Genomic DNA, 72089 nt, shown 5'->3' with positions numbered 1-72089 from the left:
TAGCTTCGTGTACTTGTAATCGAGACGATATGTGTAGAAAATGTAGAAAGATTTGTTTGGAAATTTTACATTCTGAAAATAATGACTATGAAAAAGTCATTTTTTTTTCAAATATAAACATGTAATTTTGTTTAAAATTTTGTATACATTTTTTATATATGGATGAATAATTATATTTTTATATTGAATTTTTTATATTGAATTTTGTTTATATTGAATTTTTGTTTAAACTTTGTATACATTTTTTTTATTTTTTATATCGAATTTTGTTTAAACTTTGTATACATTTTTTTGTATTTTTTATATTGAATTTTGTTCAAACTTTGTATATATATTTTTTGTATTTTTTTTAGATTACATAATAAAAATGGCAGATTTATATATGGAAACAATCGATCTTGATCTTGATGACGATATTAATTTGGACGAATTAATAGATTATGTTGTAGAATTTGATAAAACTAGAGAAATAAAAAAAATTGTGTTTTCTATGGAATCTTGTAGAAAATGTAGAGGCGAACCCTGTGTTAGTTGTGGAGAAAAATATGAACAACTCAAAAAATTTGTAATTGTCAATGATCTTGTGAAGAAATATCAAATGATAAAAAAATAAACTGTAAGTTTTTGTATTTTTGAAAAATGTATTATATTTTTAGATTTCATAATAAAAAAATGGAAAACAATATAATGTTGCCTTCAAAAATAACGGAATTAACAGAAATAATGAAGAAAAGACTTGATTATTTAGCTTTTTGTCCTTGCAATGAAAACGATATGTGTAAGAAATGTAAAGAAATAAGATTGGAAATTTTGTCTACAGAAAAAATTGTCTATGATAGAATATACAAACATTTTTTATATATAAATGAATAATCTTATTATTTATATTGAATTTTTTTATATTAAATTTTTTTTTTTGTATTTTTTGTATTTTTTTTAAAGCAACAAAAAATTAAATGCATTTTTTTCAAATAAACATGTAAATTTTTTTATAATTTTGTTTAAAATTTTGTATACATTTTTTTTGTATTTTTTTTTAGATTACATAAAAAAAAATGGAAACTAAAATAAAAATAAGTACAACGAGAATGGATACAAAGTCGGTAGCATATAAATTGGGTATACCAGAATATAGGCTAATAGAGGGTTTAGCATGGACTAGAAGTGAAATTTTGGACTCGTCATCGTGTCCATGTACAAGGAACAATATGTGTTTGAATTGTCAAAAGATTAAGGATGATATTGGATTGCATCGCTCTTTTTTTTAAGATAAATGGCCGAAATTTTGAAAAAATGTATTGTAATTTTTTATATTTTTTTAGATTGCATAATAAAAAAAATGGAACGAGAAATGGAACGAGATGACATTATATTGAAAGCTTCAAAAAAAATGGATTTAACTAAAGAACAACGCTTTGAAATTCATGAAAAACAAAAAAAAGGATTAAATTTTTGGCCGAATGTCAATGCGATGAATACGACCCATTATTTCTTTGTTTGTGTTGTAGTTATTGTGTGGATACAGCTTCAAAAAAAAGATTCAACTAAAGAACAACTCTTGGAAATTTATAGAAATCAATAGAAAAGGATTAAATTTTTGGCCGAATGTCAATGTGAGGAATACGACGAATATCATTTTCTTTGTTTGTGTTGTTGTTATTGTGTGGATACAGTGGAAGAATTTTACATTTCAATAGTAAAATCTTCTAACAAACTTGGTTTATCGACAGATTTATTAAACAAAACTTTTTATATTCATAGATACGAAATACGTGATTTAGCTAAATGTAATTGTGATTTTGAACAAATGTGTCATGCTTGTGATTTTAAAAAATTTTTGGTTTATTGATGGATTCGTTAAATTATATTTTTTCTTTATTTTCCTTTATTTTTTTTAAATTACATTATAAAAAATGGACCAAGATGATATTATATTAAAAGCTTCAAAAAAAATGGATTTAACTAAAGAACAACTCTTGGAAATTTATGAAAATCAAAAGAAAAGGATTGATTTTTTGGCCGAATATCAATGTCAAGATTACGATTACGATTAGGATTATAATTTTCTTTGTTCGTGTTGTAATTATTCTGTGGATACAGTGAAAGAATTTTACAATACGATAGTAAAAGCTTCTAACAAGCTTGGTTTATCGACGGATTTATTAAACAAAATTTTTCATATTCATAAATACGTAATACGTGATTTAGCTAGTTGTAATTGTATTTTGGAACAAATGTGTGATGATTGTAAATTTAAAAAATATTTGTTTTATCAATATGAGGATTAAATAAAAATATGATTTTCTTTATTTTTACTTTATTTTTTTTAGATTACATAATAAAAAATGCAACTAACAGAAAATGATTTGGATTTTTTTATGGAAAAATTAAACCAATTCAATCAAGCTCACCCAGCTAATTTGGAAGATATTCGAATGCATGCGATTACTTCAAAACAAATTTTATGTAATCATTGTAAATGGCATGATTTGAATTACAAGTGGGATGAATTTTTCAATGAAGAAATGAAAAGAATACCTCATATATTGATTTTGATGTTCTTTCAATATATTAAAATACATTATCATGTTTATTCGAATTTAAATTTTGAATATTTTTATGATTTTTTTAAATTAAAATGTAAAGAAGATGTTTTAAATCATGTAAAAGAAAAATGTGTAGAAATTGAAAATTGTAAACATTATTTAAACGAATGTGAAGAGTGTGATGAATATAGATATTCTGATGGAGAGAGTTGTTCGTTTATATATTGTGAAAAATGTTATAATTCTGAATATTGATTTTTTTTTTAGATGGATAAATTAAGAGAAAAACATAATAAAAAAATGTTGGAGTTGTAAATTAAACAAAACCTATTGCCTGCAAACAAAATGATACTTGCGAATATTTTGTTAGATAAACCAGATGATTTATTTTTTAAAGTGGAACGACTTGTTAAACAGAACATTATATATATGATGTTTTTTATAAAATACGCTATAATATATTTGTATTCAAAATAAAATTTTAAATTACGATAAAAAATGTTAAATTTATTTTTTTTATATGTACTTTTTTATATGTACTTTTATTCTAAATAAAAAAGGTTTTTTTTTTTCAGTGAATAATAAAAATGTTATCTTTGCAACAACAAAAAGCACTTCAATGGCTTGATGAAGGAAAGAATTTTTTTATTACTGGTGGCGCTGGATGTGGAAAAAGTTATATTGTCAACCAAATTGCTCAAAGTAAACAAATTTATAAAACAATCCATATTACTGCGAGTACAGGAAAAGCAGCTTATTTACTCAATGGTGTCACAATACATGCTTTTGCTGGTATAGAAACTGGTGTTAAAAGTGTCGATTATTATAAACAACATATGCATCCAGACATTAAAAAAACGTGGTTGGAAACTGATGTTTTAATTATTGATGAAATTTCAATAATTAACGCTCAAACATTTGATCTATTACATTCAATAGCTTGTAAAATAAGACAATGTTATGATGAATTATTTGGCGGTGTACAAGTGATTGCTTGTGGTGATTTTTTTCAATTGCCACCTGTTACAGGACAATTTGTTTTTAAATCACAAATATGGCAACACTACATGACGGAAGTGTTGGTTTTAACTCAATGCTTTAGACAAAAAGACGATGAACAATTTTTTGGAGTTTTAAATGAAATACGTTTTGGTCAAGTTTCAGACAAAACTATTGATTATTTTATGACGCGTTGTTTTGAAAAAGATGAAAATTTAAACTCTAAATATACAAGAATATTTTCCAAAGTCAAACCTTTATCTGAGTTGAATTATTATTGTCATTCCATTGTGATTCAATGCATTCATAAAAAATTAGCAAGAGAATGTTTGGTTTGGACGAACAAGGTCAAGTTATTAGTCAATGGATTTTTTATTCTGAAAATACGGTTGAAAGTTTAGAAATAAATCCTTTAATCTGTCTACCAGACTATTTTCAACCAGGAGTTTCTTTACTTCACAAGACACACAAACGTATCTTGTGGGAAAAGCTAAATTGTAAAAATAATGAAAAATTAAAAATGGAATTGAAAGTTTACAATATCATTGCTTTAGCAGATACTTTGGTTCGATTTACTTATGAAATATGTTTACCGCGTTTTGAAAAATTAAATATATCAAGTGAAGAAAGAGATTTGATATGGCAAGAAGAAAATCCTTTATGTTCTATTTGTAGAACTCCCGTAGATAAAATATGTCAATCTGATGTTTATAAAAATAGATTTTCTCACATGACTCCTCAAAAATTGAAAGATTAAATCATAATGAATTTCGCATTTATAACGACAAACGAATTCAAGTTGTGAACATGGTGTTTGAAAGAGTAGGACGTTTGGAATTGTCCATGTTACCTTGTCACGTTCAAAATTATTTAATCGACAACGATGCTGAAAAAATAAAACAAGATTTATTTCGAGTCTCCACTTTGTATTACATTTGTTGTAGATGGTGGGAAAAATTTCAATACCTACCTGCCACTAACGGTTTATTGAGTGATTATGTGAGAATCACCACTGCTGAACTTGTAGATTATATGAAACAACTGTCTTTGCTTATCATGACTGAACACTATTTTGAAAACTATTTTAATCAAGAATTTATAGAGTTGTTAGAAGATCCCTACTTTTTAATCAAAATCTTTCGCAAATGTATTAACGAAAGTGGTGAATATACAGATAACCTTCATTTTTTGTTTCTAATAAGAAAATTGAAGCAACCAGTCTACGAATTATGGTATCACACCATGTTGGTTGCTTTTAATAATCAATTTGAAACAAAATTTAGTTTATCTGATTTTATTCAAGATGAAAAAAATCGAGAAAAAGTTTTAAATAAATGCAATTTTTTTCTTAACGCTTTTGAAGATTATCTTGTTATTGATAACGATCATTTTTCAGGACAAGTGTATGGATTGGCTCACGATTATTGCAACAAAAATTTAGGTATATATAGTCTGCATTTGACTTGTCCTGTTTTTGCTGACAATGCTTCTTTTGATAATCGCAATATGATTGTTAAAGGTTTAAAAAAACTGTTGGATATTCCGTTATACGGTCATTTGGCTGAATCTGAAACTACACCTTTTAATGCTTTTATAAAATATAGCAACATGGAAGATGTTTTTGTTATATTTAAAAATGTGAGCAAAGTCAATATTATCTGCATCGGTAAACATATTAAAATTGTAGATAGTTTTAAAATTTTAAACTGTTCTTTAGAACAAGCCAGTAGTATGTTGTCACGAAAAGCTCAAAATCAAATTGTCAACACCATGTTGCATTATTTACGACCTTTTCATCCCGAATTAAATGATTTAACCGACAATCCAGAGTTTAAAAACTGTTTTATTAAAAAAACATTATTTCCTTACTCGCAAATAACATACGAACTCCTAAACATTGAATATAAAACATTTCCACCTATTGAATTATTTGTTTAAAACGATTTAATGAAGTCTTGAAACCTACAAAAAGAAATTAAAAAAATTAAAGAAGCTTATGAAGGTGTTCAAAAATTGTGGAACTTTTTAAGTTTAAAAACTTTAAAATCTTTATTGCATATCTATACTGTGCTCGACACGGTCGTATTAGGTTCTGTTATGATTGACTTTGACGAAAGAGCATTTGAATTTACAAAATTTCATATTCTAAATCATGTTAGCATTTTTAGTTATACCAGCAAATTAAATTCTACCATCAGTTTAATTCCATTCCAATATCCTGCGACCAACGAACATCAAAAAATGATTGAAAAGAGTATTCGAGGCGGTATGTCCACCAATGGTACGCAAAAATTCGCTATTTATACAGATTACTTTGAACCTAAAATAAAAGAACTTAAATTAAACAGCGAATTGAGAGGGTGTTTAACTTTTATGGACGAAAATGGACAATACGGAGGAGCTCAATTAAAACCTTTACCTTTTCACATGAAATATTCTTTTGATTCGGAATGTATCACTTTAGACGATGTGATTCGAAAATATCATCGCGTTAATTTAAACGGTTTCTCGACTGATGCTTTAGTGCATTGTCAAATTACTATAAAACCAGAGTATCAAGACCAAGTAGGAAGTTTTTCACCCATGGTAGAAAAAGAAATTATATCCTTTCAAGATTATTCTCCCACTGAAATTGTATCCAAACGTTACCTCAAAAACAATGGAACCTACGGTATAGAAAAGACAAAACTTTTAAATTGGTTATGAAATTAAGTTTGCATGAGACTTGTGAATTTTTAGACACTTTAATATGGTTGACTACGTGCTGTGGATGTGTTGTTGAAAAAATTTACAAAAAGCTTCCTCTATGGCGTTATCCTTTAGCTCAAAAAATGGTAAAACGAAATATATAAAAAAGAAAAGAAGCCATTAAAAAGGGTGACAAGGTAGTGGATGCTTCTTGCAAATTGCAAATTAACGGTCATTACGGAACCTTGAGTCAACAAATTGCACAAAAACTAAATACTACTTTTATTAACCACGAAGAAAAAGCATTTCAAAATAGTATTGACAATTTTCAAAACATTCGTTTTGTTTTAATTCAAGAAGGTTAAACAGACGAAAATAATAAAATGTTATTTCCTTTTCATTTTCAAAACTTATTATATAACGGATCCTTATTTATCGGTGTTGAACCTGAAAGATATAAATTGGACGTTTTTGAAAAAAAAGTATGTTTAGATGAATACGAGACGAGTGATTTTAGTTATGATGATTATTTTAAAGAAACTTTGTTTGGTTTGATGATTGATGTTAAAACCAAAAGTAATTTATTTCACGATCAAGACAATCATCATGAAATGAAAGACGCCTTTAAACTTTTAAAATCAAAAGATCATAAAAATGCTCTCATTTTAACAACCAGCGAAAAATGCAAACTCGTTAACACCTCTTTACGTATTGTAGCTTCACAAATTTTATCTTATGCCAAACTCAATGTAGGACGTTTTAGTTGGGAATTGGGACAAGTATTAAGAAATCATGGAGCTGAAAAACATTTGGTAGTAACAGATACTGATTCTGGTTGTTTTTTCATTACGCAAAAGAAACTCAAAATGCTTTTTACAACGTTTCGCGAAAAGGTAGAAGAATGAATTTATTTTTTAAACATTGGCAATCGTTGTATGGATTATTCCAATTATAAAATGAATCATCTTTTTTATTCCACTCTATACGCCAAAGAAACGGATCATTTTCTAAACGAAATACCCACTTCTTATTACATTGCGCAAGCTTTTGCTATGGGACCTAAATGTTATAGTGTTCATAGCGTCAACGGAGACGAAGAAAAAAAACTATTATAAAAATAGAGCTAAAGGAGTGCCCAATTCTAAACTTTTATTTTCAAATTATGTCAACAAATTCAATACCTTTGGTGCCAAAAGATTGTGTAAACAAGTTTCTTTTTCGGTGATAAAAGAAAATCAACCTATCGAACAAAATAGAATGAGTGTCAATTACAAACAAGTGAAAATACAAACACACACTATTGATTTTTAAAAAGATTTACACAAAAAAAATTATGTTTTTGATGACGGAGTCATGACCGAAATTCGAGATCATTATCTTTTGCAACCGATACGAGAAGCCAATTTAAAAGGGTTAGCCGATATAGAAAAATTTTGTAGCGATGAACACATTCAAAATTTACTTGAAATTTAAAAAAATATTATAAAACAATCAGAACGTTATCAAACAATGGCCATGTTTAATCAAAAAGTTTTGATCCCTTTATTATACGATCTTAAAAAGAATATAAATTTGTTAATTTTTTTTTTAAGAATATAAGATAATGGAGTTTTTTTTTTTAAAACGAAAATTAACAGCGCAACAACTTGAAAACAAATTAAAAGAAATTGGTTTTAAAAATTTTTATTTAGTAGAAAATACAGAAAATGAAATTCATTACTTTTAAAATAAAAAAAAAGATTCTTATACTTCGCGTTTGATTCTAATTACTCTAAACGGACGAGATTTAATTCCTGAAGAATTTTTAAGTTGTTGTCTTGATTGTTTGATTGATTATTTATATTTTACGTGTTACGTGGGATGGTTTGAAGAAGATTGTGTTCATTGTGAAGAATACAATAGAATTCATTATAATTGCACTTGTCTTTTAGAAAATAAAAAAGATGGATAATATATTATTAACAGAAGTAGCAAAACGATTAAATCGAGATTGGAAAACGTGTGGAAGATATTTAAAAGTAAACGAATGTGAACTGGATCTTATTGATGTAGATTACAGATATATCGAAGATAAAGCTTTTGAAATGTTAAAAATATGGAATCGTAATGGAAATAAAGTACAATTACTTTTCGCAATGAATATCATACCAAGAATGGACATTAAAAAAATTATTTTGGACCGCTTTTTGTAAAATTTTTTTTGATAAAAAAAACGATATAAATTTAAAAAAAGGTTTTTTTTTTTTTTTTATTCTTAGTTAAAAATTGGAGGAAAAAGAAGAAAAACCTCTTGAACAAAAAATAAAAAGTGTAGAACAACCTATAGAAAAACCTTTTGAAAAAAAAGATGAAAGATCTATCACCAAAATATTAAACGAAAAAGGTTTTCATGATTTCTATTTAAAACGAACATCAAAAGAAACTGAAATCAAAGACAAAGAAACCCATTCGCAAGTGAAATTTAATATTTTTAAACCTACTCAAGATGTCTATCCTGAAAATACAATTATTACAAGTTCTACAAACAGTGGAAAGTCACCTATGGCTAAAGATTTATTACACTGTAGAAAATTTCCTGATGCCCAAATGTTATTTGTAATACAAATGAGAGAACCTAGCGATTGTCAACACAAACATGGAAAAATATTATCGACTCTTCAAAGAATAATTTAGAAGCGTATCAAATTATAACAGTTACCAGTTCAGAAAATTTAGATTCAGTAATACAGAGAGCCATTGGTTTTTCCAAAGATAAATACGGTATTCAAAATAGCAATCACCGTGTATTAAAAACAATACTTTTATTTGATGATATTAGCGCTTTTTGTTTAAAAAGTCAACAATACACGAGCGCGTGTTCTAGCGGTTCTCATCACGGAGAAGGTACCATTACCGTTTTTCATTCCGTACCCTCTAAAGCCAGTCAATGTTGGAACAATTTAGTGTCTCATTACAAATGTATCATTTCTTTTGATAACAACAGCGAAATTGAAAAAATATTTAAAAACGATTTTCCTTCGACCGGCAAAATGCATCATCACGTTATCAGCGATTTGTTAAATAAAGAAACTTCTAATCAACTCGGACATTTGGCTTTGTTTAAAAGAAACTCTTTCGTTGCACGCTTAAGAACTCAGATTACGAGTAAAGAACAAAAAGTATTTAATCCAGTAGACGCTCAAGGTAAATTGGACTTTGATTATAAAGACATGAGCGTGAACAAAAAAATTGTTAGTTTTCAATCTTTTCCCTACGTAAAAGCGCCTAATCTAAAAAATCATAATTATCTCAAATCGCATCACAACAACTATAATCAAGAGAAGAAGAATAAACCCGGCGAAGAAGATAAAACCGATATATTTAAGGAAAAAGAAAATACGATAAAAAAAAGAAAATAGAGTGAAAGCGAGAAATCAACACAGCTAGTCGAAGAAATTAAAAGACAAAAACGATATGGATTGTGCGAATCTTCAGACGAATCTACAGACGAATCTTCAGATTGTTGACCCAGTTCTGATTCTACATGATTGGGAAAGCGAAGAATTTTTACGAATTTTACAAAACGATTACGAATTATGCAATTCTTCTAACAAAGCGAGTAAACATCAAGCCATGAGATAAAAGTTGACTGTTCGAGGACAAATTTTTATTCCCAAAATGAATAGAAGAAAAGACTTTGACGAAAACGAAATTAAAATATAGATGAAAGATATTTTGACGCGTTTTAATGCTGTAAAAATGTTAAAATGCGAACTTTTATCAGATCACGAAAGACAACAAATAAAAAACGCTTTTTAAGAATACGTTTGTATAGAAATTAAAGTTTTTGTCAAAGAGTATTTGTATCCGAATCCAAAATTTAACGAAAACGGAAAAGTCATCATGAAAAAAGAAAAAATGAAAGTTAAAAATCAAGCTATATCAGACTTTGTTTATCAAAATTACAACGTTTTAAAAGAATATTTCAACTTTACTCGTTTTAAACTTTATCACGAAATTATAAATTATTACGCTAATAAATTAATCTTATTCGACATTATACAACCTACAAAAACTGTAATCGATTTATTAAGACAACAGTTTGACGTTGATTATTGTCAAAAACAATTGTATTTTCAAAATAATTTGTATTTTTATGAAACATGAATAGATATAGACCTTATAACGAGTCTCCTTTATTTACTTTACGTAAGGTATTAGCCAAAAATGCCTACAACATGGATGTTTTTAAGAAAAAATTATTACAAATCAATGAACAAGAAAACGAACAAGGTAACCTAGAATCTTGAGAAACAAAGACATCGAATGTCTCTGAGCTTATCCAGAGATAGTGATATAGCTACAAGTTTAATCAGCAATCAAGAAAAATGGAAAACCTATCTCAACGTAGGAGGTGATGCTTTTAAAAGCATTTTAAACTTGAATATACAAAGCAATTTTAATGTTCAAATCCATCAAAGAAATATAAGCGAATCTTTAAATACGATGAGAAATTTAAAAAGATTTCCTATTCATGACAACTCTCTTACTGCTACACCACCCACCTCTATTCAATCTAGATTAAACACTTTACCGCGTTCTACTACTTTAAATACTATTCCATCGGCTCATAAAAAAATTTACACTTTGACGCCTCCAAATAAATTTTAAATTTTTCACGAAACAACCAATGCAAGCGAAATTCTAGAACAACTTTATCGAAACGAATCTGTAAAAAAAATTCCCAACTTGGCTAAACAGCTGGTGGACATGTGTGAAAATCAAGTCAATTATCGATTTGGATCGCATCAAATTTCTTTACGCGTTTACAAACCGAGAAACGAAAAAGCCACTCTAAGCAATTTAAAAATTTATATTTTATACCTAGCCAACGTCGTAGATGTAGAAGAATCTATAGCTAGTATTATTAACAATGTCAGCAGCTTTGCCTTTGAAAAAATAAACGATCCAAAACAATATTCCTTATATGCTAACGAATTTTTAACTTTACTCACTTCTTCTCATTCTGTAACAAACATGAGAATAGTAGCTGATTATTACCAAATAAGACAACTCACTTTTGCCAAATTATGGAGTTTTGTTAGAAAATACAACATACCCTTCCGAAACGAAACTAAATTAACCTCCGAAGGTGTATATGCTAGCGCTTTAGCTCGAGATCTTTACACTGTTATGACTTCTAGTTTTATAGAAAGCGAATCTCTCAGCGATAAAAGTTTTGGTGGAAGTAGAGCTTTTGAAATATTAACACAAACAAAAGACATTATTCAACAAAGATGTATACAATATGGCAAAATGATTCGAGGTGTTAAATTTGAAATATTGAGAGAATACATTTAAGTCAACAGTTATTTATTATCTAATAAAGATATGTTTGTTCGAATGTTAAACAACTATAACGAAAACGCGTTAGCCAGCAGACCCATCGGAGAAACGATGGTCTATTTAGCGTTCAAAACTTTTTTTAACACTGTACCATCTTTACCTTTTAGAGATGTAACAGATGTGGCCCTATTAAAAGAAGAAGTAGAACAAACTTGTGCTAAAGGAGGTATGTTGGGATTATTGCAACATATTAAATCCAATTCAAATCAATTTTACAGTACAGAAAGTACAATCAAAGAAAAAAGTTTACTCGAAATGTTGATGATAAAGGGTGCAATGTATAATTCTCAACTTGGTCGTTTAAATTTGCTTTTAATATCTTATAAAAAATGTTTTGAAATGGATTTTAATAATATTGTAATTTTTGCCAACGCTTTAAAACATGTTAGCCATTTAAAAAAAAGAAATTTATTCACTCATCCTTTAAAAAAGTCTTCCTTATTAGAAATTCCTACCCCAAATCCGATCCTTATTTAGGTCCGATAGAAACTAAAAAAGAAGAAGAACCTGTTGAAACAACTGCATCTACTGAACCTGAAACTGATCCCACATTATTAGGTGCTACTGCTTTACCTGAATCAGTTAGCACTTCTTTACCTGATGAAGCTAGTGCTTCAACTGAAACTAGTGAAACTCCAATATTAACTACAAAAGCTCGTTTAGAATTAAGAAGAAAACCAATAGAAACAAGATCGAGGAAAAAAGCGCTCTAACAAAATATTCCGACTTTTTAAAAAATGGACAATGTTTTGAGAGACGCTATTGACAACCTTGTAGAAGATCAACTAACCAAATTATCGAGTCGTTTGTTTGCTTTGACTGACGTACCCAAAATTAAAAAAGTTTTATTACAATTGGACACTTTAAAAAAAAATCTAACCGATTTGAAATTTTATGATCAACTCAAAGCGCTTTTAGAAAATTCCATCTATACCAAATGGAACGGACTCATCACCGCTTGGTCACACGTTACTTTGCTTTTTAAAAAAACAACAGATGTCAACGTTAAAAAACAAGCCCCTCGTAAACCTTATGTTTACGAAACACATCAATATTCGTACCTCGCCAATATTTTCAAGCTGATTTGGCCGACATGAACAGTTTTAATTTAAATTTTGCTTCTCATCGACCCGAATTTTGTTAGGTTGCGGTAGATGGAGTATCTAAAAAAGTCTATTTGAGAGTCACTAGTAAAAAAACAGCTGACAAAGTGCTGAGCAGTTTTAAACATATTTTTGAAGACATTAAAAGAGACGATAAAACTTTTATCTACTTGCAAACGGATGAAGGTGGTGAATTTTTTAACAACAAAATGGATAAATAGTGTTATGAACAAAACATTGTTCGTTTTAGTTCGAAAAATTATGGAAAAGCTTACTTGGCTGAATCAACTATAGGACGATTAAAACAACTTTATCAAAAATTAAAAAAACAAGGTGAACTTCAAAAAAAGAATTGGAGTTTTTATATCGAGGACATTGAACAAAAACTCAACGAAAAAGAACGAGTCACGAGTGGAATCGCTCCTGATGAATTGGATGCTGACAACGCCAAAGGTAAAGCTCTACGTTTAGTCGATCAATACCGAGACGAAAAAAGACGAGGACATCATTTTTCTTCCAACATGTTACATCGAGTAGAAAAAGAATACAAAAACGAAAAATCAAAAATATACAAACCTCTCTCCGTTGGAACCGAATGTTATTTGAAAAAATATAAAATAGATCCCAAAGACACTTTTAGCAAATCGACTATTCGCGATCAACCGTATTGGGACACTACCAAAAAAGTAATTATTATCAAAGTCTCTCAGCACACTAACCCTTCAGTAGAAGGTTATTTACCCGTTTAAATTTATAAAGTAGGAATAGTAGGCAATTTAAATACGACTTTTAAAGTAAAATGAGAAGATTTGTTACCTGTTAACGAAGAAGACAAAGACATTTATTATAAAAACTTTAACGAATATGTTACCACTTTTTTAAAACCTTTGAACAAAAAACTGCAGGAAAAGAAGAAAAAATGAACAATTTAACGTTTGACGATGTTTTAGATGTAATTAAATATGATTGTAGCACGTATTATTTTAGCGAAATTAAAAATAAAAATGAAGCTAGCGTGCATTATAATGTTTTGAACGATTTTAGTTTACCCTTGACACCTAACGATATCGACAAACCCACATTTAAAAATAACACCATTTTACATTTAGCCAGTATGGACGTACCTACTAATTTAACTCGAGTAGACGAAAGCCTATCTTTTTCTGAAAACGCTTACGGATTAAGAATGGAATCCAAACCAGCTATAAAAAAAATGTTATCCGATATTCAAAGCGACATGATTGCTAATCCTACAAGACCCATAAAATATTTTTATCTTGTTACTAAAAATGTTGTCTTGTACGTCAATCATATTCCTTTACTAGGTGACACGTTTCCTTGCTATGACATATTAGATATGGAAAACATGAGTAGTCATCATTTGAGTTATATGTCGACCTTTTATGCAACAGGTGGAGGTAAACTCTTTGGTGTTATGACACCCCATAGCGGACAAGATGATTTTTTTATTAGAAACTTGGAACTTTATAATTCAAAATTAAATAGAGTGCTCTATTTTTCAGACTTTTTTTCAAGTTATTATTATAAAGATGCTAAAATTTCATCAACGAAATATTTTAATCCAAAATTATTATTTGATCCTTCCACTGTACTTAGATACAAAACAGCTGTAGTCAATATGCCCATGATAAAGTTTAGTTTAGATGCAAACAGCAATGTTCAACAAAATTTATTTAACGTCAATACCACCCCATTTGCTAATAGAACCAACTATAACTTATTGTGGTATTATAATAAAAGAAACGAATATGCAAGCAACCCTTCTTTTTTTTACAACCTATTCGATCTAGTTCAACTTTAACCGTACAAGAAAGAGGATTATCTTATTTTGGTTTTTTTTCAAACAGAACATCTGCAAGTGCCTACGTTGTAGAAGATTTTACCAAATTACTACAATATAATTATATTAATACTAAATCTCTATACGACAACATATACAATTTATCCTTAAACACTCACACTAGTAAAAATTTTGTAATATATGCAAAACATCCGCTTTTAAGCGCAGCAGAAATAGTAGCTGTTTCACCCGAAAGACAGATTATTCTAAACGTTATTGAAGATACTTTTGTTCATCCGTTTATTCATATCATGCTGACACCCAATTATAAAAACCCCTCATTATCTAAGGGCGACATACTTTCGGATACAAGACCGTTAACTGCAGATGATAATATTCTCAGCGTTGATTTAGATATTTATATTCACAACATATTACCTATTGCAGAAAGCACAAAATCAAAAATGAAACACTTTGTACCGTGGCAAATTGCGTTTTTTTTATTAAAAATATTAACCAACACCAACACAATAGCCTATCTAGGCAACGTTTTTAATATAGAAACTGTTCTTAGCCAATACACTCCACGTGTATTCACCGACGCCGTTCGCATTCAATCTTTATGGAAAATATGGAATGAACATGTTGATACTAAAAACCCTGCAAAACCCGGAGTTTATACCAGTGAAAAAATAGTACTACCACAATTTACAGATATTGTTAAAGCTGCTTTTTTAAGTATTCGCGGAGAAACGGCGACCAGATTACTATATGTCTCATCATCTGAGTTGGGAGCTGAACCTGTAGAATTATTAACAAGTTTTTATCAAATTTTTTTTAAATATACAAACCTAAGACATTATTATCGTTATACTTTGAAAAATATACCTTTAGCTACTTTACCTTTACCTTTTTTTGACACATATCAAGTCATATGGCCTGAAAGAGAATTAAAAATGATGGATGTTTTTACTGAAAGTTTAAACGCAACAAACAATTTACTCAATCTCAATTTAAACAACTTGACCTTTGCCGATCATACTTATGTAGGACCCGATTTTAACATGTTTAGTAAATATCTTACCAATATACCCAAAGGTATACCTTCATGTATTCCCGAACCTATTGACGGAGTATCAAATTTTTATACCTTTTTTTCTTTACCCTCCTTCCAAAGAAAATTATTGTCACCCATTATATTGAGCACTTACCTTATGAGAGGCATGTTGGATGTTAAAATGAGTCATAATTCCTATTCAGATTATGATACCAGTTATGTTTCCTCAAACGGAATTATTGGCGAACCCGAAAAAAAAGGTACTCCCTTTCAAGTGTTACCTTCCAACTTACCTGATGACATTTACAAAATGTGGACAGGCGATAACGCTTTAATCGCTAAATATAACGCAGAAACTTTTATTGAAGTTTTAATCTATTGCGAACAAATCAAATCTCTATTTTCAAATTCTATCAAAGTACCTCTTGTCACTACAACTAGTTTTGAAAGAGCGACTACACCGTCTCATAAAACATGGATAAATAGTGTCAAAGCAATATTACAAGGAAATAATCTAGCAGAATTGGTATTTTATTGCACTTCGCCCAACGATCAATTTATTTATCAAAAAAAAAGCGACGGTACGATTATACAAACTTGGACAGACAGCTTGCTTTTAAAAAATATCGTTTTAAAAATGTATTAACCTGTTGGAAACAATCCTGTACCTTATACTTTACTTTTACAAAGAGATCAATACAGTTTAACTCAACAAATCAATCCCTTTGTTATGCAAGTCGATCAAAATATGACCAACACCATGACACTCGATTTTAAAATTCAAAAAAAAAAACTCGCTTTCTTAAGATGTACTCTTGTACAAATTAGTAATATTAATAACACCGTTTCCAATTTTCCTACTACTACAGACGCTTACTTTTTTATCAAATGCGATCAAGCTGTAAATTGTGGAATGTATATGAACAAAATTTATGTTCCCGGAATTGTTGCTTTTTTCAATTTATTAGAGTACACCAATCCTACTCAAGTTACCACCAATATTGATTTTACAAAAAATCGTAATACTTCTATTCAAGGACAATTATCCACCTTTGATATCAACGATGTAAACGATTGGAAAAAAACAAGATGGTCGTTTCTCAATTCAAAATCTGAACCGCTTACCTTTAATAATCTTAGTTCTACTTTTTTTTTAATCCTACGTTAAAGATTCAAATGGTTCCGTTTTAGAATTAACTAGTTTGATTAGTATAAAATAATGTCTTTTATTTTTTATTATGATTAAGAAAATATAAAAAGAAAAAAAAAGTTGTTACTTATTTTTCTCTCACCTATTTACAAAAAAAATGAGTCTCTTTTGTGCCAAAGGAAGATATCATAAAAATTCAGTCAATTTAGAAAAAAAAATGATGCAAGAATCAAAAGTAAATCCTAAAGAGCAATTCACTCAAATTAAAAATCACATGCAACAATTACAAAATCAACTGACTCAATATTCTACTAAATCTGAATTGCAAAACATGAAATCCGAATTGGATGAAATTAAAAAAATAAAAAATTAAAAAGAAGAAATACCAGAAGAAAAACCCTCCAAGAATAGGAGAAAAAAGGAACAAATCAAATCCAAACCAAAAAAAACGAAAATATTCAGAATCTGAAACCGAAAGTTCAGAAGAAGAAGAACTTCTTGAAAAAAGACCTAAAATGAAATCTAGTCCTTTACACATTTGTTCACAATGTTTTCAAGAAGTCAATGCTGTTGACAAAATAAACGGTTTATGTAGAAACTGCATTATTCAACAAAGAGCCATTTTATCGAGTCCACTCATGCAGAATAACAACGACAAAAAGAAAAAAAAATTGAACAAAAAAAGTCTAATAGAACTTAGTTACAATAGTGCTTTAAAGACGTTAAAAATAAAAAAATACCATTTAAAAAAACTACTTCAGAATCAGAAGATGAATAAATAGAAAAAAAAATGTTTTTTTTTTTAAAAAAAAAATGGGTTCGTTAGCTAAATACATGAGAGACGGTGACGGCAACCGTTATACACCTAATACAAACGGTCATGTTACTATTGAAGATGTTTTGGCACAAGCAGACCACGAAAATCGTTTATTGCAAGAAGCAAAAAGTGGTAATATTAGCGCAGAATATAAAGCGCTATTAAATGAAAAATATCCTGGTTTTCAAACAGCTCAAGCACAAGATGAAGTCATTGCTGTTAATAATCAAAAATTTTCTTACGATCTTACTTCTGACATGTCTAATTTAATTACTTTTACCACTATACTTAACGAATGGACATATCCACGTGATTGGTATTTGGATTTTGATTTATATATTTATAAAAATTTGAGCACGCAAACAAGATTTACACCTACAGCAGACGATGCTTTACTCAATAAAATTTGTCTTTGCAACAACTTTATTCATGTTTTAATTAAAACAATCAAGTTTTATCCCAATTATCAAAAAAACAACACTACTTGCGCTAACAATGCTATCGTTAATCGCTCTTATGATCGATTTAAAACAATGTTGATAAAAAAAAGTTATACAAAAGCTTTTAGAGATTTGATGATTAACCCTAATTTAGGTTTAGTAGAAGAAATTGATACTGCTGCTAACGCCATCAGTTTTGCTGAAACCAAAACGCTTGCACAGGCAGCTGATCCTAATGGAGTTGTCAGAGCTCTCAATTCAGCAACACCTCCCTCCTATTAAATAGTTCAGAGAGATAGATATAATGCTATGATGAATAAAGGATAAAGGTTATAAATTTAGAGTACCTTTGAGTTTATTATGTGAAATTTTTCAAATGAAAGAATATTTTGGAAAAAATAAACATATTAGATTGGAATTTTATATTGAAAATGATATGAATCAACTATTAGAATGGATAAGACCTATTACCGACGCAGAAATAACATCGCTTGCTAATGTGGGAGTGGCTATTAAAAATCCAATGATTTATTGCAATAAGTATAGACTCAAACCCAGTTTACCCTTGAAAAAATCTTTATATCTCAACAGTAAAAAAGACTAAATGTATACTTTACTACGTATTGCTCACTACGAACAAGTTGTCACTAACGTAGAAAATGTGGCAGAAGTCACTGTCAATTTGGGAAATATAAAAACAGCAGATCTTTTACCTCACAGCATTATATTTTTCGTTAATTCAAAAAAAGAAAGTGATCATTTAAACAAAAATTGTTGTACACCCGTTGAAATGTCATGCAACATTATTAAAAAAGTCACACTTTATAATTTCAGAAGAACATATGTTAATTCTGCAGGTGATACTACTGAATACGATTTGACAAAGCAAGGCGATCAATGGTCTATTTGGAGAAGTTATGCTTCCTGGTGTAAAGGAAATACTGCCTCTACTTTTAATATTAACAATTTTGCAGATTTTTATACTGCAGACGATGACAGTTTTTTGAGACATACTAATCGATATTTTACTACTAATAACACTTACGAACCTTTAGTCATTGACACCACCAGTGATTATAATTTTATCAACGATAAACCTCCTGCTACCATTGCTGTAAATAATTCGTTTCAAATCAATGTTCAATTTACAGAACAATTTAGGGGAATACTTACTATGTATTTGCAATATCCAGCTCAAATTATAGAGAACGGGGCAGGAGACGACACTGAAATCAACTATATTTCTACCAAATTTAAATCGTCTTAATTTGTTATGAAAATTATTTTTAATTTTATCAAACGAACCCTATTTGTATTTATTATTTTATAAGTGAACTGCTATTTATTTCTAAAAAAATTTCTTAAATCTAGTTGTTTTTATTTGTCGTGTTCATGGCTCGCAGGCGTACAAGAAGAAGCGGACACCGTCGTCATCATAAAGCTCGTAGAGGGAAAGGAAAAATTTTTCCAAAGTGAAAAATTTTGCTAAACGACTATTAAAATCAAACGTAGAGGTTACGCTTTGGATTATCTTCAAAAACAACGCAATGCGTAATAAATTGTGTTGCACTGCTTGTAAAATAAAAAAAGTTCATGTAAAAAAAGAGGGAAGGGAAGAGTTTATTTACCACCTTTAAAAGGAGCAGGTAGAAAACGCTTAAGAAAAACGAGGAGAAGATTTAGCAAGTACTTTTAAGAAAATTTAAACTTTTACCCTTGGTATGTAGCTTAAAAGAAACAAATGCAAAAAACTAAATTTGATCATGTTAAAAAAACACGACTTTACAATATATATTTAATTTCACCGCCCTCAAACATGACGTAATGCATAGAAAAAGAGGAAGAGGAAGAGTTTAATTACCTCCCTTAAAAGGCGCAGGTAGAAAACGTTTAAGAAGACATTTTAGAAAACGCATGCGTGGTAAATTTGCACCATTGTTAGCTGCATTTTTAGCACCGACTTTATTATCATCTATTTTACCACGATAAAAAAATGTATAAAAAAAGACATTACAAAAGACGTTATAAAAGACAGAACAAGACGAATGCGTGGCAAATTTTTTGGACCTCTTTTAGCTAAAGTCGTTTTACCTTCTTTTACTAGCGCTCTTCTACCTACCATTTGTAGAGCTGTTTTGGGTGGAGCTATCTCTGGTGGAATTTCTTACGGAATTAATAGAACTGGAAAATAATATTTTATAATATATAAAAAAAATTTTTACACTTTGTTTTTTATTAATTTAGTACAAATATAAAATCCCAACATTGTTCCAAGTAATATAAAAACTCCTAGTAACGCTCCAAATAAATATCCTCCTGCTACAATAACAATAAACAATCTAGAAAGCGTTAATATCGTCGCTACTTTCCATTGATTAATACACTTCAAAATATCGAATACGATTCCCATGCGAGTCGTGTGTACCACCATTATCTATTGGAGGATCAGGTTTATAAGGTTGAACTACTGCTACTGTCGTTGGAGTTTGAAATTGTTGTAACGGTTTGTTTTTTGATTCCATTCGTTATGAACCCATTTATTTTTTTTTTCACTCTTTATATACTTTTTGTCACGCTTCAATAAATCATTTTATTCATTGACATTTTTAAAATTTTCAATAATAGAAACAATAGCATAAAATACAATAAAAAAATACAAGCATATTCCAAACCATATTATATTAAACAACGTGGGTAATCCTTCCACTATAATAATATAAAGAAAACATGCTAACGCAATAAAAGGAATATATATACAATCCATCACCAACCTAACATAATCAATAATACTCATTTTTGGTCAGATTTGTTTTTCGATTCCATCGTTATAAACCCGTTTCACTATTTATATGCTTTTTGTCACGCTTCATTAAAATTTTATTTCTGCGCATGCGCAATTTTTAGGGAACAGAATCCATTTCATTTGTAACCTTTTTCTATAAAAAAATTTTGACACCTGATCCTTTCTTTTTTCTGCGCGCATGCGCATGCGCATGCGCGTCATTCTTTTTTTTGAAACCGGTAAACTTTTTTTTTAATCCGTTCATCACTTTTATCGCTCGGTTAAATACTCTAGTTCCTCGGACCCTTGCTTATCGTCGGTTCATCGTTTTTATTTCAACTTTTTTCCACTCGGACGGACGGTGTCTGAGGATACCACAAGAATTGTAACTTAGCATATCATCAGATGTGAATGAAGTTGACAAATCTTTCAATAGGCTCATTAGAAATTTGATCAATGTACCTCAAGATCACACATAGGTGATCTTTGTCACTCGCATCACTGTTTAATCTACTGATAATTCATAATACTTAGATTTTAAAACATCATCGCTGATTGATTGCAAAACTTTTCTTGCCATCAGTACGGTTAATTCAAAACATGTATTCTTTGAGAAGTAGTTTGTTTTTCCAGAACCACTGCCACCATAATTTTTTTATGTGTTTGGCCAATAAAAGATCAAACTGAGCAATCAACTCAAGCAGACCAATAAAATTCCCGTTGCTCTCAGACCCAAATTTTTCATTTAAACCTCTGAAAGCTAAGTTTCTTTCGATCAATGTGCAAATTACAGCTATAACTCTTCTTACAATCTCTCTCCAGTAGTTTTTTTTCTTTGCGAATTTCATTGAGAAGTTGATCATTTAAAAAAATTTTCTGTGAAAGTATGCTAATGAAGCTTTTCTGCGGTCTGATGAGTGTTCATGCCCGTGAATTGATGCCCCTAACTTTTTCCAATCTTTATATCCCGTTGAAGCTAAAGCACATTTTGAGGGTTCAAAAAGCTTGCAGACAATACAGAATACACAACCTAACTCTCGGGAATATATGAGCCATTCTCTATTAAACATTTCACCATTTACTTTTTTCCCCATTAACAAGCTTTTTGAGCATTATAGATTGCGATCTTGATACATCATTTTAGAGGATTTATTGTCATAATCTGCATTTTGACATTTTAACGGACCGTTCTCTATCCAAAATGGCATATCCTCAGCTGAAAGAATTTCCATAAAGTCCTGGATCACTTTTCCTATTCAATGGCAAATCGATAGGGAAATATACTCTCTCCTTAATGAGCTCTGATTACTTGTTTAAAGTTTGAGTTTCATTAATTAAGTCCTCTACAAAATCCAATATTTTTGCCTCTTTACTTATGCCACAGTTTGCAAGATTAGCTGAAGTTGGTGAATTACCATGACATTCTGCTTTTAATAAAAAACTATCAAGTTTTTGATGTTTCTTTATGTTTTTTTTTATTTATTTTTTTTTCTTTCTTCTTGCAGCTCCACTTTTATAGCTTCTTTCCATATCTGTTAAAAGGTTCTGAAAATGAACACATTTAATTAATTTAATTGCTATTGTTTACGAGCACTGATTTTACTAATAGATAACACTCCACTATTTTTTATTATTAAAATTAAGTAAAATAGCCAACATAAATAAGCAAAAGTTTGTTAAAAATAAACAGGAAAACAAACGTTAAAAATTTATGATTACTTTTTTCCCAGCGCACTTATTTACTTTACTTAAAAGCGTCCAAAATATCGCTTAAGTTTAATGCAATTTAAAATTTAAAACAATTACTTTCTTCAATTACTAAGATATTTTACTTAAAAGAGTGCAACATTTTTCTTAAAATAAACGCATTTATTTCATTTTAAATCAAACATTTTAAAACATTATGCACAAATAAATTTAAAAAAATTTATTAACTACCGTTTTTAATATCAATCTGGAAAATTAATCAGGCTGTTTTGCAAATAAATAATGTTTACTACTATTGTAAACCTTAATTAATTAGAAAAACAGCCCTAATTATAGTTTTTTCTTGGTTTGATAAGTTGAACCAAGTAATTGTAGAAAATAATATTTTAGAAGGTTCTTCGTTGAACTTTTAATTAAAAAACGTAATGTTATTAAAAAAATGTTAAATGTTAAATAAAATTGTTGAGTTGATTGTTCGTTAAAGTTATTATTTATACTAATGAACAAAATGTTGCAAAATGCTTTTCGTTTAATTTTCGTTTTAAAATATTTTATTTTTTTTTAATCACGAAAATATGTAGAAAAATAAAAAAGTAAAATTTTTTACACAGTTACTTTCTAATGAAAATGTATGCACTTTCCAAAAATTAAAATTTAATTTTGCTGCAATTTAGTTTTAGGGCCCCTTTTATTGCGGGGCCCCTAGGCCATGGCGTATTTGGTTACTGGCAATATGTTTAATGATAATAGTGAAAATGAAGTGGATAATATTAGGCTTAAAGAAGTTATTATGTAAATATTATTAGGTAACTTGAAAATAGTTGTATTTAAGTAAAAGAGATTTTTTTTTTTTCGGAAATTTCGGAAATGTAAGAAATAAAAATTCTGGCAAGTAAGTTTTCTACTCAACAAGCAGAAAACTTATTTGCCAGAATTAAGTATCAAGTAGTGTTAATGACTGTTAATTTGATTTTACTTTAGACAATTTAGAACAAAGCAAAGTATGAATTTTACTATTTATAGTAACAATTAATAACAGTTTTGAATTTAAATAATTTTAACTTTTTTTGCAATTTCAAACATAATTATGTTCTTTTTTTTTTTAATTGCCTTTGTCATCACTTGATTAGTTTGCTTACTGTTAAAACATGGTTTTAATTTTTAAATTGAATATGATGTGAAATTTATTCTATTAATCATTAGTCAACAGTTAGAGAGAAGCTGGAGCTTAATTAAGAAATGCTGGAAATTAAAACAAAGGTAAAAATAATTTTTTTTACTGGTAACATTATAAAACTAGTTACTACTATTTATTGCGTGTTTTTTTACTTTTTTAACATGCTGCTTTGGAAACACTTTCTTTCCCTCCCTCCCTCCCTCCCTCTCTCCCTCTCTCTCTCTCTCTCTCTCTCTCAAATGAGAGGGAGAATTAATAAAACATTTTTAGTGACTTGGGAGACAGTATTGTGTGCTTACAAATATTTTATGCTATGCGCTATTGTTGCTGGGTTTTGTGTCGATAGACCTAGGCTGTTTAAGCTATTTTTTATTCTTTATATTTTCTGTTATATTATTATCCTAATTCTACTAGCAATAAAATGCAAATAATTCTTTTTTAACTAAAAATTATAACTTTTTTTTATTTCTTTTTTTAGATTTTTGCAGGCTTTACTTGACTTCCATTTTCTTGTACCTGTTTTGTGACAGATTTTAAAAAGAACTTAACTGATGTTAATGCGGTCGTTATTATTATGTCGTTAACTATAAGCAATGATATTGCTGATATGGAGTCAAAGTTAAAATATTATTTATAGATAAATTTGTATTTAATTTTTTAAACAATATATCAAGTTATTAATGTGTTTTTGTTATTAATGATTTAATTACTCATGACCCCTATTAAGGGTTGCTTAGTGCTAGTTTTTTCAATATTGCTACTGCTGTAAATGTCTTCTGTTATATTATAGTTGTAGTTGTTATTGTTATTACTACTGTTATTATTACAATGATTATTACTGTATTATTACACAGGTCAACCAAAAAAATTTTCTTTCTGGTGCCCAGCAAACAATTTGTTTTTTGTATAGCATTTCTCATTTTGATTTCAAAATGCAACTCATTTTTCACCATCACGTCAAGTAGTAAAAATAGTTGTAAACATTTATAACATTTGCACTTTCAATTAAAGTGCAAAAGCAAATTTAAAAAATTGCGAAAAAAATCATATAGTTGGGCCAGTATTGGTACCAACTCTTAGCCATCTGTTTTTTTACAGTTGGGCCGTTAATGGTATCAACAGTTTATAAAACAGTTGCCTAAGTGTTGGTAAAAGCGTTACGTTTTTTTCACTGTACCAACTAAATAGTTAGCTGTTGGCCCAACTGTAGCTAATAGTTGGTTATTAGGATCGGGCCAACTATTTACCAACTGTTCAATGTTTATTGGGAAGCCTTTTTTCATACATATGTATGTACAAAATCAAGCGTCAGCAAAATCCGACATCCAATAGGCATAGAATGACCCTGTTTTGAAATACTTAAAAAAGATGTGCATACAATGTCGAAGTAAAAAAACAAACAAAAATATGCTAAAAAATTTCAAGTCAGACATATTGATTTTATTTTCATATAACAGTTATTTATGTTAAAACTTAGACAAATATTTATACATTACTTTACCTTTATATTTATAACATTCCTGGAAATCTGTGAAACATTCCTTACCCAAATATCTTGTTCTGTTACTATAGCCATATCCACTGGATTTATTGCAGCTTGACCAGTTGCTCCATTGTAACAAAGAACCTACAGTAATATACTAAATTTGATCATTTCAAAACATAACTACTAATATAGAATAGAAAATAATTTCAGGTTAAAACTAAAAAACACTGATAAACAGAGTTAACGCTTGTTAATACAGTTTTTACAAAAACAGTATGTTCAGTAATAGAAGTAACTTAGTTAATGCATACTAATACAGTGGCAACTGTTTTATTTTCTTTATAACACTTTTTTTATATCCTCCCAATAAACAAAGAATTTTTGTCTGTTTTTTTAAAAAAAACTGTATTTTGTATCTCAAAAGATATCTTTTGAATAATATATTGAATAGTATTTTGATTTTTAAAAGTTAATCCTTGATCTTTACAAATACATCACAATCATTTTATTTAACTGAAAAATTCGTTTGCAATTACTACAATGTCAGACAAAATTATAAATAAAAAGAAAGCAAAATTCTTAAATAATGTCAATTGAACAGTCAACAAACAATCGATTTACAGTCTACAAAAAAACATACAAACCTTGAAACAAATTATTAGCCTACACAATGTATGCATTCAAAAGAATTAAATAAGAACATTACTTGATAAAACTGCTAGATTGTTGAAAATAAAAACATTTTTTATTGAACCATTTTGAGAAACATTTCATGGATTTGAAGCGTATAATACAACATTTTTAAAACTTCGAACTTGTGTATTGATTTCAGATACAACATATGTGTCATTTACTTTGATTTTGTATGCATAATTTCCATTTATCAAAATTTGACTGATCTCAATATTTGATTATTGATTTAAAGAAAGTGCCAAACGGGTGTCAAATATGAAATCAGTACCGTTAATCATAGCTGTAACTTAAAGAACTTCAAGATCGTGGAGCCAGACACCCGGATAACCGTTTTTAATATTATCTTAATCAATAAAGAAATGAATAATACAACTCAAATTACTGCTAAATGAATATGGCATAAAATCAAATGAAATTAAAAATTCTTTGTCCAGTATTGGCATTTCAGTGATATTTTTTGTTTTCTCTAAACCAGTTGGGATGTCTTCTATTAGATAGTAAATCATATGACACGCACCTAAAAAATATTTATATCAGTGAATGCATGCGCATACATTTAAATATTTAAGATAAAAAGCATAAACAACAGCTGCGTTCCAACAAAGTTTTTTCTTTGTACCAATTTAATCTGTATTAACAGTTTGCTCTTACATGTTAAATACAAAAATTACAACAACAAAAAAGTTTTTAAAACTTTAAAGAAATCATCAAATTACAATTTACAAGTTTTTATTAATAATGAAACTCAGTGATTGATTACGTTGAACAGGTGACTTTACAACTTCTAGAAAGTTTTTCACAAAAATTTTATAGGTTGCTGCATATTTTTGGTTTATTATTTTTTTTTTTTCCTAATGACTGATTAGTATTTTATGTGTATGATAAATAAGTAAAATTAGATTATTTCGATAATTTAGACACCAATTGTCTTATAAAATGTCTGTTTGCTTTCAAACATCTGGATCAAAGCACATTTTTAAACTAAGCAACCCAACTGGCACAGTATAATAAGTTTATAAACGTCTTACAGACATCTATGCCCACCTGGAATAGCCTATATACTTTTACTTTTGGTTTTTAAAACTAACTTTTTTAGGAAGATTTAATTCTTTTGTTTGTTAAAAAAAAATTATTTTTAAATAAACTAATGCATGGGGAAGCTTTACAAAGAAATTTCAAGAAATTTGTATCTACTCAAAATTGACTCGCAAGTATTTAGATGGATATTTCAAGGTAAACTTTAATCAAAAGTTAACCTGAATCAATTCATGATCAACCTGCAGTTAATTAGCATCAAGTCTACATTCAATCTGCAATCAATACATGATTCAAACTAGTTTCTACAGTAATAGTTTTGAATACGCAGCTCAAAGTTAACACGTGACTTGGTTAAAAAGAATATAAAACAAATAAAGCTTGAGTATAAAACCATTAAAAATGTTCTGCGTTTTTTTTCCCATTATATAAAACGCATTTTTCAAAGGTCATTTTTAATTATCCTTGGTATGCCTTGGTCTACCTTCAGTTTTTCGATTGTATAGTTAATATAAACAGAGGAACATTCGATTAGAATTGATTGTCAAAAATTAACAAATGTTAAAAAAAGTTTTTGTGACTATAAATAGCATTTGATGTAGACTCGTGAAAACTTTAATAAAAAGAATAAAAATAGACAAAAATTCCAAAATATTTCTGCCATTTACGTAAATAAATTAATTTGATATTTGTACAGTGTTTTATTTTATTTTTATATGAATAAGTTTTCATGCAGATGCCTTCATCTGTTCAAGGCTGTTCTCATCTCTTCAAAAATCAAGCTAATTTAAAATACAACATTACCAATTATTATTATTTCGAATAAGTTTGCAAGTAGACAATTGTTCAAGGCTAATATTATCCAATAGTCACAGATTAAAGCTACTGGCACAGTTATATTTACCAAATCGTGAAAAGTTTCTTTTAAGATATAAACTTATGCTTTTAGTAAAAAATCAGATTTAAACAATGTTTATATATTTCTAGGGTTTCCAATTATCTGGCATTAATGACTATCCGGATATCTCATACTGAAAATTTAAATTATTCAGATATATTCTAGAATCAGGTATATTGTTTAAATCTATTTCATTTTTTAAAATTCATATTTGTATTATGAATTTTTAAAAAGCACAATAAAGAGATACAACCGTACCATGCGCTAATTTTGCTATTAATTTGATATATGGTTTCCAAGAAAGATCAAATTAATAGCTAAAAGACAAAAGGTTGAAGACTCTTTCAGTAAATTACCATTCATAAATATAGAAAGATCTAGATTATTGAGTTAACGATTAGCCAAAAAAAATTGAGTTTTATCGAAATTAAAGTTCACCAGCCAGTTAAGAACGCTATGTTGTGGTAGAAGTGAGATCCTTTTTAAGCTCAAATTCCCCCTCCAAGCAATCAGAGAGTGTTGGCTTCTTATCAAGACAAGAATAAATGTAAGATTTTTATTTATCAAAGACTCAAAGGCCTTGCTAATAACAGAAGACTGATTGAGCCATATTTGGAGGGGTCAGAATGTTTTCTGGATTTTTCTAAAATTGGAACAACAGAAGCCATTTTCCAGTAGGCAGGAAAATTAGATTTAGTCAAGCACTTATTAAATAGTTTAGAGAGAATTAAAGAGAGTTCTGGAGAACAATTTGTAAGACTATGACAGGAATGTTGTCTGGACCACAAGTCAAAGAAGAGTTTAATTAAGATATGACTTTAGCAATGGAAGCTGGAGTGATTTGAATGTCTAACAATGGGTTAACCTGTTTAATTGAAATGGAAGGAAGAGAATGGCCATAAGATTCGAGAGTCGAATTAGAAGAAAAGTTCTTTACAATTAGTTCTGCCTTATCCTTGGAAGAGGTAATAAGATCAGTCCCATTATTTGAGAGATGAAATGTCAGATCTACTTTTGCTAATGACACTGATGAAGATTTTCCAAAAGTCTCTAGAGCCTAACTTCTGAGATAAGATACGAGATTAAGTGAATTGAGAATAATGGAGCTTAGCATCTGACAGCACCTTTTTTCATCAATTTCATCAGCTGAGAAGAAAAAAGTCATCACCCCAAGGACCGTCCCAAAAAAAATCACACAAAAAGAATCCCAGTCACCTTTAGGGTAGTAGTAAGTAGTGCAATGATAGGGTGAGTCTGAAAAGGAAGTACAAGGTGAAAGATTTAAAGAGATCATTGCATGGTCAGAACCACCGAAAGAAGAAAAAGGAGAAACTGAACACAAGCTAGGACCAGAGATAAGACAAAAATCAAGGAGTGAAGGTAAATGATTAGGTTTGTCAGGAAAATAGGTCACAAAGTTAACTGAGTAATAGATTGGGAAATGTAGAAGTTATAGTGCAAGCAGGGTCAGTGGCATTAGAGCCAAGCCATTCAGTGTGATGAGCATTAAAGTCACCTATAACAACAATATTGCCAGAGGGGTAAATAGCATGATCAATTTGATTAGAAACTAAATCTAAAAGAGCGCAGTCTTGGGAAGAAAGAAAACAATAAAGAACAAAGAGAAAGTTGATAGAGTGAAGTGGTGCTTAGCGGAAGCACATAAAAGAATGTTCGAAGGAGTCGAACCTGATTTCACAGCAAATAGGTGAATTAATGAGTACATATACCCCCATGCATGTGACTATTGGAGTCTTAACAAGCATGTGACAATTGGAGTCAAAAACATGTGACTATTGGAGCCAAGCATGTGACTATTGGAATCTTAACAAATTAAAGAAAATTACCCATCAAAATGAAATCAGAAGAAGGAACTCACAGAATCAGGGCTTTGGAGCAGAGGTCTAAAATTGGCTCCGGCTTCATTAGAATTTTTGGCTCCAGAGTGGCTCCGCAAAAAACAAATCAAACATTTTTTTTTATGTTTAATGACTGTAACTAAAGTACTATTAATACTTTGTTAATCGAAATCTTGATTCATCCTTAAAAATAAAATATCTAAAATATCAGGTTTGAGTGAAGAACGCAGATCATCCGATACAAACTTAAAAGCAGAAAATAGCCTCTCTACACTTGCTTGTGAGATAGGTATACAAAGTGACAACTCTGCACGTTTCTTTTTGGATATTCTTCAATTCCCTCAAAATCTGAATTCTCTTTTGAAAATTCCACTTTTTCCATTATCCTACAGTTTTTTTTGTTTTGTTTTTTTAAATTTATTTATCATAAAAAAACATTTATAACGTACTTATTTACAAGCTTCAAAATAAAATATAAGATAAAAGAATGACAGGAGCAATTAGAAGACAGTAGTCTTGTCATCAAGCCCCTATAGTAAACGTAAAGTGATTTTTTTTCTTTCAAAAGTTTACTTTATTTATATAAACTAAACTTTTATATATTTATATGTATACTTTCTCATATTATAAAACATAAAATAACTACAATAGAATAAACAGATTTAAAAAACAAAATAAAAGTACTTTAATAAAACAAGATTTTGTAGTATAATAAGAATTAATAAAAGAAAATCCCAAAAATTTAAAATAATATAAGAATTTTTTTTTTTTGAGTTTTTATTTTTCTGTTAAAAATATAAAAATATGTTTGTGTCTGGTAAGTCAGGCAAATACATTTGAACAACATTTTTAAAAGAATTTATTGAGGTTATACTTTTCACATTTTCATCAAGAACTGTATTCCATAAAAAAGGTCCTCGATATTAAATTAAATAATCTGTTTTTTTAGATTAAACTTAGGTAAAATAAAAGTGTAAACAGAGCATCTTGTTAAGTATTTATGCTCAATTTTTGAAAAGCAATTATTAAAAAATTTTGGAAGCATGTCAATTTGATATTTAAATAATAAGTTTTGGAAGAGGTCTAACTCATAGACATTAAGTGCTTTTATTTCTTGGAATAATAGCTCAGCGTGGGCGTATTTATCACATTACATATAATTCTACATGCTTTTTTTTTGTTTTATAGATATATCTTTTAATGCTGAAGCGCGAGTACTTGCCCAAGCAATATTACAATAGCTAATGTAACTGTGGATGAAAGAGTAATATATATCTTTTAAACATTTTTTACTTAGTAGATGTTTTATTTTATGCATAATGCCTATTATTTTAGAAACTTTATTTTCAATGAGCATAATAAGATTTTTCTAATTAAGATGTTCATCAAATAATACTCCTTAGACTTTCACTGATACAACTCTTTTTACTATAAAGTTATTTATCATTAGCTGAGAAAGTTGAAAAGGCAAGTTGTTGGATTTAATTGGTTGATGAAATAAAACATATTTAGTTTTACTGATGTACAACAAGAGTTTGTTTGCTATGAATCACTAAGATTTGCCAGTTCACGATGTACTGTGGAGAAAATTGTTTTTATATTAGAGTGCGAATAAAAAAGGTTAGCTTCATTGGCGAAAAGAATAAAATTAGGCATATCAGAGGATAGGTACATATTATTCACATAGAGTAGAAACATTATGGGTCCAGGAATTGAACCTTGGGGAACTCCACAATTTATTGGTTCCAATTTTGTACAACTTTAGTCATAACGTACTCCTTGTCTTCTATTTTTTAGGTAACAACGTAGGCACTTTAGGTTGCTGTTTTTAACTCTGTATGTTTTTAATTTGTGAAGAAGAATTTCATAATCAACAGTGTCAAAAGCTTTTGACAAGTCAATAAACAAGCCAAGAGTATAATTTTTGTTACCAAACCCATCTAGAATTTGTCTGGCTAATCAGTTATTGCATGATGAGCTGAATGTCCTTTTCTTAAACCAAACTGTTTATTAAATAAGATATTATGTTTTTCAAGAAAACTATATAGTGTGTTATGCATAATGCGCTCGATCAGCTTTGAAAAACAGGAGAGAATAGATATCATTCTGTAGTTAGATGGTATAAAGTCATCGCCATTTTTGTATACAGGAACTACTCTTGCTATTTTTAATTGACCAGGAAAAAACCAGTTGCTTATGACCATTTAAAGATTAAATACAGAGGTAATTCAATAACATCAAAAGCATCTTTTAGAACATTAACATTAATATTGTCAAACCCTGCACTCCTATTTGTTTTAAGTGCATTAAAAGAAATTTGAAGGTCATTTACTGGGGATTCAGACTTTTTCATTACAGAGTTTTTTAAATAGGATTGATTTTTTTTTTCCCGGAGTTATATCTGCTGCTAAGTTTGTCCCTATATTTATAAAGAATTTATTTAAATTTTCAGCAATTTATTTCTAATTAAATATATCTTCATTTATATTAGTTTTTAAACTCTTTGGAATTGTGGCGTTTTTTATTAATTGTTTTTTTCCTATTACTTCTTTAATAACTTCTCATGTTTTCGAATGTTTTAAGAGATTAGAATTGTAACTTTTTTTAATTTGTTTTTTTAATCTTTTAAAACAATTTTTATATTTCTTGTATTTAATTTCATTGCTATGTTTTATAAGAATTTTTCATAAAGTTTTTGTTTTTTTCTGGATGATGTTTTGTAAGGCCATTTGTCATCTACGGGTTATTAAAGGTTTTAGAATAAATAGTTTTTTCAAGTTTTGGAAAAGATATTTCATATATTTTAGACAACAATTGTATAAACAAGTCGTAAGCATCATTTGCATCACTATACTTAGTTAAAAATCCCCAATCAATTTTCGCTAACAAAATTTGTTAATGGATTGACTGTTTATTTGCCTTACGAATGTTGTAGAAGAATTGATAGTGTCAGGAGATACAGAGTAAGTTATAGACAATTTGGAAAGTGATCGCTAACATCAGTTTTTAAGATGCCACTCTCCAGTTGAGAAACCATGTAATTGTTAGTAATAATATTATCAATATCTGAAGAAGTATTGTGTACTGCTTGCTTTGGTTAGTTTATTATAGTTATTTTGCTACTCTGAAGAAGAGTACTTACAAAACGTTTAGTGTAGCAATCATTATTTATTTTTTGAATATCTATGTTAAAATCACCTGTTAAATAAACGTGCTTTTTAAAGACTTTTGATAATATATTCTTTAAGTGGTTTTAAAAAGCATTAAAATTACCATTAGGTGGTCTGTAAAGAGCAGTTATAAAATATTTTCGGTTTTTTGGTTGATTATTTAAATATTTAATGATTCATCTGATATAATGACTCATCAGATGATACAAACTTGTTTTATTCTAGTAAAGATATCAGTAAATTATTTCAAACAGTAAACAAAGAACTTGAAAAATTAACCCAATGGTTCAAATCAAACAAACTATCTTTGAACATCAATAAATCCAAATACACTTTGTTCCATCGTCTTCATAAAAAACAAGATATTCCATTAAAACTTCCTGATCTTTTTATTGATAACGCATTATTAAAAAGAGAGCAATCAATAAAATTTTTAGGTGTGATTCTGGATGAAAATGTAACCTGGAGGGACCACATAGGTCTAATTGAAAATAAAATATCAAAAAATATAGGTGTTTTGTATAAAGCCAAGCAGTTTTTAAATCTATCTTGTTTAAAAAACTTATATTTTTCTTTAATTCATTGCTACTTAAATTATGCAAACGTTGCTTGGTGCAGCACAAACGCAACAAAAGTAAAAAAACTGTTTAGTAAACAAAAACAGGCTATAAGGATAATTACAAACGTAGACCGTTTCTCTCACACTCAAACATTATTTAATAAACTTAATATTCTAAATGTATATAAACTAAACCTTTACCATATTCTTATCTTCATGTTTAAACTTGATAAAAAAAGATCACCAATGTTATTTAATTCACTTTTTGAAAAAATAAACCACATATACCCTACCAGATTTTCAAAAAACAATTACATTCAATCCAAAACACATTATTCAGCAACCAAATTCTCAATTGCTAACCGAGGTCCTAAGCTGTGGAATACAATATTAAATAATGAGCTGAAATCTAATTATTCTTTAAACCAGTTTAAAACAAAACTTAAGCAATTACTGATGATACATGAAAATGAATTAAAGTTCTTCTAAAAAGCTTTTTAAACTAGCAAACAAAAACAAAAATTAACCTACTAATTACTCTTTAATATTATATTTAATATTCTAAACAATAGTCTGCTATTGTAAATGTATTTCTTATCTTATAAGTTTTGAATTTACAAACGATTTTTTTAAGTTTTATTATTTGAAATACTAATTACTAAAAATATTGTAAAATTTTATAATTTCAATTTTTATTAAAAAAAGTTATTGTAAATTCTTTTTGTAATATTAATACTTATATATCATCTTATTTTACTAATCAGTTCTTAAATATAAATACTTTTTGAATTACTAAATATTTTAAACGTTATATATTTTATTTTTTGCATTTTGTTAAAACATTTTATTTGATGAATATGCATTTTTTTTTTGGGGGGGTGGGGGGGGCTTAATGATAAGATGAATTTTGTCTTCTTCAAGCCCCAGTCATGTAAATATTTGTTTTTATAAATTACGAGTGTAAATTATTTTCAATCGGCAAATACAATACTAAAAAAAAAAAAAAAAAAAAAAATCTGTGTCATTAACACTGAGGTTTTTTTAATTGCTTAAAAGTAAGAGAGTAAAGTATAAAATACATACGCCTCCACCAAAGTCATTTTTCTTTGGTGTTGGTATTGAATTATAACCAGATAGAAAAAAGTTAGATTTACATTCATCTCCATTTTTAAACCATGTTTCCGTTAAACAGAATACACTAAATTTATAGTTTAAGCTTTGAAAACGTAAAGCTGATTAGCTTTAGGTTTTCAAAGTTTTTACTCATGCTTTTGATTTTAAAATTGATAATGAAACACAAAATAAAGTGGATTTTAAATAATTAGATGCTTCATTTACATTAAAATAATTAGTTTCTATTGAAAAAGTGTTACAATAATTCACATCAGGGTCATTTTTACTTGTTAAAAGTAGTGTCATCTAAAAAATTTGTATTAAAAACATTTTTATCAAAAAAACATAAAAAAGAAGTGTGACCAAAACTAATTTTAGTCACACTTATCCTTTTTTCTTTTTTATCAAGCTCCTTTTTAAACTCATCCTAATCTCCATTGAAATAAGATTCTCTTAAAACTCAAAGAAGTACTGTAGATAGTACAGCAGTTGTTCTTATTACTACTCAATGAGTCATCTACCCTTCATCTCAAGGATTAACTCTTACTTCCAATCTTTCTTAGAAACCATATACCAAATCTGCTGCAAAATTAGCATCTGCTAAGGTTGCATCTCTTTCTCAAGCTCAACACTTTTTACTGCAGATTCTATATTCTATCTATATAAATCTCAAATCTGGCCTTGTATGGAATACTGTTGCAATATCTGGAGCGGATCTACTAATGATGCCCTTTCTCTTTTAGACAAGGTGCAAAAACGCATTGTAAACTTAGTTAGACCTGCTCTTGCAGACAACCTTGACCCATTATCACATTGTCATAACGTTGTTTCTCTTTCTCTTTTCTACAAATACTATAATGGGCACTGCTCTAAAGAGCTAGCGTCTCTTGTGCCATCAACTAAAATTCATTCTCGTGTTTCTTGTCAATCAATCAAGTCTCATCTTTTTTCTGTGACTGTTTCTAAATACTCCAAAAACTCTTATTCCTCTAGTTTTTTCCTTGTACATCAGTTCTTTGGAATTCGCTTCCTTCATCTTGCTTTCCTGGTTCATATAATTTGCAATCTTTTAAGCAATCTGTTAATCGTTATCTTGCTCTACAATCTTCATCTTTTCTCTTTCAGAAACTTCCAACTCTAATAGTGGTTGCATGCAGTCTTGCTGGAAGCAAAGATGTTATAAAAAAAGATTTTGAAATGTCTTTTGCAAATAGCCCTTGATTCTTCTCTAGGTCAGATTTCAATTTAAACCATTGCTTAAGGAACTCTCCTAAAGTAATGCCGATTCCTTGAAGTTTAACATAATAATTGCAAAGATGACTTGTCTTATCCCATATTTCAGTGTGTAGAAAGAATATCTGACCAATTGCAGCAAATTGTTCACACACTGGATGCAAAAGTAATAATCTTTCAAAAGCGCATCAGCTTAATGTCAGTAGACAATTGTTGGCACCACTCTGGGTAAGCTGCTTCACTTTCTTCATTTGGTACCCTGTTGTAAAAACTCCACTTGTTCTTAATCCTGTATAGCTTTGTCTTTGTGCCAAATTTTTTTTTACATAATAATATTGAATATTTATTTTCAAATAGCTCTTTTGGTGTCAAGTGGTTGCATCTATTTTCACATAAATAAATTTCTGTAACATTATTTTCTTTATTTCAGCTTTTTTTCAGCAAATTCATTAATCAAATTGCGTTTAGAATTCTGTCTAATACTGAATCCAAGAGTTTTACCAAATTGGCCTGTAACCAAATGAAATCCTTCATCCGCAAATGTTTTCAACAAAACTCTGTTAATAACTACCATTTTAATAATTCCAATTTTAAAAGTTTTTTAAAAGCTCATTTCAGATTCAACAGTTTTATATTCTGATAGACATAATTTTTCCAAATTCCGTTTCACATTGTAAACTTTTGATTTTTTTATTTGGATGGCGCATGAAATCACTTTATCATTTATCTTTTCTAAAATCTTACATGTAACCGGTTTTGTAGTTTTATCAATTGAAAAATAATTATCTAGAAACCTCTCAGGATCGTTTGAGATTGAAGCTCCTAATAATAAAATGTTGAGTAGGTAGGTTAAAAGGGTAGGTACTTTTGCAAAATGCAAAATGCAGGAAAGGAAGGGGGAAGGGAAGGGTAGGGGGGGGAAGAAATAAAAAAAAAAGCTTATGTACTTTATTGGCAACCCCTTAACCAATGATTGACATTGTTTAGTAGTATTATTTCAAAATAAATTATCATACTTTAAAACAAAAACCACATGACATGTTACACAAAATAATTGGATAAAAATTAAATTCTGAAAAAAAAAATGTTCTTTTTGTTTTTTTTCTAATGCTATATTAAGAAATTATAAATTTTAAATGCTATATTTGGAAATTATAAATATTTTATAAAGCGTAATTGTTTAAATTATTTAAAATAATCACATTATATAAAATAACAACTTTATGGAAATTTGATATATCAAAATATCAAAAGGGTGGAGCTGGCTCCGGAGACAGCAGAAAATATTTTAACTCCAGCTCCAGCTCAGCTCCAGGTAAAACCACCAGCTCCAGATAGCTCTGTCTACAGCTCCAGAGTTGCTCTAAAGCCTTGCACAGAATTTAAATTAGCCTCACTAAGAGTAAGCAAGTCTGTTGAATTTTGCAAGAGGTAAGTTTCAACTGATGGAAGGTTGCTTTGCAGACTACAGATACTAGAAAAAAATATATTAAAACAGTTAAGTGGTGGGGATGGTTTTTTTATGTTTAATATTTTGGGTTACTTTTAGCATGATTTAAAATTAAAGAGAACTTGATTCATTCATAGATAGAGCACGGCCTCCTAAGCAACGAGCTATGGAATTTTCTCTATCATGATAATTAACCTAAAGTCACAACATAGGGCTCCTTATTTGGTCTCGACAATGTGCACCAAAAGTATTAACAAGGATACCATCCATGCACAACATAACAATGTCAATACTCTGATATTTTGCAGCTGTTGATGGAATCAGCTGCTCTAAGAGCTACCACATAGTTCAGGAAACATTACTACCAGTCGGACTCAGAACCATTAAACTGAGTTTTAGAGATGTACCCAATTAGGTGATAACAGAAAGAGTTGTATAGGCACTATCAAGGAGGCACAAGAAAGACCTATGAGAAGAGTCAAAAAGATCTAGCATTCATCATCCTAAGCAGGAAACAATTTAATGCAGGTTTAAATCTATGCCAGCCTAATAGATAAAGAAGGGATTCGAGGCTGGTTAGTAGTAATTGTCTACTTACCACTAAAGTCATTGCCTAGGAGACCTCCTACAAGTAGCTGAATGCAATTAACTTTAATTCTTTTAATTATATATAAATAAATATATATATATATTTATATAAATAAATTAATTTATTATATATAAATATATATATATATATTTATATATATATATATATATATATATATATATATATATATATATATATATATATATATATATATATATATATATAATTATTGTATATATATATATATATATTACAATATTATATATATTATTATTATTATTATTATTATTATATATATATATATATATATAAAATTATATATAATATTATATTAAAATTATTATTATTATTATATATATATATATATATATATATATATAAATTAATTGATTTCTATCCAAGATGAGTATTTTTATTAAGACACCATCTCTAGCTTTTATTCAACCAAAAGCCCCAAAGCAGAAGAATTCTAAGTGAATGCAGTTAACATCTGCCCAAGATGAGTATTAATATCAAGAATACAGAGGATTTTTAAAATAAAGTTTGTTTGTCCTTGCCTCTGCTTAAAAAAGTACACTCAACAAAACAGGAAAGCATGGGGCAGAAAAGCATAGGGCAATAAAAAAAAAATTTATAAGGTAAGCATTCATAAAGTGCAATAACAGTTTAAAGATTTTTTTGAAATAAAAACCTGTCGATTAAAATGTTTTTTTTTTTACTTCATGGTTCACACTATTCCGTATCATAGTGTTTGCTCTGAAACATTTATTACCAACTATATCACAAAACATTCCAACATATGATTAAAAATTAATGAATTGTTTATTGTTTATGTTTATCTTTTCCAGGCATTTACAAAAATAATGCAATACTTTGTTTTATTAAAATCTATCGATATCGACTAGAATAACATAAAAATAATGCAGATTTCTAAATAGTAAAAACTAGATCAATAAACAAAAAAAATGACCATTCAGATATCCTGATTAAAAAACCTACCTATAGCTAACATCGTTGTTGTAGATTCCGTACGAAAAATAAGACTCTAGGTAGCAAAACAATTTGTCAAATTTAAGAAAATAAAACATGCAATATTTGCAAAAAAACACTGCTGATTAAACATAATACAAAAAAAAAAAAAAACATCGAAAAATAACAAAAAAAAAACATCAATTAACATATGTTGCGAAAAAATGTACATCTATTAAAGCTACTTACAAACAATCACCTGATAAAGCTGATTCAAAAACATGTTGCTTTCAAATCAGTTATTTATTGTTTATTCTAAACAATTTATTGCTTAACTTCTATTAGCTTTTGAAAACAATAAAAAAAACTTTATTACCTAAACAAGAAAAATATAAGCTGAATAACAAACAAAATAAGCAGTGTCTTCTCAAAAACTACATTAGATATTGATCTTAAACTTTAGAGATACACCTTTTTTCATAAATATGTATGTACAAAATCAAGTGTGAGCAAAATCCGAGATCCATTCGGCATAGAATGATCCTGTTTTGAAATGCTTAAAAAAAGATGTGCATACAATGTCTGAGTCGAAGTACACAACAAACAAAAACATGCTAAAAAAACTCCAAGTCAGCCATAATGATAGATTTTAATTTTTTATAACTGTTATTTATATTAACTCAGACAAACATTCATATATTGTTTTACCTTTATATTCATAACATTCCTGTACTTCTGTAAAGCATTCTTTACCCATATATCTTGTTTTGTTACTATAGCCATATCCACTGGATGTAATGCAGCTTGAACAGTTGCTCCATTATAACAAAGACCCTACAGTAATATATTAAATTTGATCATTTCAATAAATAACTACTAAATTAGAATATAAAATAATTTCAGGTTAAAACTAACACTGATAAACAGAGTTAACACCTGTTAATACAGGTATTACCTAAAACAAATGCTCAGTAATAGAAGTAACTTACTTTATGCACACTAATACAGTGGCATCTAATTTATTTTCTTTATAATACTTTTTTTATATCCTCCTGTTAAACAAAGAATTTTTGTCTTTTTTTTTAAGTAAAAACAATCCTATTTTGTATCTCAAAAGATATCTCTTGAATATTCTATTGTATTTTGAATTTCAAAAGATATGTCTTGATTACTAAAAATACACCATAGTCATTTGATGTAAATGAAATATTTCTTTGCGATCTTTACAATGACAAAAAAAAAAAAAGTCAAAAGAAGGCCAAAGTCTTGAATTAAGTCATATATACTGTCTCCAAACAAAAATCAATTTACAGTCTACAAAAAACATACAAACCTGAAAGTATATTAATACATTACACAGGATAGGCTCTCAAAAGCAAGAAATAAGAACATTACTTGATGAAACTGCTCGATTGTTGGCAACAAAAACGTTTTTTATTGAGCCATTTTGAGAAACATTCCATGGATTTGAAGCGTACAATACAACATTTTTAAAACTTCGAACTTGTGTGTTGATTTCAGATACAACATATGTGTCGTTTACTTTGATTTTATACGCATAACTTCCATTTATCAAAATTTGACTGATCTCAGTTTTTGACCATTGATTTAGTGAAAGCGTCAAATTGGTGTCAAATATGAAATCAGTGTCATTAATCAAGACTGTAACTTGAAAAACTCCAAGATCGTCAAGCCAGACTCCTGGATAACCATTTCTAATCTCATCAGAATCATTAATGAAATGAATAATACTACTTAAACTGCTGCCGAATGAATACGGAATGAAATCAAATGAAATTAAAAATTCTTTATCCAGTATTGGTATTTTAGTTATATTTTTTGTTTTCTCCAAAGCAGTTGGGACGTCTTCTATTACATAGGTAATTATCTGACACGCATCTAAAAAAATTTTATATTTTTTTTTATGAGCAAATTACAGGCCTCGTTAATATATGTTGTAGCAAAACAGAATAGTGTAACGCTAGTAAATTTTACTTCACTTTATTTGCATATTTATATTGTTAAAAGCATTATAATATTATTTGCCTATTTCTAAGTACTGCATTATCATTTAATTAAATTGAAAACCATGTTAAAAAAGTATTTAAATTTAAAATTTTTTAATTAATTATTGTTTTAAAAAAATTAATATTGAATTTTAATTATTTAAAAATGTTAAAAAAAAAAGTAGTTCTTTATTTTAATATTCATTTTTATTTCTTTAAATCGTTTATAACACAATAATATTATTTAATTTTTGCAAATTTGTTCTGTTTATTATAATGAGGATCCAATTATTCATTGATGAATTTTTTAAGGATAGAAAAAAAAACTATTATTATTTATTTAACATTTTGGTCTTCAACAGTTAATAAACTAGTTAATAATATGTAGTAATGTAATGTTTATTATATGATTCATCTATAAATTTAATGATGAAATACTTTTGTTATAAAGCAATTTAAATTCAAAAAAAATCAACTTTTCACAAACTTTTCATATAAAGTTTACTAAAAAAATTATCTATAATATTTTTTCCTTAAAGGTTGAATATGGTTTATATGGCAATGCATTTATATACACTTAAAAGCATTAAACACTTTTGTATATTAGCAATTTTGTAACAGGATGAAAAAAATTTATTGATTTGAAACTATAAATAAATAAACAAAGTAGTTGAATTTAAAACAAACATATAAAATAAGATTTTATATGATTTTATATGAAAAAAAGATTTTTTTTTTTTTAATCATAGTTCAGACCTTTTAAAAGTAGATTTAAAAAAGTGTAAAACAGAGTGTTTTAAACTTTTTTTAAATTCAATTTAAATTTAATAAAATAAATTAAAATATAAAAAAATTTATTTAAATATCTGTTTTATTAACAAACAAAAAAAATTATTTTACAATTGCTGTAAAAAAGATTTTTACAACAATTAATTACTAATTTTTTTAGTACAAATTATTCTATCAGACCGTTTAAATGTTCATTTGAAAAGATTTTGGCGAATGTAAATGGCTTAACAAATAGAAAAATTAGCATTTTGTAAGTAAAATGTGAGCAACGTTTGTACTTAACAAGGCCTCATATTGATCTAAACTTTTTGAGATAAGCATTTTTATTATATATGTACAAAACAAAAATTTGTTAGCAAAATCTTATATATATTTGGCTTTGAATGTCTTTGATTACTTAAAAAAGATGTGCTTTTCTTACACCTACACTTTGGATTTGGAGTCAATACATATTTTTATTTGAATTTGTATTTGGTAAAAATAGGCTAATTTGACATATTTGTATTCGTATTGTATTAGATTAAAAACTTTCTTAAGTATTTGTATTTGCATTTGATTGAAATGTTTTTGCTATTCAATAAATTAAGTTAATCAGTGTTTTTTTGGAAATATAAGAGATATGTTGTTTTGTTTCGTTTTTTTAATTTTTAACACAAAAATAAATCGCAAATTTGTTTTTAAAGGAAATTTATTAAAAGACTTATTTTCATTCTTCTATTTTTATTGATAATAACTGCATGATAGATTGACTGCAGCGTTTCATTAACAGAGATAAAGAAAAATAAAAAAAAGAAAGAAAAGAAAAATAAAAAAAATTTTATTCTATGTATTAAAATCGTATTACTAATTTTAATTACTTTAATTTTTAATTAATTAATTGAAAACCATATCATAAAATTAAATAATTTTGGTAATTTTGTTTTGCTATTTGCAAGTATTTAGAAAAGGTTAAAAAATATTTTGAATTTAAAAAGGTAACCTATATAAAAAAAGGTATCATTTCTTAAAAAATATGCATAGAAAAAATTATTATTAACTCTTGAAAAATATTAATACAAAAGTAGTTTATTGAATGAAAAGTCATAAATTAATATTTAAATAAAATAATGCAAAAAAGGAAAGAAAATAAAAAATATGTTTTATAATTAAAATAATTTTAAAAAAATGTTTGCCGTTTGTTTTGGTTGAATACTTTATACTAATTATTCTACGAACCTTAGTATAAAGTATGCCACTTGTTAAGCCAAGCAATAGTCATTTTAATTTTTTCTTATTGAAACTTGGCATTATGTGGTTTTGGATCAAATTCTTACAGCTGTTTACCTTTCCAAATGTTAACCTGTTTTATACAGTTTAGGAAACTAAATATTTTTATATGCTACACTATCTTAATTACCATTAATTTATAGACAATGTTTTAATTTTGATCTTTAACTATGATTAGTAAAGTTCTTATTTTTTTTAAAAACTGATTGATATTTTAAGTTATTAAAAGCTCTTTAACACAAATTAGTGTGAAGTAAATTCTAGAACACAGATATCACTTGGGCATTTTGAAAAATCATGAACGGAAACTTGTATATGTTTTGTTTATAATTTTCATAATAATAAAACTGGCGATCGCCAATTTGCTCTCATTTAATTCTAATCTATATAAATAGTTTGTAAACAAAAAATGGTATACATTAGTAATGTTCACAAAGAATAAATTAAGTTTGAAACGGAATCACGCACAGAACAGAAAAACTCAGTGTTTAGTTACTAGAAAAATAAACTTTAATTCCTCAAAAAGTATAAGTTTCAGGGTTTTTCTTTTTTTTTAAATGGTGTTTTAAACATTAGTTAAGCTTTCCAGAAAGTTACAGGATTTCACAATGTATCATAGAGTCACAGCAATCGTTTAAATGAAGTTTATGAATGATCACACACGTAAATCACGCACGGAAATTGCGAATTCGTTAATTTCATGTAGATATTTTTAAAAAAATAAATTGCTGGTGAGTATTTTAAGTGAAATATTATACTTCCACAACTCATATTTAGTATATTCTCAATGAGAAAGGGCAGTTATCAATTATTTCTGGCTAAAGTATAGCATTTTGAAAACTGTTGTTTATTTTCAAACTGTAGCAATATAATTACTCAAAAAAAAAAAAAAGATCAATGTACTCATTTAATTTATTCAGGTAGCCTTATAAACGTTATAAATGTTTTTTAAGAAAATCATAATAGTATGCATGTTGCTTCAACTCCCAGTTTTTAATTGCTAAAAACACACAGAAATGGAAATCCCCACTTCATAGATATCAATGAATATATATTATTCATAGATAAATGTAGATTACTCTAATAAATATAGATTACTTCATGGATACCACATCTATATGTGACTTTATAGATATCACTTCATAGATCTATATATACAAATATTATTAATATGTTGCATGAAACATGTCACTTACTGTACCTTACATACTATAGTTATTTGAATGATTTATAATAACTTCTGATTATTTTGATAAATTGTGTGCCTATAAATAACCTATAAGGTTGTGTTTGCAACATTTAAACAAACCACGCAAGTTTAATTTTACTTTTGTTTTTGATAAACTTACTTTTACTGATTAACATAGGAACCTTTTAGATCAGGAAAAACTTCAGCCATAGTCCACGTTGTATTTTCTAACTCATAAAAGATTTTTGTTCTGTTCATAAGCCCATATCCATTAGAAGTATTGATGCCTGACCACTTATTCCATTGATCAAGCGATGAAGCTAAAAAAAATAAGCTTAAATAAAATTATTTTTTCTAACAAATTTATTTTTAACAAGGATGCAAGCAAATGATATATAAGTTGGGAACTAGTAGAATCTAAGAAAAAACATCAAAAAGCAGGAAAACAGGGGAGTTTTTTTCTTATCGCTTTCTAGTCTTTGTTGCTCAAAATAATTACTTTTGGTATTATTTTAATATTACTTAAGTCTAAATAAATAAATTGATTTAGATTTATGCATAACTAATATTTCACTTTAAATAACACAATGCTAGCTAATAAAAAATGTCTGCACAAAATTTAATCCATAAAACTCACAAACTTTGTGAAAACACTTAATACATTTGACTTTTCCAGATAACTAAATGAGGACTGTCATGGATCATGGAGATGAATGTCCGTTGCAGTAGACAGTTATTCACATGTTGTTATTTATATAAATTTTTTTTAATTTTTGAATTGAAACTTATGTGTTTACAAAATTTCTAACCAAATTAAAAAAACATTGTTTCAAATAGCTTCCTATTCTGGATCAGAATTATTAACTGAATCTAATTCTGAAGAATGTTGTTACTGTAGAACAGACTTATTGCAAATTAGCTGCTAGCAACAACTAATAAAAACAAGTAACGAATTTGAACAAAAACAACCAAATAGATATCTGTACCTACTTAGTTGTACTTTAGCTGTAATAGAATATATTGGTGAACAGGTAACCAGATGAAAGCATAAGAAAACAAAAAAATTTAAACACTAGTCCATACGTTTGAACAACAGCCACTACTTCAACTTCCGTAAATGATATGCTAAAAAATAAATCTGTTCTTAAATCATATAATACTCTTAAATTTTTACTGACAAAACTGACACTGGAGCCCTGTGAGGATGCCTCACAGGGCTCCAGTGTCAGTTTTCAGAAAACATCTGATACAAAAAAATAAATCTAGGTATCAATCAATGCACATTTTTGCATACCAAGTTGTGTCAATATGATAGAATCTAAAAATTTTGTAAGAAAATTTCATTGTGACAATCGATGCATGATGATATAGTATGTTGGAAAAGTGTGTCAAGACCTTTTAAGAAGCTATGGCCGTCAAATGAGGGCCCGAGAAAACGAGAAAACGGCCAAGAAAACGAGAAAACGGGCGAGAAACGGCCTGAGCAAAAAAGAATTGAAGCGTAATGCGCATGCGCAAATAGAATAGAGGATCAGGTGTAAAAAAATTTATTCATATAAAAAAAGTGTTACAATTAAAAATAGGCAATTAAAAATAGGGTTACAATATAGATTTTTTTCTTTTCTAAAAATGGGATAGTTCTTTTTCACGAAATTTTTAAACGTCATGTTTGGGTGAAATTGTTTCCCGATAGTGATATAGTGATTATAAATGTTAAGTTCTTCAACAAATGATTTGTTATATTGTTCCACAATTTCCCAGACAAAAAGTGCTTCTTCGCCAGATAAATGGATTGTGTTTTTAACTAGACAATTGCAATTTCCAGACATTGTATAAGTTAGCTAAAAAATTACAATAAAAATGACAATAAAAAATATATGAAAAAAAAATATTATAATTTGTGAAGAGCAAAATTTGTTTTAATAAATTCGTTAATTGATATTTTTTTTTTTTTTTCTATTGTTTTTATTTTCTAGTTCATCTTCTAAACATTTTTCAAAGTTAAGGCCACGTAGCGGTCTTTTTAATTTTAATTGAGCCGGTTTCAATTCAAACGGTGGAGCATCGAGTTCTGCTTCCCAGTTGTCGTTATTATTGTTATTCATTTTTTTATATCTAAAAAAATAAGAATGTTAGTATAAAGTTGAATAAAAAAATAGGAATAAAAAAGCAATAAAACATAAGGAATAAAAAAAGACAAAATGTAATAAAAATATATATATATATTTCTGAAAATAAAAAAATACAAAAAGAAAGTTATTTTTGCAATTGACAGCTTTGACACGAGCCACATTTTTTGACGCAAAAATAACGAGGGTTGAGCATTTGAGATTGTTTCAAACTTTCTTTTTGAAGTTGAAAAAAGTAGGGATACATAGCTATAAAAAAAAAGAAAAATAGGTTGAATAAAAAATTTTTATTTATTTTTAAAAAAATTAAAGAAAATGAATATACTAAGCATTTGATTACGAACTTTTTTGGATGATTTTCTTTTGCCATAAGCATATTTTATTTTGTTCATTTTTTTTTCTTGCTATAAATATAAAATAACATCTTTTATATGTACAAATTGATGAGATGTGATAAAATGATATTGATCTGTAGCCCATTTTACATAATCTTTAATAAAATATAAAATTGATCATATTGAGTATTATTTAAATAAGAATGGAAATAATGAGATAAATACTTATATATAAAAAACAAGCTTGTTCGTAAAAAAATTCTAAATATTTTCTATATAAAAAACGAAGTCCAAATTGTGTTTGTGAGTAAAACGTTTGATCCCAAATAATATATTTTTTATCATAGTATTCAAATGGTATTATTTTAGGTAGTTTTTTTAAAAACGCGTCAACTTCGAGCAGTATTCTAGCATAACCAATTTTTCTTTTACACAGTTGTTTAAACGTAGGCACTTTTTCATGTTTGAAGCTTAATCTCGTGTGTGGACAAAACCATACCCATTTTTCACAACGTAAATCATATTCTTCGAAACTTTTTCTTTGTATTTGATTTCCATTTTTTTTATTTGTTATTCAAAAAAAATTAAAAAAATTGATTTACAATATTAACATGAATAAAATAAGGTTCTGTAATATAAAAAAATTGTTGTTTTGCCCAGTTTATATATTCCATTATTAAATGATATACTGTTTTCATTAAATTTGTTTCTAGTTGTTTATGTGGATTAGCAAAATACGATACTTCTGTAAAAAGTAAATGAAATAATCTGTAAAGAAAACGTCTTTGAAGATGAAAGAATAATAAATGTTTCTTTTTTTTAACATTCCATTCGTAAAAGATGTGCTTTTGAATGCAGTAAAACAATAATCTAATTTCATCTTTATTTTCCATTTTGAGAGTGGTAATTTGGTTTTATCGAATACAGAAATGATTTTATTTTGTAATTGTTTAAACTCAAAACGAATTCGTTGATGTGCCAAAATTCTTTTACATAAATCTTTCAAAGTGAGTTTTGATAGATTTTTATGGGTAAATTTGTTCAAGTTATCCAATGTTTATCGTCATAATGAAAAACATAATAAGAAATGTCGTTCATGTGGTTCAAACCAAGTTCGTGTTTCGTCCTCAAAGTTTTTAATGTGAGAATGAATATTTTCCAAATAAACTCAACGTGTTTTCGTTTTTTTGTCCAATTTTTTGACTTTTTTTTTCTCGTACCGTTTGTTTTCTACGTTTATGGAGAAAGTAGTGAAATGAACTAAATTCTTTTTCAAGTATGTCGCCGATATTGCCCCAGTTGCTGCCCATTATTTTTTATTAGTTATCTAAAAAAAATTACAAATATATAAAAAATACAATAAAAAATTTACGTTTAGAAAACGAGTAAAAAAATCATGAATTGTTTCCGAAAAAAAAAAAGTTTTTAGAGGAAATCAGGTTCTTGGGCACATTCAGGTGCTTCAGGTGGTTCAGGTAAAGGATTATAAAAATTCAAAAAATCTTCTTGCTTGGCTTCAATGACAGCACTTGGATAAAATGTGTTTGGTGGAGAATAAATAGGTGGTAAATTTTTAATCATACTTTCTTCGTATGTTGGCAATCGTGGTATTTTATTTTTATATTTATTCACAATGTCTAATCGATGAATGGCTTTACACATTACAAGTAAAAATTCCAATTTACTTTCCATAGTTTCATAAATATGACCTTGTTCATTTTCTATAATGTTGTCTTTGAAGTACTCTATGATATCCATTGCAGTTTTCAAATTTTCTTTGATTCCTTTTGGTATTCTGAGCATGAATCTGATACTTTTCACATTAGCAATAGTTCAAGACTGATTTGTCTGAATATTTCTACTGAATTCATTTTGTTATTAGTTAATTTAAAAAAATAATGCATAAAAATAGAGATAAAAGTTATGAATACATACAAAAAAATGTAATAAAAAAATCATTTTTTTACGCAAATATATTATTGAATAGTAATCGTGATAAATAAATTATTATTAATAATAAATGGATTTAGTTCTTCGTGCAAAATGAAATCGGGGAAACCAACAGCTACATTGTTTTCTTCGGTAGGTTTATCAAAAGAACTCGCGTTTAAACTTTGAATGTAATTTTCGGGGGTGATAGTAAGAGCAAAAAATTTATCATTATTTTTTAGAGTAAAAGTTATTTTTTTGCCAAAGGGCCATTTTAAAACATCATCGAGCTCGCTTCGAATGAGTTGGAAGAAAATGCCTACATTGTTTACATTTGTGCTTCGAGTATATATTTTTATACGATAATAATATCCTTCAGGTGAGTAAACAGCTTGCGAACAATATGCTTCATCTGATAGCAGTGTTAGATTCATTTGATCGAGTATGATGATATGTTTTTCTTTAAAGAGGTGTTGCTTTACTTGTGGTTGTTGGATTGATTTTTTTAATGCTAAGAATTCTGTACTGTTTTCTTTTACGATTTGATTGAGTTTTGTTATTTCTTGATTGAGATTTTGTACTTCTTCTTGATTTGTTAACATGTCATAGGTGACTTTTTTTAATTTTTGCATTTCGTTGTTGGTTTCTTATGAGGTTTGTTGTAATTTAGCATTCTGTTCTTTTAGATTTTTAATTTCTTGCTCTTTTTCTTTTTGTTGTTTTGAAATTTCTTTTGTGTCCATTATTTGTTTAGTTAGGATTTCTTGATGATTTTTCATTCCATTCATAATGTGGTTAATAGAAAGATTCAAATAAAACAAATTTTTGTTTTTGTCTTGAATAATTTGCTCGAAATATTGATTTTGTTGTTCTTTATAACATTGAAAACAGATTACAGAGTGTTCATAGTAATCTTTATCAACTGCTTTGGTATAACAAAAAAAGCATATTTTTTGTATGTCTAGAAACTCATTATCACATTCGTGGTTTAACAAATCTTGTACTTTTTTCTTAAACGTAAAACATTCGTGTGAGAATTGGTCTGTAGAACATTCTATTTGATGATCCATAAGTTGTTCTTTAGTTCTTTCTCACAAAAACAGCATGGATATATGTTGTCTGCCATTTTTTTTATTAGTTGCTGAAAAAAACATTTATTTATATAAAAAAATACAATAATAAAAAATACACTCGTCTTTTTTTAATATAAAAGAATTAACAAATAAATAGACTAAATAGAATAAATAAAAGAACTAAAATAAAAAAAACGTTTATTTCATTGTTCAATATCTCGTGTTCATCGTTTATATTATGAAGTACGACATTAAAAGAGATATTTTCTATTTCTTCATTTTCTTTATCTTCACAAACATGATACATATCGCTGTAATCATCATCATTATTATTCATTTTTTTTTAGTTACGTAAAAAAAAAAGATATATTTACAAAAAAAATAATTACAAATTAAGTTCTGGCAAATCATCCATTTTATTCATAACATCAATGATATATTGTTCCAAGTCTATTCCATTTATTTTTCGTGAATTTCTTTTTCTATTTGATCTACTGCTTTTTCTACTTCTTCTTCTATCATTTGCTTTTTCAGTTCTTCAATATAATCCATTTCTTCTATTCTTCTGCTAGTAATTGTTCTAAATAAATTTCGTATTCTTCCTCTGTCATTTCTTCCAATTCCATTATTTCTTTCAATTCTTCTTCTTCTTGGTCTGTTAATAACAAGTCGTGGTAACAAATCATCCATTCGTTAATATATTCACCATAACTAAAAGAAAAAAATAACAAATCTATAAAAAAAATATCAAAAAAGAACAAAAAAATTGTTATTCTTACATTCCACACTTTTTGATATATTGAATCATTTTTTTAATATATTAGTTTGCTAAAAAATAAAAAAAAGTTACAAAAAAAAAATACTGTATTATAAAGTTATGTAACATTGTCATGCTTTCATTTATATTATTTAAAAGTTCTTGATTTTTATCATTGGCAGTTGAAAGGTCTAATGCCCAACTCCATAATGTATCGTATCAAATACGTGCTGCTTCCATTTCTGTTCTATGTTTTTGATATAATAAAGTGAGTACTCTATGAATTCTTTCGTTTGTGTCTCGATAGTCTTGTCGTATACATTCAATTTCTCTTTTTTTAAATCCAAGATATTGAGCCAAACATTCCCATTGCCATTGTAAACGAGCAGCTATTTTTAGTTTAATTTGTATAAAATTCATTTTTTTTTATTTTTGCTAAAAAATATTACAAAAAATAATTAATATAAATAATTTACATTGAGATATTTTATATAAAAGTTCTTTATCTTCGATATTATTTTCCCATGTTGATAAAACAAAATATAAATGTTTTATTGCTAGTTTTTTGTTTGAATGTTGTAGTATAAATAATGTTAAAACGATTTTTAATTTATCAAAGATTTTTATGTAACTTTTATTGATTTTTTTAATCTCGTTTCTTCTAAAATTTAAAGAAAACGCCAATTGTTTCCATTCGGGGTGGAGTTGTTTTGCGGTATTATTTATAATTTTTTTAATCATTTTTTTCTTTCTATTATATATAAAATAGTTAAAATAGTAATATAATTGTATATAAAAATATTAAATTAGTAATATATTTGTATATAAAAAAGATAAAATATAAAAAGACAATTATAAATTTTATTTTCTAAAAAAAATATATAAAATAGTTACAAATAATATAAAAAATTAAAAATTTTCTGGATCCGGACTTTCTAAAAAAAAGTGAGAGAGAATATTAAAAAAATATATACTTTTTATTAATAAAAATTAGTAAAGTTGAACTTACGACGGGAGTGGGAAGGTCTTGCTCTGTTTTCTAAAACGTAGTTTTGAACAAAATTGCGCAAATTTTGTAATCTTAGTATTTCTACGTCTATAAGAAATAGTATTATAAAAAAATAATTTTTTGTATTTTATATGCAAACCATAAATGAAATACCTCTTTTTGGATTGTAAGCAAAGACTTGATTTATCATTCTTTTTTTACTATCTTGAATAATGTACATTTGATCACTCAGGCTGTCATTGAATACTTCATATTGTATTTTATTAATTGAAATATATCTCATTGTTACAACAAAGAAAATAAATAGGTTCATTAAGAAATAAATACTATATTATTTTTTTGTAATAAATAAAATAGTTATAAATAAAAAAATATCATTTTTTATAAAAATGCCTAAAACAAGGTATACTCCTAGATCATTAAACATTGTCAATATGGCACGTACAAAAACAACAGTTCCTAGAACAAAAAAAGCAGTTCAAACACAAACGAGTACAAAACAGAGTTCAACATCGACACAGACTGAAAGTCAGTATTTACCGAGCAGTTGTAAAAGAATATTATCTTGTTTACGAAGAACAAATAACAGATATAAAGATAATAAAACAAACCGTAAACTTGGAAGAGTCGGTAAAAGAATAAAACGTTGGGTTCATACTGCTGAATCATATGTCATTATTAAACATCAATTAAAAGAAGCAAACATAAATAATATAATTATAAAAAAGAAAATTTACAAGTTATAAAGATTTCTTTTTAATAAATAGTTTAATTTTCTGTTAGCGTTGCGTCGTTTATACGACTTGCTTTGTTTTTTCTAAAAATATTTATATATATAAACCTTATAGAAAAAATATTTTAAAAAACTTAAAAATAGTGTATAAAGAAATTAAAAAAAAAACTTTTTTTTCGATGTTCAATTGTATATCTTGTGCGATGTTTGTGTAAATATTTATTTCTAAGGCTTGTTTCGCTATTTTCTTTTTATTAAAAAAAAGATTAAAAAAACTTTTAAAAAAATAACAGGTTTTTTATAAAAAATATTGCTTTAAAAAAACTTACTTTTTCTGTACATAAATGAATTTCTTGTGTATTTTCTCCATGTTTTATTTTAAAATGTATTTCTCCATCCTTCTCTTCGTTGTATACTTCACAACAATCCTCATAATCTTCGATTGTAATAAATTCTGATTTTTTATTCTCTAGAATATCGTGTTCATAAAATTCCAATTCTTGATCGTCTTCTATTTCTATAGCCTCAGGCGATTCATTTTGCGAAAATTCCATTTCTTTTTCCGAAAATTTTGTCTTTTTGACAGATCGTTTTGTGAAGCGTGTTTTTGGCATTTGATTTTGTTAACAAAAAACACGCTTTTTATGTATAAAATTTAATCTCTAAAGATTAATGCGAAATAAAAGACAAAGTGATGTAACTTTATGCGATGAAAAGAAAATGCGGTGTCATGGTAGTTAAATTTAGAAAGAGTTAATACCTTTTTTATGAACAAGATTAAAGAGATTAAAATACGGAGTAAGCAACTTTTTAAAAACTCTGCGAAGAAAAAACTCTGCGATAAGTGTTAAAACAACATGATGAATAAATTCAAAACTTCATGAACCAACACGTCAACGTAGCATAGTGCATTCGCTCGCCGCACTATGTTTCAAACGCCATGCCTTTAGACCGCCGTGGGTGCGACTCTCGGTGAAGGTAGTAGAAAGTTTAGAAAGTATTGAAAGTTCAATGCTAAAACACTAACTCTAAAGAATTTAGTGAGTGCGTCTAGAAAGTATAGAAAGTTCAATGTTAAAACACTAACTCGAAAGAATTAGTGAGTGCGTCTAGAAAGTATAGAAAGTTCAATTTTAAAACACTAACTCGAAAGAATTAGTGAAAGTGTCGAGTGAAAACACTAATTCGTAAGAATTAGGAAAAAATCAGGCAGGACTAAGTAAGGGTTAAGTAAGTAAGTGAGAAATATACGTCCGTAAAAAAATAAACACCATAAGAAAAACATAAGTAAATAGGCCTACTAAGACAAAGTAAAGATGGAATAAGTAAGGTTGTGTCAGGGTGACACCATGTTTTTTTATCTTGTAAAAAAATTAAGCGAAAGACCATTAAGCGAAACATTTTTTTTTAATTTATTGTATTTTTTATATTTTAAAAAAATTTTTTTTTTAGATTACATAAAAAAATGCAGCTAACAGAAAATGATTTGGATTTTTTTATCGAAAGCATATACAAATTCAATCAAGATCACCCAGCAACTTTAGAAGAAATTAGACAGCATGCATTTACTTCTAGACAAACTTTATGTCAATCTTGTAGAGTAGGTTTTTGAAACATGACTGGGATGGTTTTTTTCATGAAGAACTTGAAAGAGTACCTTTTATATCGATTTTGATGGTGTTTCAATATATTAAAATACATTATCATGTTTGATTAAATTTGAATTTTGAAAGTTTTTTTTATTTTTTTAAAAATACATCTAAAGAAGATTTATTAAATCATGTAAAAGAAAAATGTCTAGAAATTGAAAATTGTAAACATTACTTAAACGAATGTGAAGATTGTAATGAATATAGATATTCTGAAGTTTGGAAGCGAAGTTGTTCATTTATATATTGTGAAAAATGTTTTGATCAAGTATATTTTATGTAATTTTTTTTAGATGAATAAAATAAAAGAAAATGATAATAAAAAATTGCCCAACTTATTAACTAATCAAAAAAATCTTTTGACAGAAGATGAAATGTAGGCTGTAAAGTTTATGTCGATGGTTCATGGAGAAGACGATGGTTCATGGACTTCTAAACTGGAAAAAATTGTTGAACAGAACATTATTTTCATGATGTTTTTTGTAAAATATGCTATTATGTATTTATATTCAAAATAAATTAATTTTTTTAGATGAATACTATAATTCAAAATAAAAAAAATGTTGGTGAAAATATTATATATGAATTCTTTGGTCGAGGAAAGTAATCAAAAATATCATTTAGAAAACGAAACTTTAAATGACGATGAAATGTTATCTTTGAAATTTTTGTTGAATGAGAATGATAGTGACTTTTTGTTTAAATTACGAATGAGTTTGGATTTTAAACTTTTTTTTTGATATTTTTTATCAAGTGTACTTACAAGTACTTTTATTCAGAATAAAAAAATGTTTTGTAATTTATTTTTCAGCAAAATAATAAAAATGTTATCTTTGCAACAACAAAAAGCACTTCAATGGCTTGATGAAGGAATCGATATTTTTATTACTGGTGGTGCTGGTTGTGGAAAAAGTTATATTGTCAAAGAAATTGCCTAAAGTGTGCAAACTTATAAAACAATACATATTACTTTGAGTACAGGAAAAGCAGCTCATTTGTTAAATGGTGTCACTATACATGCTTTTGCTGGTATAGAAACTGGTGTGAAAAGTTTAGATTATTATAAACGACATATGTATCCAGACATTAAAAAAATGTGGTTGGAAACTGATGTTTTAATTATTGATGAAATTTCAATGATTAACGCTCAAACGTTTGATTTATTACATTTAATTGCTTGTGAAATGAAACAATGTCATTTTGAATAATTTGGCGGTATACAAATTATTGCTTGTGGCGATTTTTTTCAATTACCACTTGTCACAGAAGAATTTGTTTTTGAATCTAAAATATGGCAACAATACATGACGGAAGTTTTGGTTTTAACTGAATGCTTTAGACAAAAAGAAGATGCACAATATTTTGGAGCTTTAAATGAAATACGTTTTGGTCAAGTATTAGACCAAACTATTGGTTATTTTATGACGCGTTGTTTTGAAAAAGATGAAAATTTAAACACTAAATATACAAGATTATTTTTTAGAAATATGGAAGTCGATGTTTATAATAATAATAATATGGAGAGTATAAAGCACCAAGGTTATTGGTTTTATTCTAAAGATGTTATTAAAAATCCAAGAGCTGTTTATCTTAAAATAGGTGTTATTGTTATGCTTGTGAGAAATATTAATGTGGAAGAAGGTTTGTGCGTTGGTACTATTGGTACAGTCATTTTAATAGAAAATAGTGCAGTTTGAGTTATTATGAATAAAAAAGAAGTCAAAATTGAATGTGTCAAAAAAGAGATTTTAGATTGTTCTCATGCTCTTGAAGGCTCAAGATTTGGTTTACCTTTAAAATTAGCTTTTTCTTTTACTGTTCATAAAGCTCAAGGAAGTACAATGAATAAAGCCGTTGTTCAATTTAATTCAAAGGCTTTTATTAATAGTCTTTAATATGTTTCTTTATCACGAATTTGTAATATTAATGATATTTTTATAACTATTATTAATAAATTAGAATTACGAAAAATATTTAAAAGTATGACTGTTGATTCTGATGTTTTAGAATTTTATAAAAAATACATCTAATTTTTTTTTAGATAAAAAATAAAATTTGAATATCAAAGTGAGGAAACTAAATTTAGTAATAACAGCATATACACTGAACATTTTTTTTACTTTAAAGATAATTATAAAGATGAAGACATTGTGGAAGAATCACAACTTTATTCTGATACTCAATGTCCTGATGAAATTGTTTATCACGTAGAACAAAAAACAATGGAATGGTTTGAAACACATATGAAAAACACTATTCATTTTGCTGACTTGTTTCAAAATTTCTTAATGGGTTATAATATTGTTACTTTGTGTTGCAAATCTATTGAAAACGGATATTGTAAAATAATGAAACGTTGTTACAATTCGCCTGTTTATTTTATAAAACCTTTAGAAGGACCGACTAATTTACGTTTTATTCAAGATGCCAATGTACGAGCTATTTTTAATATTTTAGAAAACGATAGCGGATGGAGGTTATTACAATTATGTAATATTAAAATTAAAACTTTATCCAATTTAACAGAAAGAACAATGATGAAATTACGAGATTTTGAATTGTCAGATTTTTAAAGAAAAATGATCATGACAGATGAAGAAATTGAAAAAAAGAAAAAACACAACAAAGCATATTACGAAAAAAATAAAAAAATACTTTTGTTAAAACGACAACAAAAGAAGAGCGAAGAAAACAAAACAGATGAACAAATTCAAAAAAAGAAAAAACACAGCAAAACATTCTACGAAAAATATAAAGAATTACTTTTGTTAAAAATACAACAAAAGTACAAAAAAAACAAATCATATTACGAAAAAAAAAAAACAATTTCGTATAAAAAACAACAAAAAAGGAGCAAAGAAATTGATGTAGACGAATGGTTTGGTGAATGGTATAGACCTCATTCTACAACACAATGGCAAAACTCTCTAAAAGGACAATCTTATACTAAACTGTCTTATGAACAAAAAAGAAAAATGTTTTTAGATTATAGCATTTTGTTTGAACCAGGATTTTGTTTTTATTCTGCTTTTCTAACCTCTTTGTTGATTAGCCAATGGAATGCGTTCACCATCAAAGAATGGAATATAAAAGTGTTGAAAAAAAATGCGACTGATTTACATTCAGAAGAAAATATTTTACATCTCCTTTTCGAAGAACCAGATGAGCAAAATATTCTAGCTTGGAAAAAGTTTTACAAAATTTAAAAGAAAAATCTAAACATATGTCGTTTCAAACTTTGATCGATTTGTGTCACTGTTTTGCTTACGAAAATACTTTTGATCGTATTAACATTAAAATTTTTGCGTTAACAAAAGGAATAGCAAAATTCGTTTGTTGCATTCTAAATTAAAGTCACAATATAAAAGAAGTAATACAGTATTGTTAAAAGTGGTCTACGAAAGTGAAAACATTACCAAAGACGATCAAGATTCTCAAAGAGTTTTTATTTACGACGAGGAAAGAAATAAAGCCAATCAACGGAGAATAACAAACAATACTATAAAAGTTTGTATTTTTCAAAAAAACAATTCTTTTCATGCTATAAGCATGTTGAATGAAAAATTTTCTACTGTACATTTTTCTTCAAACAAGTCAAGTGTTCTTTTTCAATGTTCAGAATGCGGACAAAAATTTACTACAGAGACACACGAATGTGAAGGTTATTATAAACCGGACAAATTTACATATGGAGATTGCATTAGTCACAATTGTCCACAAAATTCGTTTATGTGTACAAGTAGAAACTTATTTCCTTTTTTAATGACATTTGATTGTGAAACGAGTATTAACAAGTCTCAAGAAAATGCCACTTCCAAAGTTAAACCTTTATCTGAGTTGAGTTATCATTGTCATTCCATCGTGATTCAATGCATTCATGAAACATTGGCAAGAAAATGTTTTGGTTTGGATGATCAAGGACACGTGATTACTCAATGGATTTTTATTATGAAAATAATATTGAAAGTTGAGAAAGAAATCCTTTAACGTCTCTACCTGCCTATTTTCAACCAGGAGTTTCTTTACTTCACAAAACACATAGACGTATATTGTGGGAAAAGTTAAATTCGACTCGTGAAAATAATGAAAATTTAAAAATGGAGTTACTAGTTTACGATTTAATAGTTTTAGCAGATACTTTGGTTCGATTTGCTTATGAAACATGTTTACCGCGTTTTCAAAATTTAAATATATCAACTGAAGAAAGAAATTTAAGATGGCAAAAAGAAAATCCTTCATGTTCTATTTGTAGATACCCTGCAGATGAAACACGACATTCTGATTTTTATAAAAATATATTTTCTCGCTTGACTCCTCAAGAAATAGAAAGAATAAATCATAATGAATTTCGTATTTACAACGACAAACGAATTCAAGTTGTTAACATCCTATTTCAAAGAGTAGGATGTTTAGAATTGTTCATGTTGCCTTGTCACGTTCAAAATTATTTAATCAACAACAATGCTGAAAAAATAAAACAAGATTTATTTTAAGTATCGAGTTTGTTTTACATTTATTGTAGATGGTGGGAAAAATTTTAATACCTACCTGCAACTAAAAGTTTGTTGAGTTATTATGTGAGAATAACCAGTGGAGAACTTGTAGATTATATGAAACAATTGGCTTCCCTTATCATTAGCGATCATCAACTCGAAAACTACTTTGATCAAGAAGATATGGAGTTATTAGAAGATCCCTACTTTTTAATCAAAATCTTTCGCAAATGCATCAACGAAATAGGCGGTCAAAATTCAGATAACCTCTATTTTTTATTGCTTATGAGAAAATTCAAGCAACCGGTCTACAAATTATGGTATCATTGCATGTTGGTTTCTTTTAATAATCAATTCAAAAAAAAATTAAGTTTATCCGAATTTATTGGAGATAAAAAAATATAGAAAAAGTTTTAGATAAAACCAATTTTTTTCTCAACGCTTTTGAAGATTATCTAGTAATTGATCATGATCATTTTTCAGGACAAGTGTATGGATTAGCTCATGATTATTGCAACAAAAATTTAGGCAGATATAGCCAATATTTGTCTTGTCCTTTTTTTGCTCATAACGCTTCTTTTGATAACCGTATTATGATTGTTGAAGGTTTAAAAAAAATTTTGAATATTCCCTTATACGGTCATTTGGCCGAATCTGAAAGTACACCTTATATATTTGTTATATCTAAAAATGTGAGCAAACTCAATATTATCTGCATTGGTAAACATATTAAAGTTGTAGACAGCTTGAAAACTTTAAACTGTTCCTTAGAACAAGCCAGTAGCATGTTATCTCAAAAAGCTCAAAATCAAATTGTCAACACCATGTTGCATTATTTACGACCTTTTCATCCTGAAATTAATCATTTAACCGACAATCGAGAGTTTAAAAACTGTTTTATTAAAAAAACATTATTTCCTTACTCGCAAATAACAGACGAACTATTAAACATTGAGTATAAAACATTACCTCATATTGAATTATTTGCTCAAAACGATTTAATGAAGTCTAAGAACCTACAAGAACAAATTATAAAAAATCAAAGAAGCTTATGAAGGCGATCAAAAACTGTGGAACTTTTTAAATTTAAAATTTTTTAAATCCTTATTACATATATATACTGTGCTCGATACGGTCGTATTAGGTTCTGTTATGATTGACTTTGACGAAAGAACATTTTAATTTACAAAATTTCATATTCCTAATCATGTTAGTATTTTTAGTTAAACTAGCAAATTAAATTCTGCCATCAGTTTAATTCCTGTTCAATTTTCTCCGACCGACGAACATCAAAAAATGAATGAAAAGAGTATTCGAGGTGGCATGTCAACCAACGGTACACAAAAATTTGCTATCGATACAGATTACTTTGAACCTAAAATAAAAGAACTCAAATTAAACAGTGCATTAAGAGGTTTTTTAATTTTTATGGACAAAAATGGTCAATACGGAGGAGCACAATGAAAACCTTTACCTTTTCACATAAAATATTCTTTTGATTTGGAATGTATTACTTTAGACGATGTGATTCGAAATAATCATCGCGTTAAATTAAACGGTTTCTCAACTAGTGCTTTAGTCCATTGTCAAATTACCATGAAACCAGAGTATCAAGATCAAGTAGGAGGTTTTTCGCCGATGGTAGAAAAAGAAATTATATCGCAACAAGGTTATTCTTAAACTGAAATTGTATCTAAACGTTATCTCAAAAACAATGGAACCTATGGTATAGAAAAAAACAAAACTATTAAATTGGTCATGAAATTAAGTTCGCATGAAATTTGTGAATTTTTAGAAACTTTAATATGGTTTACTACGTGCTGTGGATGTGCTGTTGAAAAAATTTACAAAGTACTCCCTTTATGGCGCTATCCATTAGTTAAAAAAATAGTAAAAAGAAACATGGAAAAAGGAAAAGAAGCCATTAAAAAGGGTGACAAGGTAGTCGATGCTTCTTGCAAATTGCAAATCAACGGACATTACGAAACATTGAGTCAACAAATTGCACAGAAACTAAATACTACTTTTATCAATCGCGAAGAAAAAGCATGTCAAAATAGTATTAAAAATTTTCAAAATATTCGCCGTGTTTTAATTCAAGAAGGTCAAACGGATGAAAATATTAAATTGTTACTCCCTTTTCATTTTCAAAATATATCATATAATGGAGCCCTATTTATTGGTGTTGAACCTGAAAGATATAAATTGGACGTTTTTGAAAAAAAAGTATGTTTAGATTATTACGACACAGTTGATTTTAATTATGACGATTATTTTAAAGAAATTCTTTTCAGTTTGATGAGCAATGTCAAAATCAAAAGTATTTTATTTCACGATGAAAACAATCATCATGAAATGAAAGACGTGTTTGAACTCTTAAAATCAAAAGATCATAAAAATGCTCTCATTTTAACAACAGCGACAAATGCAAACTCGTTAATAAATCTTAACGTACTGTGGCTTCACAAATTTTATCTTATGCTAAATTCAACGTAGGACGTTTTAGTTGGGAATTGGGACAAGTGTTAAGAAATCATGGAGCAGAAAAACATTTGGTAGTAACAGATACTGATTCTGGTTGTTTTTTCATCTTACACAAAAAAAATAAAAAAATATGCTGTCTTCAAAGTTTCGCAAAAAAGTAGAAGAATGGATTTATTTTTCAAAATTTGGAGATCGTTGGATGGATTATTCCAATTATAAAAAAACTCATCCTTTTTATTCCACTCTTTAAGCCAAAGAAACGGATCATTTTCAAAACGAAATACCTTCTTCTTATTACATAGCTCAAGCTTTTGCTATGGGCCCTAAATGTTATAGTGTTCACAGCGTCAACGGAGACGAAGAAAAAGAAAACTATTACAAAAATAGAGCTAAAGGAGTACCCAATTCTAAACTCTTATTTTCAAATTATGTTAATGGCTTTGATACCTTTGCTCCAAAAAGATTGTGTAGACCACTTCTTTTTCCAGTGGTAAAGGAAAATTAACCTATCGAACAAAATAGAATGAGTATCAATTACAAACAAGTTAAAATACAAACGCACACTATTGATTTTTTAAAAAGATTTACACAAAAAAATTATGTTTTTGATGACGGAGTCATGACTGAAATTCGAGATCATTATCTTTTGGAGCCGATACGAGAAGACATTTTAAAAGTTTTATCTGATATGGAAAATTTTTGTGGCGACGAACACATTCAAAATTTACTTGAAATTGATAAAAATATTATAAAACAATCAGAACGTTATCAAACAATGGCCATGTTTAATCAAAAAGTTTTGATCCCTTTATTATACGATCTTAAAAAGAATATAAATTTGTAAAAAAATTTTTTATGATTAATAATATTTTTTATTTTTGATCAAAAATTAACAACACAACAACTTGAAAACAAATTAAAAGAAATTGGTTTAAAAAATTTTTATTTAGTAGAAAATACAGAAAAAGAGATTCATTATTTTTAAAATAAAGATTTTTATACTTCAGGTTTGATTCTTATCACTCTTAACGAACGCGAATTAATTAATGAAGGATTTTTAAGTTGTTGTATCGATTGTTTGATTGATTATTTACGTTTTGCGTGTCACGTAGGATGTTATGAAGGAGATGGTGTTCATTGTAAAAATTACAAAAGAGTTCATTATAATTGCACTTGTCGTTTAGAAAAAAATGATTGATAATATATTATAAACAGAAATTGCAAGACGATTAAATCGAGATTGGAAAACGTGTGGAAGATATTTAAAAGTAAAAGAATGCGAACTTGATCTTATCGATGCAGATTACAGATATATTGAAGAAAAAGCTTTCCAAATGTTAAAAATCAGGACTCGTAATGGAACCATAGAACAATTACTTTATGCGATAAACAATATACCAAGAATGGACATTAAAATAATTATTTTTGACCGTTTTTTGTAAAAAATTTTTGTTAAAAAAAAAGATATAAATTACAAATAAAATTGATGTTTTATTAATTAGTAAAAAAATAGAGGAAAAAGAAGAAAAACCTCTTGAACAAAAAATTGAAACAGTAGAACAACCTATAGGGAAACCGATAGAAAAAAAAGATGGTAGATCTATAACCGAACTTTTAAACGAAAAAGGTTTTCATGATTTTTATTTAAAAAGAACATCAAAAGAAACAGATCTGAAAGACGAAGAAACCAATTCACAAGTCAAATTTACAGTTTTTAAACCTACTCAAGATGTCTATCCTGAAAATACAATTATTACAGGACTTACAAACAGCGGAAAATCAACTATGGCTAGAGAATTATTACATTGTGGAAATTTTCCTGATGCCGAAATATTATTTGTGATACAAATGAGAGAACCTAGCAAATCTCAACACAAAACATGGAAAAGTATTATCGAATCTTCTAAAAATAATTTAGAAGCGTATCATATTATAACAGTTACCAGTCCAGAAAATTTAGATTCAGTAATACAGAGAGCCATTGGTTTTTCAAAAGATAAATACGGTATTCAAAATAGCGATCATCGTTTATTAAAACAATACTTTTATTCGATGATATCAGTGCTTTTTGCTTAAATAGTCAACAATATACTAGCGCGTGTTCTAGCGGATCTCATCACGGAGTAGGTACTATTACCATTTTTCATTCCGTACCTTCTAAAGCCAGTCAATGTTGGAACAATTTAGTGTCTCATTACAAATGTATCATTTCTTTTGATAACAACAGCGAAATAGAAAAAATATTTAAAAATGATTTTCCTTCAACCGGCAAAATGCATCATCACGTTATAAGCGATTTTTTAAATATAGAAACTTCTAATCAACACCGACATTTGGCTTTATTTAAAAGAAACTCTTCGGTAGCACGCTTGAGAACGCAGATTACGAGTAAAGAACAAAAAGTGTTTATTCCAGTAGACGCTAAAGGCAAATTGGACTTTGATGATAAAGACATGAGCGTGAACAAAAAATTGTTATTTTTCAATCCTTTTCTTATGTAAAAGCACCAAATTTAAAAAATCATTATTATCTCAAATCTCATCACAACAGCTATAATCAAGAGAAGGAAAATAAACTCGACGAAGAAGATAAAAACGATATAAATAAAGAAAAAGAAAATCCGATAAAAAAAGAAAATGGAGCGAAAGCGAAAGAGCAACACAGCTACTCGAAGAAATCAGAAGGCAAAAACGATATGGATTGTGCAAATCTTCAGACGAATCTTCAGACGGTGGACCCAGTTCTGATTTTGAATGATTAGGAAAGCTAAGATTTTTACAAATTTTACGGAAACGATCACGAATTATGCAATCCATCCGACAAAGCGAGTAAACGTCAAGCCATGAGACAAAAGTTGGCTGTTCGAGGACAAATTTCTATTCCCAAAATGAATAGATGAAAAGACATTGATGAAAACGAAATTAAAATAAGGATGAAAGAAATTTTGACACGTTTTAATGCTATAAAAATATTAAAATGCGAACTTTTATCAGATCACGAAAGACAACAAATAAAAAACTGTTTTCAAGAATACGTTTGTATAGAAATTAAACTCTTTGTCAAAGAATTTTTGTATCCGTATCCAAATTTTTAACGAAAACGGAAAAGTCATCATGAAAAAAGAAAAAATGAAAGATAAAAATCAAGCTTTATCAGACTTTTTTTATAACAATTACGACGTTTTAAAAAAATATTTTAATTCTGCTCCTTTTAATTTTTATCACGAAATTATAAATTAATATGTAATAAATTAATCTCATTCGACACTATACAACCTACAAAAAATGTGATCGATTTATTAAGACAACAGTTTGACGTTGATTATTGTCAAAAAGAATTGTATTTTCAAAATAATTTGACCTTTTATGTAACATGAAAAGATATAGACCTAATCACGAGTCTTCTTTATTAACTTTTTGTAAAGTATTAGCCAAAAATGCCTACAACATGGATGTTTTTAATAAAAAATTATTACAAATGGATGAACAAGAAAACGCACAAGTAAACCTAGAATCTGAAGAAACAAACAGATCTGACTTGTCTGAGCTTATTCGGAGATACGATTTACCTCCTTCTCTTAATTATGCCGATCCCATCAATCTCGAGAATCAAATTGCTGGCGAAGTGAGCTTTCAACAAAATTTAAATGCTTTGTTACCTCTAGATACTATGCTTAACAGCGATATAGCTACAAGTTTAATCAGCAATCAAGAAAAATGGAAAACATATCTCAACTAGGAGGAGATGCTTACGCTTTTAAAACCATTTTAAATTTGAATAAACAAAGCGAATTCAATGATCAAATCGATCAAAGAAACATAAGCAAATCTTTAAGAATGATGAGAAATTTAAAAAGGTTTCCAATTCAAGACACTTCTCTTACTACTACGCCTCCTTCACCTATTCAATCTACATTAAACACTTTACCGCGTTCTTCTACTTTAAATACTATTCCATCGACTCATTTAAAAATTTATACTTTGACACCTCTGAATAAATTTTCAATTTTTCACTAAACACCCAATTCGAGCGAAATTCTAGAACAGCTTTATAGAAACGAATCTGTTAAAAAAATTCCCAACTTACCGAAACATCTCGTGGAAATGTGTAAAAATCAAGTCAATTATCTCTTTGGATCTCATCAAATTTCTTAACGCGTTTACAAACCGAGAAGCGAAAAAGCCACTCTAAACAGTTTAAAAATTTCTATTTTATATCAAGCCAATGTCGTAGATGTAGAAGAATCCATAGCTAGTTTTATTAACAAGTCACCAACTTTGCCTTTGAAAAAATAAACGATCCAAAACAATACTCCTTTTATGCTAACGAAATTTTAACTTTACTCACCTCTTCTCATTCTTTCTCTAGCATGCGAATAGCAGCCAATTATTACCAAATAAGACAACTTACTTTTGCCAAATTGTGGAGTTTTATTAAAAAATACAACATACCTTTCCGAAACGAAACTAAATTAACATCCGAAGGTGTATATGCTGACGCTCTAGCTCGAGATCCTTACACTGTCATGACTTCTAGTTTTATAGAAAACGAATCTATAAGCGATAAAAGTTTTGGTGGAAAGAGAGCTTTTGAAATATTATCACAAACAAAAGACATCATTCAACAAAGATGTATACAATATGGCGAAATGTTTCAAGGTGACAAATTTGAAATTTTGAGATAATACATTCAAGTGAACAATTATTTACTACCCAATAAAGATATTTATGTTTGAATGTTAAACAACTATAACGAAAACGCGTTAGCCAACAGACACATCGGACAAACTATGCTCTATTTAACATTTAAAACTTTTTTCAACCCTGTACCTTCTTTACCTTTTAGAGATGTAGCAGATGTAGTCCTATTAAAAGAAGATGTAGAACAAACTTGTGCTAAAGGAGGTACGTCAAGATTATTGCAACATATTAAATCCAATTCAAATCAAATTTATACCACAGAAAATAATCAAAGAAAAAAGTTTACTCGAAATGTTGATGATTATGGTTACAATGTATAATTCTCAACTTGCTCGTTTAAATTCACTTTTAATATCTTATAAAAATGTTTTGAAATGGATTCTAAGAATATTGAAAATTTTGCCAACGCTTTAAAACTACTTACCAATTTTAAAAAAAGAAATTTATTCACTCATCCTTTAACAAGGTCTTCCTTGTTAGAAATTCCTACACCCAAAAAAGAACCACGAACACGAGCATCCGATCCTTATTTAGCTCCAATAGAAACTGAAAAAGAAGAAGAACCTACTGAACCTACTGAACCAACTGAACCAACTGAAACTGGTCGCGAATTATTAGGAGCTACTGCATTACCAAAACCAGCAGCTGCTAGTGCTAGTGCAACTGATGCTAGTGAAAGTACCATAACTACGAAAGAACGACTAGAATTAAGAAGAAAGCCAATTGAAACGAGATCAATGAGAAAAAGAGCAGAAGAACGAAAGCCATTCTAACAAAAAATTTTTCAAAAATGGACAACAACTTGAGCGATGCTATCGATAACCTTGTAGAAGATCAACTGACTAAATTATCACATCGGATAGAAAAAGAATACAAAAATGAAAAATTAAAAATATACAAACCTCTCTCTGTTGGAACCGAATGTTATTTGGAAAAATATAAAATAGATCCCAAAGACACCTTTAGCAAATCGACTACTCGTACTCAACCCTATTGGGACACTACCAAAAAAGTTATTATTATCAAAGTCTCTAAACGCTCTACCCTTTCAGTAGAAGGTTATTTACCCGTTTATATTTATAAAGTGGGAGTAGTAGGCAATTTAAATACGACTTTCAAAGTAAAACGAGAAGATTTATTACCTATTAACGAAGAAGATAAAGACATTTGTTATAAAAACTGTAGCGAATATGTTAACACTTTTTACAACCTTTGAAGAAAAGAAAAAATGAAAAAATGAACAATTTAACGTTTGACGATGTTTTAGATGTAAATAAATATGATTGTAGCACGTATTATTTTAGCGAAATTAAAAATAAAAATGAAGCTAGCGTGCATTATAATGTCTTGAACGATTTTAGTTTACCGTTAACTCCCAACGATATCGACAAACCCACATTTAAAAATAACACCATCCTACATTTAACAAGCATGGATGTTCCTACCAATTTAACTCGAGTAGATGAAAACCTATCCTTCTTAGAAAACAATTATGATTTAAGAATGGAATCCAAACCTTCTATCAAACAAATGTTAACAGACATTCAAAATGATATCATTAGCAATCCCACTAGAAAAATTCCATATTATCTCATAACAAAAAATGTTGTTTTATACACCAATTTTCAAACTTTACCAGGTGACACATTTTTAAATTTTGATATTTTGGATATGGAAAAAATGTCATTGTTTCATCAAGAACCAATAGCGAGTATATTATCTTCAGGAAAATTTTTTGGTTATGGTAGTCCAAGTCCTTATCAAGACGATTTTTTAATTAGACGTTTAGAACTTTTTAGTACTTCTTTAAATAGAAAACTTTATTTTACTGACTTTTTTCCAAGTTATCAAAATAAAAATAATGCTATATCCAATCGAAAATATTTAAATTCGAAATATTTATTCGATTCTAATACACACTTCCGTTATGTAACTAACAACGAAAATACTATCATTTCAAAATTAAATATAGATTCAAACATGAACATCAAACATTATATACAAGCCTATTCATATATTACAGTTCCTAATTATAATTTTTTTGGTATTATAAACCAAAAAAAAATGAACTTTCCGATAATCCTTCTTATCTTTACCCTATAAGATCGAGTATTAGAAGCAAAACGAACGAAAGAGGTCTATCCTATTTCGGTTCTTTTTCAAACAGAACAACCGCAGATCAATACACTGTTCAAGATTTTAAATCTTTACTGCAATATGATTATCTTCCTCACAAATCAAGATATGATAATTTATATAACTTCTCTTTATCAACTCGAGCTAGCAAAAATTTTCTCCTTTACATAAATCATCCAGAAGTAGCTCCAGGTGATATAGCAAATCTAACACCTCAAAGAGAAATCATTTTAAACAATGTAGAAGAAACTTTTGTGCGTCCTTTAATCATGTCATGGTAACACCAAAATATGGTGGAGCACTTGTTCAAAACTCTCCGACATGTCCTATTGTTCCAGACACACGCAATGCTAATATTTTAAGCGTTGATTTAGATATTTATATTAATAATCTTTTACCTACTACAGAAAGCGTAAAAACAACTAAAATAAAACATGTTGTACCATGGCAAATTGCTTTTTTTTTATTAAAAATAATGACTAACTCAAACACAATAAAATCTGAGGGTGATGTATATAATATAGACACCGAACTCGTGATGTTTCTGTCAAAATTAACTCTTGATGGAAAATTTGGAACGATCATATCAATGTTAAAGACACTAACGGAAACTATACACAAAAAAAATGACCTTAGAAGGTTTTGTAGAAATTTTTAGACTTGCCGTTATAGGAGCGTATGGAAATATAGCAACAAAATTCCTTTACGTTTATGGAACAGGTATAGGTGTTGAACCTACGGAAATCTTTACAAGTTTTTATCAAATATTTTTTCCGAATACAAGTCAAAGAAAATATTATCGATTTCCTTCAAAGAACATACCATTATTATCTTTACCAATACCATTTTTTAACGTTGAGCAAATCATATGGCCTGAACGAGAATTAAAAATGTTAGACATTTTTACTGAAAGTATAAACTATCAACTACCTAAAAATTTACTCAAATTTAATTTAAACAATATCACTTTTTCTGATTTTGTCATGAGGGATCTTATCGTTATACTTACAATAAACTAACAACAAGTCAAGAATATGAAATCGCTTCTTGCATTCCTAAAGACGGGTTAAATAATTATTACACTTTTTGGTATTTGCCATCCTTTGAAAGACAATTATCATCACCGATACAAATAAGTAAAGCCTTAATTAATTCAAATAATTCTCTTTATTTTGAAATGAAAGCAAATAAAATTTCTCCATATCATCGACTATTTGGAACATTTATAACTTTTGAAACTTTACCTTCCAATTTGCCTGACGATATTTATAAATTAATTTCAGCAAATTTGAGTTTAATAGCAAAAAACAACGCGGAAACATTTATTGAAATTTTGCTATATTGCGAACAAACCAAACCCATTTTTTCAAATACCATCAAAGTACCTCTTGTCACAACAAGCTCTTTAGAAAGAGCTACTACACCGAGTCATAAAATATGGTTAAATAGTGTCAAAGCTATATTACAAGGAAATAATCCAACAGAATAATTATTTTATTGCACTTTGCTTAATGGTCAATTCATTTATCAAAAAAAGAGCAATGGTACTATTGTACAAACTTGGACAGACAGTTTACCATTAAAAAATATCATTTTAAAAATGTATCAACCTGTTGAAAATAATCCTATACCTTATACTTTACTTTTACAAAGAGATCAATATAGTTTAACTCAACAAATCAATACTTTTATTATGCAAGTCGATCAAAATATGACCAACGCCATGTCACTAGATTTTAAAATTCAAAAAAAAAGACTGTCTTTCTTAAGATGCTCTCTTGTTCAAATTAGTAATTTTAATATCAACGTTTCCAATTTTCCTACTACTACAGACGCTTACTTTTTTATCAAATGCGATCAAGCTGTAAATTGTGGAATGTATATGAACAAAATTTATGTTCCCGGAATTGTTGCTTTTTTCAATTTATTAGAGTACACCAATCCTACTCAAGTTACCACCAATATTGTTTTACAAAAAATCGTAATACTTCTATTCGAGGACAATTATCCACCTTTGATATCAACGATGTAGACGATTGGAAACAAACAAGATGGTCGTTTCTCAATTCAAAATCTGAACCATTCACCTTTAATAATCTTAGTTCTACCGTTTTTTTTAATCCTACCTTAAAGATTCAAATGGTTCCGTTTTACAATTAACTAGTTTGATTAGTATAAAATAATGTCTTTTATTTTTTATTATGATTAAAAACAATATAAAAAGAAAAAAAATTGCTATTTTTTTTCTCTCACTCTCTGTTTTACAAAAATGAGTCTCTTTTGCGCCAAAGGAAGACATCATAAAAATTTAATCAATTTAGAAGAAAAAATGATGCAAGAATCAAAAATAAATCCTAAAGAACAATTCAATCAAATTAAAAATGATATGCAACAATTACAAAATCAACTTACTCAATATTCTACTAAATCTGATTTAATAAACATGAAATCCGAACTGGATGAAATTAAAAAAATCAAAAGTAAAAAAGAAGAAATATAAGACGAAAAACCTTCCAAGAAAATGAAAAAAAATGGTCAAATTAAACCCAAACCTAAAAAACGAAAATATTCAGAATCTGAAAGCGAAAGTTCAGAAAAGAAGAAATTGTTTTAAAAAAACCTAAAAGCAAATCTATTTCTTTACACGTATGTTCACAATGCTTTCAAGAAGTCAATGCAGTTGACAAAATAAACGGTTTATGTAGAAACTGCATTATTCAACAAAGAGCCATTTTATCAAGTCCACTCATGCAGAATAACGAAAAAAAGAAAAAAAATTGAATAAAAAAAGTTTATTTGATCTTGGTTACACTCACGCTTTAAAAGATGTTAAAAATAAAAATATACTATTTAAAAAAAGCACTTTATAATCAGAAGATGAATAAATAAAAAAAACTTATTTTTTTTTTAAAAAAAAAAAAAGGGTTCGTTAGCTAAATATATGAGAGATGGAGACGGCAATCGTTATAAACCCAATACAAACGGTCATGTTACTATTGAAGATGTTTTGGCGCAAGCCGACCACGAAAATCGTTTATTGCAAGAAGCAACAAGTGGTAATATTAGCGCAGAATATAAAGCTATATTAAATCGAAAATATCCTGGTTTTCAAACAGCTCAAGCTCAAGATGAAGTCATTGCTGTTAATAATCAAAAAAATTTTTACGATCTTACTTCAGACATGGCTAATTTAATTTCTTTTACCACTATACTAAACGAATGGACATATCCACAAGATTGGTATTTGGATTTTGATTTATTTCTTTATAAAAATTTAAGCACGCAAACAAGATTTACATCTACAACAGACGATGAATTAGCAAAAAAAGTGTGTCTTTGCAACAACTTTATTCATGCTTTATTTAAAACTGTCAAATTTTATCCCAATTATCAAAAAAATAGTACTACTTGTGCAAACAACGCTATCATTAATCGTTCTTATGATCGTTTTAGAGCAATGCTAATTAAAAAAAGTTATATAAAACCTTTTAGAGATTTGATGATTAATCCTAATTTAGGTTTAACAAAAGACAGTGAAAATACTACACACCCTAATGGTTATACCGAAACCAAAACGCTTATACAAGCCGCAGCCCCTGATGGACTCATTCAACCTCTCAACACAGCTGCAGCACCTTTTCCTGCACCTGCTGTTTATCAAACAGCACTAAGAGATAGATATAATGCTTTCATCACTGGAGTAAAAGGTTGTAAATTTAGAGTACTTTTGTTGTGCGAAGTTTTTCAAATGAAAGAATATCTTGGAAAAAATAATCAAATTAGATTAGAACTTTATATTGAAAACAATATGAATCAACTATTAGAATGGGTAAGACCTATTACAGACGCTGACACAACAGCGCTTGCTAATGTGGGAGTGGCTATAAAAAACCCAATGATTTATTGCAATACGTATAGACTCAAACCCAGCTTGCCCTTTGAAAAATCTTTATATCTCAACAGTAAAAAAGACAAAATGTATACTTTACTACGTATTGCTCACTACGAACAAGTTGTCACCAATGTAGAAAATGTCGCAGAAGTCACAGGTAATTTGGGAAGTATAAAAACAACAGATCTTGTACCCCAAAGCATTATATTTTTCGTTAATTCAAAAAAAGAAAGCGATCATTTAAGCAAAGGTTGTTTTACACCGGTTGAAATGGCAAGCAACATAATTAAAAAAATCACCCTTTATAATTACAGAAGAACATTTGTTAACTCATCGGGTGATACTACTGAATACGATTTGACAAAGCAAGACAATCAATGGACAATTTGGAGAAGTTATGCTTCCCGGTCTAAAGGAAATACACCCTCTACTTTTAATATTAACAATTTTGCAGATTTTTATAATAGTGACGATGATAGTTTTTTGAGACATCCTAAATTATACTTTAGTACTACTAACACTACCGAAAAATTAGTCATTGACACCACCAGCGATTTTAATTTTATCAACGATAAACCTCCTGCTACAATTGCTGGAAATAATTCGTTTCAAATCAATGTACATTTTACAGAACAATTTAAAGGTGTACTTGTTATGTATTTGCAATATCCAGCCCAACTTGTAGAAAGCGGGTCAGGAGACGACACTGAAGTCAACTATATTCCTACCAAACTTAAATCGTCTTAATTTGTTATAAAAAACATTTAAAATTTTATTAAACGAACCCTATTTGTATTCATTATTTTATAACTAA

The 72089-nt window shown here is 28.0% G+C and overlaps 1 protein-coding gene across 1 annotated transcript; it reads right to left on the bottom strand.

Moving 5' to 3' along the window:
- Positions 1 to 48396: 48396 nt before the first annotated feature.
- LOC136080230 (TNF receptor-associated factor 5-like) lies at positions 48397 to 48951 on the bottom strand. The gene has a single exon (XM_065796844.1). It carries the CDS (start codon positions 48949 to 48951, stop codon positions 48397 to 48399), a length of 555 nt encoding a protein of 184 aa, XP_065652916.1.
- Positions 48952 to 72089: the final 23138 nt, after the last annotated feature.

The sequence above is a fragment of the Hydra vulgaris genome, chromosome 05 (assembly GCF_038396675.1).
Source record: "Hydra vulgaris chromosome 05, alternate assembly HydraT2T_AEP".
Taxonomy (NCBI): Eukaryota; Metazoa; Cnidaria; class Hydrozoa; order Anthoathecata; family Hydridae; genus Hydra; species Hydra vulgaris.
The sequence above is the reverse complement of the archived record's forward strand: the minus strand, read 5'-3'. Positions and strand labels throughout refer to the sequence as shown.

Excerpts from the sequence above, each read along its gene's own strand:
- LOC136080230 (XM_065796844.1), bottom strand. The coding sequence starts at position 48,951 with ATGTTAACAAATCAAGAAGAAGTACAAAATCTCAATCAAGAAATAACA.